A 72,089-nucleotide genomic window follows, 5' to 3' on the forward strand; every position below is an offset into this window, starting at 1 on the left:
AAAACATACAGGCACCTGAAATCAGTGGGGGAAAATGTGAGTCATGCAATATATAGAATTGGAACACTGGCTAGTCAATGTGACAAAAATCAAGTTGGATCCATATTTAACATCTACACCAGAGTCATAAATTTAATATAGTTGCTGCCTCAGCATCCTTTGGGCCTGACATAAGTTGTTTGCAACCCAGTCACATCCCATTACCTTTGGCCTGCTTGAAACTTCCTTTTCCTGTGTGGTTGTTTGTGGTAGAACCCACTTGTTCCTGACCTCACTGTGGTAAGGTTCCCCAAAACTCAACATTCCCCACAACAGCTGACCAAGAGAAAACCTCTTAGTCAATGCCAGTAAGTTCCTCCTTTGTGTGTGTTTTCTTTTAACCAATTAGTGAACCCTGTAGGAAAGCCAGGCGTTAATGCCTATAGACCTTAGCAAAGGCATGATCCCACAGGTCCTCTCATGTCACTCTGCTCCCACTGGCTGAGCTCCCTGCCACTGTCCATCTTCTGGTCAGCCTCTTGTCAGGACCCAACCTCTCTGGGACCTGTGAGTAAAAATGCCTTCTGATACCCACGTTTGTTTTCAGCTCCTCGGTGCTTCACCTGACCAACATCGCCTGAACCTAACTTTCTCCTGGCCATGGCTCTCTCACAGCAACTTTCTTGGCTCGTGACTAGTCTAAAAAGAGAGACCTCAAAGCCAAATTAAAAAGAAATCATAACTATTTATCAATAACTAGAATTAACTTCAAATGCATATGAGATATAAGTGTTAAAGCTGACATCATTTAAAGTACTGGAAGAAATTAAGGAAGAATGGTTTTATAATCTCAGAGTAGGAAAGGTCTAACTGTACTAAAAACCCAGAAGAAATTTAAAAATGATAAATTTGATTATAAAAAAAAATCTTCCAAGGTTCTACATCTGAAAATCTGACATGAACAAAAGACAGCAAAGCAGGGGGAAATGTTTATAACTCATTTCACAGAGAAGGGTAAGTTTCCTGGCATAAAAAAAGTTCCTACTAATAAACAAGAACAAAAAACCTAAAAATAGAAATAGGAAAAAAAGCTAAAGATGTGACCACTTCACAGGAAAAGAAATACAAATGTTTCTTAAAGTATCATCAACTCCATTCATAATTAGAAAGGTGTAAACTACACTGAGATTTCATTTATAATAAATACAGTGAATTACTATAGGTAGATAAAAAGGTGGGGGGATTATATGAGATGGGTTCAATGAAGAAAATGTTAACACTTGTCAGGAAACTAAGTGGACGAGAGAGATTGGGAAGTTAAGGGAGACTCCAGGGTCTCTCTTTTATTTATTTATTTTTAACCTTTAGAATTGTGAATCATGTGAATGACTTTGAAATGTGAAAAAAAATATATAAAATCGTTTCTAAAAATTTGATTTTCATTGTCTATTCCTCTGGCTCTGCTATGGTTGGCCTCTGTTATGCCCTCCCCCTGTCTTTCAAGAACTGCATGGGCTGCTCAAAGGTTTCACGATGCCCAGAGCTGTCTCTGTAGCTCATGAAGTGGAAGTCATCCTCAAAACATTGCCAAATGGTTTATGAACACATTTTAATGTGATGTTTCTGACAGAGCAGCTGTGGCTTCATTTAGCAGAATACTTGAACATTTTAGTCCAAATACAGCAGTTAGGTTCCTAGAACAAAAGGTGATAAAAGGATGGAAATGAAAAATAATGTGGAAAGAAACTGATTTTCTATGTGGCAGATATTAATTTCAGAACTGGAATTTTATTGCTATTGTGTTCTTCCCGTTGGATTTAGCATTATAAATGTATTGATCCCAACCCTAATATATAAGTGTATGCTTTACTTTTAGTCTCAACATTTCTTGTAAATTCTGATTCTTTTCCTTAATAGCACTAGATGTAGTGTTGTAGAATGTTAACACTAAGAGAGCCTGAAAATTAGCTCATTTAATAGTAGTGTTTGGCATTTTTAAAAAATCTGCTTACTGGGAATCAAGGGTGTCCTCCTTCCCTCTGTGTTTCAACCTATTGCCCATTTCTGTTAGAATTTATTACAACAATCCATTTCAACCCCTAAAGACATGTAGGGCCGTGATTCCCAGAGGGTGATAAGGAGAACTAGGGGGAGAATCTAGACAGAATTGCAGAGACTGGCCTGGCTTGCAGATCTTAGGAAATAAGGCCAGAGGCTACCAGATCTTAGGAACAAGTAGTAAAAATTTCATTCGAAAAAACAAAAGATGGAAAAATTAACACAGGTGAAGCCTCACTGCACATCGCACAGGCTTCTCCAATTTTAAAAACAAAACTAAACAAAACACATCTTAATTACCATTCTTACTTCCCAGTCCAACTCCCTTGAATAACCATAATAATCATCAACCTTTGATAAGCAACAAGAACCCAAGATAAAATAGATAATTAAAGCTTCAAGTTCAGTACCATTTTTATTCTCAACATGAAAGAGACATATCCAATCACTTTTCTTGCATCCTGTGATCACCTTTCATGCTGTGCCATTTAACACCTATCTTTGACACATAGGTGTCTCCAGATGGATCCAAGTTTTCTTGACATTTTGACACATATCAAATATATATATATCAACTACCAAAGTTCTGCTTTTACCAAGTTTCTGTATCCTAAATGTTTGAAAAATGAGTCTGCAAATAAAGCCAATTTGAAGTATAATGACCTAAACTATGTGAGCATTATAAAGGAAAGACAGTTTATGTCAGAATGACCCCATCCACAGACAGGAACATGTGAGACCTTAGAGAGTTCCAAAGCCCCAAGGATGGGAGAATACAAGATGGGAGGTAATTATTGATCTCAGACTCCCAACTTGCATTAGTCAGCCTTTCATTGCTATGATGAAATCCCTGAGATGAATACATGAGAAAAACAATGTAAAGGAGGGAAAATTTTGGCTCATGGTTTCATAGGTTACTTCAGTCCATGGTTGGCTGGCTCCAAGGCATAAACATCATGGTGGAAAAGTATGGTAAAGGTAAGCAGTCAGCTTATAGCAGCTGGGAAGCAGAGACAGAGAAAGGAAGAGACCAAGGATAATATATAATCCCCAATGAAACCCACTCCTTCAATTAGGTCTCACCTTCATAACTCCCAATAATGCCTTCAAACTTAACCCACTGATGAGGTCAGAAAACTCATGAACCAATCACTACCCCAAAGCCCACCTCTGAATATTGCTGCATTAGGGACCAAGCCTTATACACATGTGCCATTGGGGGACATTCCAGATCCAAACCAAAACGTTACTCTTGGCTAGCTACTCCCCTTTTGAGCCTCCCCTCAACTCGCTTTGAAGCATTCCCAACAGGATAAAGCACTGTTAGTGCTGATGGGAATCATCTTGATCTCTCGTTTATCTTGTTTCTATGTGAAGACATTCCTAAGAGGCAGCCATTTAGGAGTAAATACAGTCAGTTCCTTCTACTCTCACACTGGTTCCTACACATGGGAGGAAGGAAGAGTCCCTTATCTGACTGGTGAGTTGGGGAGATTCTAACTTCCACTGATCCACAATCACCAGAGGATTGGACCCTGAGTTAGAAAGAGGACAAGGTTGACTTTTTCCTTCTTGTTTTCCCAATAGTTTGAGACCTGCTCCAAGTCTATGTATAGAGGCTGCTTGTGTTTCTGGCTGGCATCTGGTAAGCAACCAAGCACATCTTTGCTCCTTGGCTCTAAGCTCTTGAACTTGCCTCTTCCATTCTCCTGCATTTGACAAGATATGAAGTAGGCTGCCAGGAAGCTGGAAAGGCAAGTTGTTCTGGAATTCACTGTGTAGAATCACACTGTCCCCCAAATGAAACCCAGGTCTAGGCTGAAGTGAAAGAGGCAGGGAGTAAGAAGTCCCACTCTGCTCATCTCCCAGCTATATTCTTCAGTGTGACTCATTTGAAGTCTTGTATCTTGGACAATACATCCAATACTATAAGTACCATTCGTCTTTTAGTATCTCTTTCTGGAATTGTTAGAATCTGAAGTGGAAAAGAGTTCATTGATTAGGTTCCTCCACACCTCCAACGCCCATCATTGTATTTGGATAGTCACAGGATCTTTCTGCCTATAGGGGTGCTCACCTGTCTGCCTAGCAAGAACATGTGGGCATATTAATGATTCCCAGGATCATTAGAAAGAAAAAGTATGACTTTTGCATCACAACCTATAGGAGGCCTGTGTGAGCATCAAAGTCCTGAACTTGGAAGAGGACAGACGTGGAAGTCAGCCAAACTCCAATTTGAATTTTAACTCCCCCATCCTATTCTTTCAGTGACTTTGAAAAATTGCTTAATTCTGTGATATTGTTTCCTCATCAACAAATGGAAATGATTATTTTTTTCTTACGAGTTTTTGAAAAGGAATAAATCACATACATTAAGTGCTTAACACATAGTCTGTGCTCAATAAACCAAGCCTATTAATATTTCTGTGTGGCTATCACTAGCAATGCAGGGGGTTCTCCTTGGATTCACAGAACTATGCCAACTCCAAGAGCAATATGTGTAATCTCACACTAAGAGCTGCAACCCTAGAAGGTCCATTCTCTCTGCTTGCTAGATCCATATGGGATTGTGACTTATATGCAAAAAAAAGAGGGCTTCTGGTGCCATCAGGGTAGAGGATATGGCCAGGTAAGCTCTGGTCTTTGAGTAACAGTAAAATTCCTGAGAGAACCTGGCACACTGAAGAGGAGCTTCTGAACCAGGGGTGGCCTTTAGTGACAGCTTCCTAACCAAGAAACAAGATCAGTTGGGGGTGGGGGACACTGACAGACGTAAGGAATGGGAGGGTAGTTGGGTCACTGCTAAGGCATCAGCAGGCATTTCTGAAGCCATGTGGAATGACCTGTTAGCCAGCTTAGGCAGTACTGCTGAGGCAGCTCTGCGGCCATGGACAGGACCTATGTGCAGATGCTGAGAAGGTAGAGCAATAAGCAAACCCACCAATTAGGCATTGGTGTGCCAAGGGAATAGGTTAATATTCCTACTATTTAACGTGATGTCAAAAATTGGGAGAAGCTAATTTAAATCATACAATTTTACAATGTTAGTATTTAAAAATTAGATGAAGATCAAAATCTAATGTCAGCTTTAACGTGGGTAAAGCTGGACTTAAGATTGAAACAAAAAAGGGTTTCTTACTACATTCTTGCAGTTTTGGTCACAGAGGTCTGTTCTATAGAGTAGATACCTATCCAACCTAAGGTATAGAGGGTCACAAAGTATACAGCTTCGACAGATTAAGACAAATCAAAGAGAGAAGGACAGCCTCAAGGCTGCCCCTAGAACAATGATATCTGACCCAGTGGCAGGTTAGACTCATTTACAAAACAGAGAGTTAAGGCAGAAAAAGAATGTCCATGGCTGTGAGTGGTTGGGCCTCAGAGATGAGGCCAAGAATAGTAGAAACGTTTCCTCAGCAAGTATCCCAGATCAGGTAAGTTATTCCTGCCAGGAAAGAACATGATGTGGGGAGAGATGGACAGGTGCTTCCTCCTCAGGACTTCTGTTGGCAAAATGCTTATAATATGGGCCATGGCAAAAGGGTGGGGAGACGCAAGATGCTGGCCTCCCAAACAACTATCACCATAACAGCCGCATTTACTTGACTCCTACTGTGTGCCAGGAGCTATTGTATCTACTTTCATACATTTAAATCTTAGAACAATTTTAAGAGGTATAGCTAATGATCCCCATTTTACAGATGAGGAAATGAATGCTTAAAGTGGTTAAGATACTTGCCATGTCGAGGGTATAATTGAATCAGAGCACTTCTGTGTTCATGTTCAGAGTCTATGCTTGTCCTATACACTCAGCTACTCATTCCTCTCCAGAAGAGAGAGAGAATCCCAGGAGAGTTGGAATCGTGTGTGTGTGTGTGTGTGTGTGTGTGTGTGTGTGTGTGTGTGTGTGTGTATAGGTAGCAGAGTGGGTTTCCATGCTCGCTTTAGGCACCTCAGGCATAGAAATTCTTCTAAACATCCATGTCTACATTGCAAACTAGTCTTTCCAATAGACAGGCATGAAAATTCTGGCCCTGCAGACTACCTGGATGACTGCAGCGATAGCATGCAACACTAAAAAGTCTAGAACACCAGGCAACGGGCTGCATCTCAGTGCTAGGAGCTTAACCGATCAGAGACCATTGAGCTGGGTGGCTTTCCTGTTGCCTCAGCAAGCTCTCTAGGTGCTGCAAAAGAAGTGCCAATTTATGAACATCCTCCTTGAAGGTTCCCAGGTGAGCACCTTGGCATTTGGATAGAGATTCCATCATCTGGGATCCTTGCCAACTGTAGTGGACTAATTCAAACCTATAGCCTGTGGAGGTTCCTTGACAGGGACCTGTGGATGCTTTGTTTTGCTGAGGAATGTGCCATTTGCAAGCCAGTCAATGGAAGGTCTCTGCACTTCTCAGATGTCATAGTAGAAATTAAATCTCTCTAAAGAAGTCCCTATGTGAGATGACCTGAGCCAACCACTTGGTTTTCATTCAGAAAAATCAGTGTTTGTAATTCTATGTTCTTAACCAACACATTGTAATTGTGCATTTGACAAAGAGAGCAAGAAGCTGTGGTAGATGTTAGGATCCCAGAGTTCAAGGCAAAGTGCTTAGGACTAGGATCCCCACAGTTTTCAGTACTCACCACAATTAGAAATCCATAAGAATGCTGAATTGAGAGGGTGCAAGCATGAGTCAAAGATCATGGTGGCTCCAGTCAGATCTTGTTTCCTTTTACCAGGAATCCTTTATAAGGCCCCAGTTCATGATGACATTTTGCTGAAATTAAGTTTTAAACAGTTCAGAAATGCAGACTTGGTTACATCAGGATTTAGTTACAAGACCAATCCACTAAAGAGTCAAGCCTTTTAGGGGAACCCTAGAAGTAATCAAGGCAATCAGCAGGAGGCAGGTCAAGAATTCCCCCATCTCTTGGTTCACACTCCACAACATAAAGTGATTAAGCAGCAAGCCCTTAAATTAGCCTGATCTCCCACTTCTAAGGGATGTGTGTAATGCAAGATCCATTTTCCTCTTCATATCCTAAGAAAAAGTGGTTCTTACCCCACTAGAGAGATTTGAAATGCACCTTCTATGAACACAGTGAAAAGCAGAAGGCAAGAGAACAAAGAACCCTCAGGCTAGAGGTACAGAAAGCAGAAGCCACTTCCAATCATCCCCATTAGAAGTCTGCAGCATTTCACTAAGAATACTGGTATAGGGTAGACACTGGGAGGTGCAAATTCATAAAGTACTTGAAGATGGGACTTTGAATAAACTGCAAATAAGGAATTAAGAATTGAGTAATAAAGACTCTGAAGAAAAAAGCAAACATCCAGCATAAGATGGTAGGGCAAGTTCTTTTAGTATCCAAGAGAATCCCCAAACCTAAAAGAAGAAAAATAATCCAGACCTTAGTTATTGGGTTTTCATCAGTGTCCTGATGAGAAATGACTGAAAATTGATTTCAGAATGCATGTGTATACTTACATTACATCAGTACTTCATGAAGTTCTAATTAAAGAGTTACAGCTTGATTGCTCTGAATAAATCTATGTGTCTTAATAAAAATCCCAAATTAAAGAACCCCATCAAATGGAGGCTTCTCACCTGAAGATGCCTAACCTATTAAAGTTGTTGGTGCTCAGTCAGAACCAATTAGGCCAAGAAGGCAACTGCCTTAACAGGATGTTTCCTAACAAGGCTTATTTCTGCTTGTATGTTAGTTAAACAAAAGTGAAGGTCGAAAGAACACAGGCAAGATGGATCCTCAGATCAGGGGAGCTAGTCCTTGAATATATGTTATTTGCCTGGAGCTTAGGACAAACCCCAACAGACTTCCAAGGTGGATTCAGATAAATTAGCTGTTAAGCTTTAACGTAAGGATTTGTGGGTCTTAAAGCCACCAAAGGTGATTAGACCCAAATCTTATTACCAACCGGAAACAGAACAGCTGAACCATTAGGAATATTGAAATATTTGGAAATAAAGAAATTATTCTGAGTTTGTTTAGGTATATAGGACTAGAAGATCTTGGCCCTGGTACAGTATTTAATTTAGCCCTATGTTTCTTGGCCTCAGTTGGCCAATTCAGTCATGGTAATTAAAATTTATGATTAAAAAACTAGCCATAAAAATTAAAACAATGGTTACTTATGATTCAGCAATCCTATTTTGGGGTATATATCTAAAGGAATTGAAATCAGTATGTCAAAGGAATTCACAATTAAGATATAGAATCAAAATATGATGTGTCCATCCATGAATGAGCAGATAAAGAAAATGTGGTATGTATACACAATAGAATACTCGTCAGCCTTAAAAAGAAGGAAATACAATAATTTGTGACAACAAGGATGAACATGGACGGTTTAGAAAAACAGGCACAGAACCTCACTTTTATGGAAAATCTAACAAAATCAGTCAAACATATGGAAGTAAAAGGTATAATGATGGTAACCAGGGCTGAGGGTAGGGCTGGGGGAAGTGGGGAGATGTTGACCAAAAGGTACAAGTTTCAGTTAGGAAGAGTAAGTTTTCAAGAGCCATTGCACTGCATGCTGACGATAATTAATAATAAAGCATTGTATATTTCAAAATTGCTGTGAGTTTAAAATGTTCTTACCACAAAAAATAGTAAGTATGTGAGATGATGGGTATGATAATGAGCTTGATTTAAGCATTCCACAATGCAAACATATATTTAAAAATAAATATATACGATCAAAATTTTTAAAATATTTTTTAAAATTTTAATATTCTAGCTGGTGATGTAGCTCAGTAGTAGAGTTCTTGCCTAGCTTGTGTGAGGCCTGGGGTTCTATCCCCAGCAAAACAAAACAAAAAAAATTTAAAAGTTATGTTTCAGAAGTTGACTAAAAATTAACTTTCACCAGTAAAGTTTTCTCAGTACCCTTTCTTTCTCATTTTTACTTTTTTTAGACAGAAGTAGGGATCTCTCAAATCCCTAGGCTCCAATGATATTCTCACCTTAGCATCCTGGGACTACAGGCACATATCAGTTCTTAAGCCTGACAAGTATATTTGTGATCAGATAATTAATCAGTATAATTCAAAATTCAGAAAGGTTAAAAAGGATACACAAAATTATGAGAGTAAAAATTCTCCCTTCCACTTCTGACTCCTAGTCCTCTGCTTTCCTCCCCACTGGTAAATGAGGTCATTAGTTTTTATATGTGTGTATCCTTCCAGAGATGTTTTACAAATGTAAAGCAATTTGGGTCTGAGAGAGAGAGAGAGAAAATATATATATATACATATATATATTCTTTCTTCTCATTTTTGTACAAAGGATAGTGTATGTCAAAAAAATTTTGTTGAAGACAGCCTTCAACTTTTCTAAATGTTTAGCCAACAGGTTGACAACACTCATTCACAGTAACAGTAAGAATTTATTTAGAAGAGGTTTATAATTACTTGGACGTAACTTTCCTATGTTCACATATGAACACACCACCAGTAAAACTCCACATCATGTACAACCACAAGAATGGGATTCTAATTAGAATAAGTTATACTCCATGTATGTATAATATGTCAAAATATACTACTGTCATGTATATCTAAAAAGAACAAATAAAAAATAAAATAATAAACAGAAGAGGTTTTTCTATCTTGTTAGAGCTGCAATTATATTCAGTTTAGGATCTTTTTTAGTATCTTATGAAATTTTTGGGCACTCTCCATAGAAAAAGAATCATATATGAATGTGCACACAAAAAATGCATATATTATCAGAAAGTTTCATCACTCACACAAACTACCAACAACAAAAACATCAAAGAAACCAAGGTTCAGGGAAGCTGACTTGCCAAGATTCATACAGTTACTAAACGGTAGAACTGGAATTCAAAGTTAGTCTGCTTAATTCCAAAGCCCATGCTCTACCCTCAGCATGAGAGATCCTTCTGTCCCCTTCCTCTCTGCTACATACCACTGCTCCTAGAGCCCCTCACAGGGGAGGAAGGGCAGAGTAGATGGGGTCATTCAGCAGCTCCTGGAGTCCACCACAACCACTATCTAATCCCACCTAGTGTGATGACTGATCTGTGCTGTTTTGAGATCCAGTTTTATCTCCTTATGCCTTTTACCTAAAAGGTGATCCAGGACTGAGAGGAAAGGACACTGGAAAATTAGGCGGAGACAGAGCTACTAATGCTTACTTCCAATTTCCTACATGTAGGAATTTAATATAAAAAGTGATAGTGTCCTCCTGTAAGACAACCAGCACCCCAAATCTGATAGAAAATGCAAGAGATAAATGAAAGAGGAGGATTACAAGTTTGAGTCCAACCTTAGGAACTTACCCAGACCCTGTCAGAAAGTAATGTCCAATACACAACCAACGTTAACTCAACATCATTACGACCACAGCAATGTGTTGGCTGGGGTTGTGGCTCAGTGGTAGAGCACTTGCCTCACATGTGTGAGGCACTGGGTTTGATTCTCAGCACCACATATAAAGAAATAAATAAAAATAAAGGTCCAAAAAAAGAATGGGAAGTTTTATACTTCACGTACATATAACATGCCAAAATATATTCTACCATCATATATAACTAAAAAGAACAAATACAATTTTTTTTAAAAGGGACTGGAGATATGGCTCAGTGGTAGAGCACTCCTGGGTTCAATCCCAATACCTAAATAAATAAAGTTTTCCAAGAACTTGTCCATTTACCAACTTTCAAGTGACAAATTTGGTAATAATACCAACTATCTTATTTTAGCAGGCTCTTCAGTGATACTCCACTTTTCATGCCTGATAATAATAGTTTATGTGTGCACACTTTCTCTCCCTCCTTTCCTTCTCTCTCTCAGTAATCTTTCTGGGGTCATTCATTTTATTAGATTTTGCAAAGAATCAACATTTAAAATGTGTTGATTCTTCTCTATTCTATGACTTTCATTTTATTAACATTTACTCTTGTCTTTATTATTTCAGTTATTCTACCTTCTTAGTTTAATTTCCTGTTCTTTTTCTAAATTTTTGAGATGGAAACTTAATTAAGTCTCATCCCACACTGGGGATTGAACCTCATGGCCCTCTACTAATGAACTACATCCCCAGTCCTTACGGAAACCCTACAATCTCAATAAGTTGTCGAGGCTGGCCTCAAACTTGTGATCCTTTTGACTCTGCCTCTCAATCACTGGGATTACAGGTGTGCACCATTGTGTCCAACCCTTTTTTTAAATATATGCATTTAAAAATTAAAATTTTTCTCTAAGCATGGTCATAATTTATTTGCATATTTTGATATGTCATATTTTCATTATTATTCCATTCATAAGATTTTCAAGTCTCTACTGAGTTTCCTTCTTTGATTCATGGCATATTTGAATATTGTTTTAGTCAACTTTTTGCTGTTGTGACCAAAGACCTGACAAGAACAATTTTAAAAGAGGAAAAGTTTATCCCAGGGCTCATGGCTTCAGAGGTCTCAGTCCATAGATGTCTGACTCCACTGCTTGGGGCCTGAGGTGAGGCAGAACACCATGGCAGAAGAATGTGACAGAGGAAAGCAGCTGAGAGCATGGCACCAGGAAGCAGAGGGGGAGAGCTCCCACTGCAGACAAAATACAAACCTCAAAGGCATGCCCCCAACAAACCACCTCCTCCAGCCCCACTCTACTTGCCCACAGTTAATTCCCTGGTTAGCTTCAGGTCTCATAACCCAATCATTCACCACTAAACTTTCTTGCATTGTCTCATGCATGAGCTTTGGGGAGATACCTCATACTGAAATCATAACAAATGTGTATTACTTAATTTATAAATATATGACAAATTTCTAATTATTTTTGCTATTGATTTGTAGCTTAATATGGAACTCTGAAATTTATGCATTTGAGAAATAAACATGCATTAGGAAGTCGTTAGGCACGCTGTTTTGCTATATACATTAGACCCATTTATTCATTGTGTTCCCAATTTTCTGCATCCCTTCCCAAGTTGATTTCTTTTATATGTTACCGGAAAAAAGTTGTTCAAGTCTGCCGGGAGTTGCCACGGAAATGCAGCGGCCCTAGTTATGTCGCTGCAGCTGGCTTCTCCATCGTGCGTGTTCATAGAACTGGTTCCTTGGGCTGATTGGGAACCGGGAGAACAATCTGATCCCTGGTGGACAAACACTACACGATGTCTGCCGCCCCCTTTCCTCAGCACAGGCCCAAGCCAAGACGCGCGAAGTGCACGCGAGTGGCACTGCGGAGGTGTCTGCTGGCCCTGACAGGGCACTAGTGGCAGTGCCAGGGAGCAGCACCAAGGAGGCGGTGGAGGCCAAGAAGGGTGCTGGCCCGGCCTAGACTACATCATGCAGTGTCTCCAGCAGCAGGGTCTGCAGAGAACTCTCAGGACCAGAGCAATTCCTGGCAGGTAGCTTGCTCACATCTGGGAGGTGGCCCAGTGTAGACTCCATAAACTTTTGACCCCAAAGCCCATGCTCTTGACTACTAAAGCAGAAAATGTAACTGTGACAAAGTATTTTAGAAGAGTGGAAAATGCTTATCACCTGGAAGCAGAAGTTCACATTACATTTACTGAATTTGGAAAATGAAAATATTTATAATTTCCTTGTTGAAAAGCTAGATAACTCTGTTGTCATCAGCCCACCCCAATTCTATCATACTCCAGGATCTGTTGAGAATCTTCCATGCAAGCTTTCCTGTTGCGGTTGAGAATGCATGGCACAAAGCTCAAGAAGTCTGTAACTTTGTTGGTCAAACCCTGGGAAAACCTTTACTAATCAAAGAAGACACAAAACAATGGATGACCAACCAGATGATCCAGACTCTCAAGTTCATTAACTGTACAACAAAAAACAATAGAAGTGCAACAATACAGGCTGCTTCAAAAGTACTTATAACTTTTGAGGTAGAAGAAAGAGAAGGAAAAAAAATCTCTAAAGTTCCAAACAAATATATTGTATTTGTATTTTTTAATCTATTTTTGTACTTTTTATAAAGTTTCCTTTTGTTCTAAGTATATATATTGTGTAATAGATAAACTGTTTCTTTATAAGATCTTTCAGTCCTTGAATATAGTCCCATAGAATGTTCACCTTTTCTGTTTTCAAGAACTTACTGAGAAATGTTCTTGGGAAATAAATGTAATATGGGCACACTTCTGTATACCAACAATTCATACATGTATAATATTATCAATGTATAATATATCAATGTATAATATTATCAATATAGGAAAACCACTGATACTTTTATTTCACCTGTTTTATATGATGCCACATTTTTATATAAAAACTAGGCTTCCGCAAATTAAAATTTTCAAAGATAAAAATATTTACATATAAAAGGAATTTTTTATATCCCATCATTTTCTAAATTCATGATTTTAGCTATTTACAAGTTAGTAATTTAGCCTGTTACAGTTTCTGGGATGCTGACAGAATACATGAGACTCCAGGGACAGAAACAGTTCTATTACTCATGGAACAAGGAGCAGGAACATCAGCATATTGTCATTGGTTTCCATTGTCCTGAGTTACAAAGGGAAGCACAATACGGCCATAAACATTATAGTTACACAAACGGCAGGTTACTTATAGCTGAGGACTACTGAACTGGAAAAATTCATTGCTTTTTATTTATGAGCAAAAGCAAACCTTCTCCTTGTCCTGAAAGGAGACATTGCTTCATCCTTCAAAGAGGCTCACTGTAGAACTCAGTCCTGAGAAATAGCTCAGGTAAAGTCTTGCATTCTTGCCACACCTAGCAAGAAATGTAGGAGGAGGAAATTCATAGAGGACTCTCCTTCTCAATATATCTAATAATTTTCTTACTAGGTCCAGACCATTTTATGAAGATGCAAACCAATAACTTCACAACATTAACAAAAAGAATGATAAACAATACTTTTGAATAAAAGGACAAGGAGGTATACTAGGAAAATACTGTGATGCCCAAAACTGACATAATGCATGAATTAGACTCTTCTACAGGGCTTCTTAGATGATTCTAGCACCCACATAATACAAATACAGTACAAGGTACATATGTAATGTAAAATATTCTAGTACATGCATTGTAAAAGTAAAACAAAAATCAGTTAAAACTAATACTAATAACATATTTTATTTGAGCCAGTATATCCAAAGTATTATCATTTTGGTATATAATAAATATTTCAAAAATTATTAATGAGATTAGTATTCTTTTTTAACTAAGTCTTTTAAAATTCAGTGTATCTTTTACATTATAGCACATTTCAATTCAGATGCTAAATTTTTATCATAAATACTTGATCCGTATTAAATCCCTATAATGTACAGCTTGAAAAATTGATTCACATGCCAAAGTTGTTCCAAACATGCTTAAAAGATCCAGTAACTAGATCAAATATCAGTTTTGAAATTAATTTAGATTAAAAAATTTAAAGAGCTGGGGATATAGTTCAGTTGGTAGAGTGCTTGTCTCATAAGCACAAGACCTCTGGGTTCAATCCCCAGCACCGCCAAAAAAAAAAAAAAAAAAAAAAAGTATACTTCCTTAGTTACGCTGCCACATTTAAAGTACTTGAGAGCCATAAGAAGCTATTAGTTACCTATTTAAACAATGCAAGGTCATACACTGATATATAATGATCCTTAAGCTATTTAACAAGTACATGCCATTGCTATTGCATTATATATTATCTTCAAGTGATTGTATCCTAAGTCTGTTACAGCATATGCTTTCCATTCTCCATACATCTAGGACATAGGGTTTTTCCTTTGGTAGGTCTTGATATTCATATATCAATATTTCTTTCCAACAAAATATTCCAGGATATAGTGTTCATCACTACCTACTTTTCTTAAGTAGACCTGAAACAATTAAAATTTAGTCACATGGGCAGATTTTTCTTAGCCATGACTTCATAATATATTTGGTTCCATCATATTTGATAAAGAAGATTATCAATTTAGCATGAAATACCTAAGGCAAATTTTTTTTTAAGTTAGCAAGCACTTTTTTAAATTAAAAGAATAAAGATTGTTGCTTAAAAAAAAATCTGTAGAATGAAATCCTGCACTTCTATAGAACTGCCAAGGGAAGAAATCCTTCAAAAATTAGACTTGTTTTATCTATGGCATTCTATATACATAGATTAAAGGTATCAAATTAGTTGTCAATTGATAATGTCTGACACATAGCATACACTGGAGATTCACAATGAATTATTTAGGGAACCTAAATAACCAAAGCCTACTAGAATAAACCTTTTCCTGAACTTAATCCTGACTGAATGTCTTATGCTAGAACTTTTTTAAAAAATCTTTCCAAAACTAAAAATTTTTATAATTGCTACTTTCTGAAAGACAGAAGTTTTTTTGTAATTAAGATATTTGAAACAGACCCACTATATTCTAGGTTTCTTTCTAAATTATTGGTACATATTAATGATACAGAATAGTAGGTATCATTTGTCCATGCAGATAACATAATTTGATCAGTTTCATTCAATACCCCCTCTCCTCTCTCCTACTTATCCCCTTCCTCTACCCCAATGGTCTCCTTTCTACTTTTAGGACATCCATTTTTTCTGTTTTTCCCTTTAGCTTCCACATATGAGAGAAATCAATGACACTTGTCATTTTGAATTTGACTTATTTTGTTTAATGTCATTTAAACTACTTTTTAAAAAGAAATGCTATTAAAATAAGGTTTCTGTTACTGATAAGATTTGGAATTTTATTCAATTATAACTAAAAATTTTAAAAATTAAAGATGTTGGGGTTGGGGTTGTGGCTCAGTGGTAATGTGCTTGCCTATCATTTATGAGGTGCTGGGTTTGATCCTCAGCTCCACATATAAATAAATTAATTAAATTAAGACATTTAAAAATTTTTTAAATATTGTTCAAATCTTCCACTCTAACTGTGAGTTTATCCATTTCCCTTTTCACACTGTCAGAATTTGCCTTACATACTTTGAAGTTACCTTATTAGGTTCATGTAAACTTGAATTATTTTATCTTCCTAATGGGTTGACCCTTTAAAATGTCCTCCTCATTTCTAGTAGCATGGCTTAAAATCTATTTTTTCTGAGTCTTTAGATGCAAGGTATCCTAGTGAGTAAGAAGGATATACGTGTGGGTGTTTTTCTATTCATTTTTGCTTTTTAATTGGAGTATTAAGACAGATCACATGTAATGAAATTACTCTTATTTGGGTCTGTATCTATCTGGTTAGTACTTGTTTTCCCATTGTCCCTCTGCTGTGTTCCTTTTTCATTTTGGTTTTGAATGATTCAAAGATTTACCCTATATTTTTCTCTATTAGAATTTTTAGTGCGATGTATCTATATGTGGTTTCCTTTTGATTTACACCACTGCGTTTTAAAATGTGTCTTAAATTTACAGTTTGGTATCTTTAATCAGTCTTGGACACTTTTCATCCTTTATCTCTTGAATATTGTTTCCAAATCATGCTGTTTCTTTTTTATGTATCCAGCCTACATGTGTGTTTGCCCTTGTGTACTAGTTTCATGACTTCAATGCTTTCTTTTCCTCTAAATTTTTCGGATCTTCTTTTTTTTTTAAACCCATCATGCTTCAGCCTGGGCATTTTATGCTGGACCATCTTTCAGATGACCAATCATTTCTTCAGATGACTCAGACAGGCTGTTAACCCATCCACTGTGTCTTTAATTCCCAGGCATTTGGGGGAGTGGTGAAGAGGGTTATTTTTCCAGTTCCAGGTTGTCCTGGAGTCATCTTATCCTTGGAAGACCCCAAAATTCAATTTTTATCTCTCAGCACTGTGAGAAAGCTCTGTTTTGGCAGTTTTACCGCTTTGCCACCTCTTTTTGATCAGTGAATGCTTTGAGAACATAAGTGACTTAGACTCCTTCTCTGCAAGATTTTGGCTTCTTGAATTTTTGCTGCCTCTGCAACCCTAAACCTCATTTTTTGTGTGCCCAGTCATGAGAAACTGATGACAGCTCTGCTCAAATTCTTTGCCTCTTAGAAATCATTTTCTGATTGGTTCTTTGAGCTCTGGGTCCTTGCTGCTTAAGAATCAAAGAGCAATGACTTGAAGGGAAAGTAGTTTAGAATGCTGTGCTCATCTCAGTGAGATTCCCTTCTTGCCAGAATTTTCTCCCATCTTGGCTACTATATTCATATCTCTCAAAAGCCTGCAAATATGTCTCTTTTTAAAATTCAGTGTCCCTAGCCACCCGCTACATTTCCCAGTGGGAAATTTAATTAGCTACACACTAGTTCTGACATTACTAGAAGCATAATCCCAAGCTGTCCTTCACATTTCATTTCACAAGTGCCTGACACTGCAGGACACTACAGAGCAAAGGTTCTTGATCTAGAGGACTAGATACAGTTCAAGAGAACCATGAAATCCTGAGACTATATGACAAAATTATGTAAATGCCTTCAAAAAGATCCATAACTCCAAAAGAGTTAAGAACCCACTGCTGCTAAATATTCACAAATACTTAATTTGTATTAAATGCTAAATTACCTGTATTAAATATCCAATTTATTAAACTTACTTTATTTTTTGTTGGTTCTTTATAGTTATACATGACAGTACAATCTATTTGGATAAAACCATACAAGCATAGAATATCATCTTATTCTAATGAGGACCCCATTCTTGTGGGTGGGCACTATGGTGGGATTCACTTAGGTATTTTCATACGTGTGCACAGAAAACTTATGTTAGAGCAAACTGATCGCCGACCGCCAGTAGAGCACCAGCTGCCTGCTGTTGCCTGGAAGTTCACTGTTAGAGTACCTGCAGGTTTGATTACACGTGGCTGCTTCCATTTTGAGACGACAGCCAGGCCCCGAAGGACCCCTGGCCAGACTGACTAAGCCCCATCTCCAGGATGCCTCAGCCTGACCGATCACTCCCTGCCTCTGGGGCCCTCACATTGACTGACTGCTCCCTGCCGCCAGGACCCCCAGACTAACTGACAGCGCCCTATCACCGGGACCCCAGACCAACTGATTGCACCCGGCTTCCAGGATCCACAACCACACCAAACACACCCGACCTCCAGGACCACTGCTGGACCAACCGCATCCCGCCTCCAGGACCTCCAGGTGACCTCATCCACACCCTGAGCTGCAGCTCCCCATTTCCCAACACATTTTCAAGTCAGAGCGACCATCTTGGATAATCCTGGGAGCCAGAGCTCCGATCTTTAGGTGGGAAAATCCCATCCTGAGACGCCTGCTGGAGGTTTGAAGCTCATTGTCAGGTACTTCTCATGCATCAGGCTACTGAACACAGGGAGGTTTCATTAGTATATGACTGTTATACTGTAGATTTTCTTTTTTCTCCTTTTAAAAAAATTTAAGTAATTATTTCTTTACTTTTCTTGCTCTCTTTTCCTTTTGTTTACCTGTTCCCTCAGAGTCTCTTTCTCCCTTTTTTGCATGCTAATATCCGATTTCTTTTGATTACACTCTCACCCTTTCTATTTTCTAGAACTTCTGTATATTCTTTTCTTATCCCATTAACAGCCACATTCTACATCCCTCTGCATCCTCTTTCTCCTCTATTTGAAACTGCAGACCTTATTGCAAACCTGTTTGTTTTACTGAAGATAATATTTGAACTCATTCTGTTTACTATGACAATTTTGTTATTGTCCTCATAGGAGCTATTTGGTCTAGGATTGCATAGGGTCTGATTTGGGCACTGCTAATATGGATCTCCGCTTAAAGAAAGGGTTTTGAAAACCTATAGGACCCCTATAAGCCTATAGGGGGGAATCTTCAATACCCCAGATCTGCACTGCTAGAGGGGAAGATACAAGAACGACATGAAAAAACAAGGGAAGAAAATGATCCAAACAAATCTATATTCTATAGTAATAGAATCCAATGACAGTATGTTAGAAGAAATGTCAAAAGGACTTCAGATTATACGTGATTAAGATGATTTGCGAAGCAAAGGATGAGATAAGAGAGCAAATGCAGGCAATGAATGATAATACCAATAAGCTGAAAGAGCACCTGCAGGAAGCAAAAGATCATTTCAACAAAGAGATAAAGATTCTCAAAAAAACCAAATGGAAATCCTTGAAATGAAGGAAACAATAAACCAAATTAAAAAACTCAATGGAAAGCATCACCAAAAGACTAGACCACTTGGAAGACAGAACTCAGACAATAAAGACAAAATATTTAATCTTGAAAATAAAGTTGCCCAAACAGAGAAGATGGTAAGAAATCATGAACAGAATCTCCAAGAACTATGGGACATCATGAAAAGATTGAGGAAGGCACAGAGATACAAACCAAAGGAATGAACAACCTATTCAATGAAATAATATCAGAAAATTTCCCAAGCCTGAAGAATGAAATGGAAAATCAAACACAAGAGGCTTACAGAACACCAAATGCACAAAATCACAACAAATCCACACCAAGGCACATTATAATGAAAATGCCTAACATTCAAAATAAAGATAGGATTTTGAAGGCCAGGAGAGAAAAACATCAGATTACATATAGGGGGAGACCACTATAGATAGCAGCAGACTTCTCAACCCAGACTCTACAAGCTAGAAGGGTCTGGAACAACATATTTCAAGTTCTGAAAGAACATGGTTGCCAACCAAGAATCGTATACCCAGCAAACTAACCTTCAGATTTGAAGATGAAAAAAAATCCTTCCATGATAAACAAAAGTTAAAAGAATTTACAAATAGAAAGCCTGCACTACAGAATGTTCTCAACAAAACATTCCATGAGGAGGAAATGAAAAACAACAATGTAGGTCAGCAAAGGGAGGAACTACCTTAGAGAAAAACCACTCAATGGAGAAACCAAGCCAACCTAAAAACCAAAAATAAGCTAAATGACTGGGAATACACATCATTTCTCAATAATAACCCTGAATGTTAATGGCCTAAACTCATCAATCAAAAGACATAGACTGGCAGAATGGATTAAAAATAAAGACCCAAAAATATGCTACCTGCAAGAGACTCATCTCATAGAAAAAGACATCCACAGACTAAAGGTGAAAGGATGGGAAAAATCTACCACGCACATGGACCCAGTCAAAAAGCGGGGGTTTCCATCCTTATATCAGATAAAGTGGACTTCAAGCCAAAGTTAGTCAGAAGGGACAAAGAAGGACATTTCATACTGCTTAAGGGAACCATAAATCAGGAAGACATAACAATAGTAAATATTTATGCCCCAAACAATGGTGCATCCCTATACATCAAACAAATTCTTCTCAATTTCAGGAATCACATAGACCACAACACAATAATTCTGGGTGACTTTAATGCACCGCTGTCACCACTAGATAGATCTTCCAAACAAAATCCAACCAAAAAACCATAGAACTCTATAACACAATCAATAACGTAGACTTAATAGACAAATATAGAATATTCCATCCATCAACGAGTGGTTTCACTTCCTTCTCAGCAGCACATGGAACCTTCTCAAAAATAGACCATATGTTATGCCACAAAGCAGCCCTCAGGAAATGCAAAAAAATAGAGATACTGCCTTGTGTTCTATCAGATCATAATGGACTGAGAATAGAAATCAATGACAAAATATAAAAGAGAAATTACTCCAACACCTGGAGACTAAATAATATGCTATTGAATGAAACATGGATAACAAAAAACATCAGGGAGGAGATGAAAAAATTCTTAGAGGTCAATGAGAACAACGATGCAACATATCAAAATCTCTGGGACACTATGAAAGCGGTACTAAGAGGAAAATTCACTGCATGGAGTGCATTCCAGAAAAGAATGAAAAGTCAACAACTAAATGACCTAACATTACAGCTCAAAGCCCTAGAAAAAGAAGAACAGAATGACAGCAAAAGTAGTAGAAGACAGAAAATACTTAAAATCAGAGCTGAAAGCATTGAAATTGAAACAAAACAAAAAATTGACAAAACAAAAGTTGGTTCTTTGAAAAAGTAAACAAAATAGACAAAACCTTAGCCACACTAACAAAGAGAAGGAGAGAGAAGACTCAAAATTACTAAAATACATGATGCAAAAGGAAATGTCACGACAGACACCACTGAGATACAGAACACAATGAGAAGCTACTTTGAAAATCTGTATTCCAACAAAATAGAAACTACCGAAGACATTGACAAATTTCTAGAGACATATGGTCCTCCCAAACTGAACCAGGAGGACATACACAATTTAAACAGATCAATACCAAGCAATGAAATAGCAGAAGCCATTAAAAACCTATCATCCAAGAAAAGCCCAGGACCAGACAGATTCTCAGCCAAGTTCTACAAGACCTTCAAAGAAGAACTCATTCCAATACTTCTCAAAGTATTCCAGGAAATAGAAAAGGAGGGTACCCTACCAAACTCATTCTATGAAGCTAATATCACCCTCATACCCAAACCAGGCAAAGACACATCAACAAAAGAAAATTTTAGACCAATATCTTTCATGAATATAGATGCAAAGATCCTTAACAAAATATTGGCAAACTGTATTCAAAACATATTAAGAAAATTGTGCACCACAATCAAGTGGGGTTCATCGCTGGAATGCAAGGATGGTTCAACATTCATAAATCAATAAATGTAATCCATCATGTCAATAGACTTAAGGATAAATCCATATGGTTATTTCAATTGACACAGAAAAAGCATTTGACAAAATACAACACCCCTTCATACTCAAAATACTAGAAAAAATAGGGATAGTAGGAACATACCTGAACATTGTAAAGGCTACTGATGCTAAGCCCATGGCCAACATCATTCTTAATGGAGAAAAACTGAAACCATTCCCTTTAAAAATGGGAACAAGACAGAGATGTCCTCTTTCACCACTTCTATTCAACATTGTCCTCAAAACTCTAGCCAGAGCAATTAGGCAGACCAAAGAAATTAAAGGGATATGAATAGGAAAAGAGGAAATTAAGCTGTCACTATGCTGATGACATGATTCTATATTTAGATGATCCAAAAACCTCCTCCAGAAAACTTCTAGACCTCGTCAATGAATTCAGCAAAATAACAGGCTATAAAATCAACACGCATAAATCTAAAGCATTTTTATCCGCAAGCAATGAAACAGCTGAAAGGGAAATGAGGAAAACAACTCCATTTGCAATAGCCTCAAAAAAAAAAATTCTTGGGAATCAATCTAACCAAAGAGGCAAAAGATCTCTACAATGAAAACTACAAAACATTGAAGAAAGAAATTGAGGAAGACCTTAGAAGATGGAAAGATCTTCCATGTTCTTCGATAGGCAGAATTAATATTGTCAAAATGGCCATACTACCTAAAGTGCTATACAGATTCAATGCAATTCCAATTAAAATCCAAATGATGTACCTTACAGAAATAGAGCAAGCAATCATGAAATTCATCTGGAAGAAGAAGAAACCCAGAATAGCTAAAGCAATCCTTAGCAGGAAGAGAGAAGCAGGGGGAATTGCAATACCAGAAGTTCAACTATACTACAAAGCAATAGTAACAAAAACGGCATGGTATTGGTACCAAAATAGACAGGTAGAGCAATGGTACAGAATAGAGGACATAGACACAAACCCAAATAAATACAATTTTCTCATACTAGACAAAGGTGCCAAAAATATGCAATGGAGAAAAGATAGCCTCTTCAACAAATGGTGCTGGGAAAACTGGAAATCCATATGCAACAGAATGAAATTAAACCCCTATCTCTCACCCTGCACAAAAATCAACTCACAATGGATCACGGACCTTGAAATCAAACCAGACCCTCCATCTTATAGAAGAAAAAGTAGGTCCAAATCTTCAACTTGTTGGCTTAGGATCAGACTTCCTTAACAGGACTCCCATAGCACAAGAAATAAAAGCAAGAATCAATAACTGGGATAGATTCAAACTAAATAGCTTTCTCTCAGCAAAGGAAACTATCAGCAATGCAAAGAGAGAGCCTACAGAGTGGGAGAAAATCTTTGCCTCTCATACTTCAGATAGAGCACTAATTTCCAGAATATATAAGAACTCAAAAAACTCTACATCAAGAATACAAATAACCCAATCAACAAATGGGCTAAGGATATGAACAGACACTTCACAGAAGAAGATCTACAAGCAATCAACAAACATATGAAAAAATGTTCACCATCTTTAGTAATAAGAGAAATGCAAATCAAAACTACACGAAGATTCCATCTCATCCCAAGTAGAATGGCGATTATCAAGAATACAAGCAACCAACAGGTGTTGGTGAGGATTTGGGGAAAAAGATACACTCATACATTGCTGGTGGGGTTGCAAATTAGCGCAGCCACTCTGGAAACCAGTGTGGAGATTCCTTAGAAAACTTGGAATGGACCTACCATTTGACCCAGCTATCCCACTCCTCGCCTATACCCAAAGGACTTAAAATCAGCACACTACAGAGATACAGCCACATCAATGTTCACAGCTGCTCAATTCACAATAGCCAGATTGTGGAACCAAACTAGATGCCCTTCAATTGATGAGTGGATAAAGAAACTGTGGTATATATAATATATATATATATATATATACACAATGAAATATTACTCAGCCATAAAGAATGATAAAATTATGGCATTTGCAGGCAAATGGATGAAATTGGAGAATATCATGCTAAGTGAGATAAGCCAATCTCAAAAATCCAAAAGACGAATGATCTCACTGACAAGCGGATGATGACACATAATGGGGGGTGGGAGGGGGGCAAAAATGGAGGAAGGGAGGGACTGTGTAGAGGGAAAAGAGAGGTGGGAGGGGTGGGGGGGAAGGAAAAAATAATGGAATGAATCAAACATCATTACCCTATGTAAATGTATGATTATGTAATGGTATGCTGTTACTCCATGTACAAACAGAAACAACATGTATCACATGTGTTTACAATAAAATAAGAAAAAAACTTTAAAAAACTTTAAAAAAAGAAAAAGAAAAATCATGTTAGACTTATTCTGCTATCTTCCTATTCCCTACTCCCCTTCCCTTCCTTTCTTTTCCCTCTGCCTAATCTAACTGAACTTCTCTTCTTCCCTCCCCTCTTTATTGTGGTTTAGCTTCCACATATCAGGGAAACCATTCAACCTTTGGGTTTGGGGATTGGCCTATTTCACTTAGCATGACAGTCTCCAGGTCCATCCACTACTGCTAAACATTTACTTTAATACAATGTTGCCAGGTATTGTTCCAGAAAATACTAAGTTCTAAATATTTATTCTAACCCAATAAATATTTTCTTATGATGCTTATTTTTCTACCATTAAAAACAAGGTCATTATAACCCACAGACCTCTTCAACGTTTTAATGAAGCTCATTTCTAGAACCATAGTCTAAATTAAGAAAAATCTTCCCCATGCCTTAAGTTTTATTTGAGGATGTCAGGTACGATGATAGGACTATCATTACAGTGGGTCCTCAGTGGTCATTTAAGGGTTGTTTTCTATTATCAAATTATGGTTTTTTTTCACAGCTTATAATGATATATATTTTGCACTATTACAATGCATCCACTGTGAACACATACCTTTTGAATAGGTACCATAGAGTTTTGTTACAGAAAATATATTATATGCAAACCTCTCTTTATCTCCTTTTTATTTTTTTTAAGACTGTAATTATATATATATTTTTTATGTAAACAAATGGGATACATTGTTGTTTCTCTGTTTGTACATGGCGTAAAGGCATACCACTTGTGTAATCATAAATTTACATAGAGTAATGTTGTTTGATTCATTCTGTTATTTTTCCCTTCCCCCCCCACCCCCCCCCCCCCTCTTTCCCTCTATACAGTCTTCCTCCCCATACTTGCCCCCCTCCCTAACCTAACTCTAAACCCTAACACAAACCCTTCCCTACCCCCATTATGTGTCATCCTCCACTTATTAGCGATATCATTCGTCCTTTGCTTTTTGAGATTGGCTTATCTCACTTAGCATGATATTCTCCAATTTCATCCATTTGCCTGCAAATGCCATAATTTTATCATTCTTTATGGCTGAGTAATATTCCATTATACTATATATACATACCACAGTTTCTTATCCACTCATCAATTGAAGGGCATCTAGGTTGGTTCCACAATCTGGCTATTGTGAATTGAGCAGCTATGAACATTGATGTGCTGTATCTCTGTAGTATGCTGATTTTACGTCCGTTGGGTAATAGGCCAAGGAGTGGGATAGCTGGGTCAAATGGAGGGTCCATTCCAAGTTTTCTAAGGAATCTCCACTACTGCTTTCCAGAGTGGCTGCACTAATTTGCAGCCCCACCAGCAATGTATGAGTGTACCTTTCTCCCCACATCCTCGCCAACACCTCTTGGTGCTCGTATTCTTGATAATCGCCATTCTAATTGGGGTGAGATGGAATCTTACGGTGGTTTGATTGCATTCTCTATTACTAGAGATAGTTGAACATTTTTCCATATGTTTGTTGATTGCTTGTAGATCTTCTTCTGTGAAGTGTCTATTCATTTCCTTAGCCCATTTGTCGACTGGATTATTTGAATTCTTGGAGTAGAGTTTTTTGAGTTCTTATAGATTCTGGAGATTAGTGCTCTATCTGAAGTATGATTGGCAAAGATATTCTCCCACTCTGTAGGCTCTTTCTTCGCATTGCTGATAGTTTCCTTGCTGAGAGAAAGCTTTTTAGTTTGAATCTATCCCAGTGGTTGTTCTAGCTTTTATTTCTTGTGCTATGGGAGTCCTGTTAAGGAAGTCTGATCCTAAGCCAACAAGTTGAAGATTTGGACCTACTTTTTTCTTCTATAATCTGCAGGGTCTCTGGTCTGATTCCAGGCCCTTGATCCATTGTGAGTTGAGTTTTGTGCATGGGGTAGAGATATGGGTTTAGTTTCATTTCTATTGCATATGGGTTTCCAATTCTCCAGCACCATTGTTGAAGAGCTATCTTTTTCCATTGCATATTTTTGGCCCCTTTGTCTAGTATAAGAAATTGTATTATTTGGGTTTGTGTCCATGTTCTCTATTCTGTACCATTGATCTACCTTTCTATTTTGGTACCAATACCATGCCGTTTTTTGTTACTATTGCTTTGTAGTAGAGTTGAAGATCTGGTATTGCAATACCCCCCTGTTTCACTCTTCCTGCTAAGGATTGCTTTAGCTATTCTGGGTTTCTTATTCTTCCAGATGAATTTCATAAGTCTTGCTCTATTCTGTAAGGTACATCATTTGGATTTTTAATTGGAATTGCATTGACTATGTATAGCACTTTAGGTAGTATGGCCATTTTGACAATATTAATTCTTCCTATCCAAGAACATGGAAGATCTTCCCATCTTCTAAGGTGTTCCTTAATTTTCTTTCTTTACTGTTGTATAGTTCTCATGTAGAGGTCTTCCACCTCTTTTGTGAGATTGATTTCCCAAGTATTTTATTTTTTTCGAGGCTATTGTGAATGGGGTAGTTTCCCTAATTTCTCTTTCTGAAGATTCATCACTTATGTATAAAATGCGTTGGATTTATGTGCATTGATCTTATATCCTGCTACTTTACTGAATCACTTATGAGTTCTAAGAGTTTTCTGGTGGAATTTCCAGGTTCCTCTAAATATATAATCATGTCATCAGCAAACAGGGATAGTTTGAGTTCTTCTTTTCCAATTCGTATCCCTTTAATTCTTTGGTTTGTCTAATTGCTCTGGTCAGAGTCTCAAGAACGATGTTGAATAGAAGTGGTGAAAGAGGGCATCCATGTCTGTTCCAGTTTTTAGGGGAATGCTTTCAGTTTTTCACCATTTAGATGATATTAGCCACGGGCTTAGCATAGATGGCCTTTACAATGTTAACGAATGTCCCACTATCCCTATTTTTTCTAGTTGTTTGAGCATGAAGGGATGCTGTATTTTATCAAATGCTTTTCTGCATCTATTGAAATAATCATGTGATTTGACTTTAAGTCTATTAATAGGTGAATTACGTTATTTGATTTCCTGATGTTGAAACCAACCTGCATCCTGGGATGAAACCACTGATCATGGTGCACTATCTTTTTAATATGTTTTTGTATGCGATTTGCTAAAATTTTTGTTGGAATTTTTGCATCGATGTTCATTAAGGATATTGGTCTGAAATTTTCTTTCCTCGAGGTGTCTCTGTCTGGTTTAGGTATCAGTGTGATTATGGGCTTAATAGAATGAGTTTGGGAGGGTTCCCCTCCTCTTCTATTCAGGAATACTTGAGAAGTATTGGAATGAGCTCTTCTTTAAAGGTTTTGTAGACATTGGCTGAGAACCCATCTGGTCCCGGACTTCTTTGTTGGTAGCTTTTGATGACTTTTTCTATTTCAGCTACTTGAAATTGGTCTATTAAATTGTTTATGTCCTCCTCGTTCAGTTTAGGCAATTCATATGTCTCTAGAAACCTGTTGATGTCTTCGAAATTTTCTATTTTGTTGGAGTATAGATTTTCAAAATAGCTTCTAATTATGTTTTGTATTTCAATCCTGTCTGTTGTGATATTTCCTTGTTCATTCCGAATTTTAGTGATTTGGGTTTTCTCTCGTCTTCTCTTTGTTAGTGTGGCTAAAGGTTTATCAATTTTGTTTATTTTTTCAAGAACCAACTATTTATTTTGTCAATTTTTTGTATTGTTTCTTTTGTTTCAATTTCATTGATTTCAGCTCTGAGTTTAACTATTTCCTGTCTTCTACTACTTTTGGTGCTGGTCTGTTCTTCTTTTTCTAGGGCTTTGAGCTGTAGTGTTAGGTCGTTATTTGTTGAGTTTTACTTCTTTTATTAAATGCGCTCCATGAAATAAATTTCCCTCTAAGTACTGCTTTCATAGTGTCCCAGAGATTTTGATATGATGTTTCTTTGTTCTCATTTACCTCTAAGAATTTTTAATTTCCTTCCTAATATCTTCTGTTATCCATTCATCATATAATAGCATATTGTTTAATCTCCAGATGTTGGAATAGTTTCTGTGTTTTACTCTTTCATTTATTCTAACTTCAATCCATTATGATCTGATAGAATACATGCTAGTGTCTCTATCTTCTTGTATTTACTAACATTAGCTTTGTGGCATAATATATGGTCTATTTAGAGAAGGATCCATGTGCTGCTGAGAAGAAAGTGTATTCGCTCTTGGTTGGATGGTATATTCTATAAATGTCCATTAAGACTAAATTATTGATTGTGTTATTGAGATCTATGGTTTCTTTGTTCAATTTTTGTCTGGAAGATCTGTCCAGTGGCGAGAGAGGCGTGTTAAAATCACCTGGTATTATTGTGTTATGGTCTATTTGGTTTCTGAAATTGAGAAGGATTTGTTTGACATACATGGATGAGCCACTGTTTGGGGCATAGATGTTTATGATTGTTATATCTTGCTGATTTATGTTTCCCTTAAGCAGTATGAAATGACCTTCTTTATCCTTTCTGACTACTTTGGCTTGAAGTCCACATTATTGGAAATGAGGATGGATACTCCAGCTTTTTTGCTGAGTCCATGTGCATGGTATGTTTTCCCCATCTTTCACCTTTAGTCTATGGGTATCTTTTTCTATGAGGTGAGTCTCTTGTAGGCAACATATTGTTGGATCTTTCTTTTTAATCCAGTCTGCCAGTCTATGTCTTTTGATTGATGAATTCAGGCCATTAACATTCAGGGTTATTATAGAGATATAATTTGGTTTCCCGGTCATTTGGTTCATTTTTTTAATTTTATTTATTTATTTGTTTGACACAACTTGTTTCCTCCTTTATTTGACAATTCCTTTAGGATAATTCCTCCCTTTGCTGATTTGCTTCTTTGTTTTTCATCTCTTCCTCATAGAATATTTTGCTGAGAAGGTTCTGTAATGCTGGCTTTCTCTTTGTAAATTCTTTTAGCTTTTTTTATCATGGAAGGATTTTATTTCATCGTCAAATTTAAAGGTAAGTTTTGTTGGGTATAAGATTCTTGGTTGGCATCCATTTTCTTTCAGGCTTGAAAAATGTTGTTTCAGGCCCTTCTAGCTTTTAGGGTCTGGATTGAAAAATCTGCTGATATCCGTATTGGTTTCCCCCTGAATGTAATTTGGTTCTTTTCTCTCACAGCCTTTAAAATTCTGTCTTTATTTTGCATGTTAGGTATTTTCATTATAATGTGCCTTGGTGTGGGTCTGTTGTAATTTTGGGTATTTGGAGTCTTATAAACCTCTTGAACTTGATTTTCCATTTCATTCTTCAGATTTGGGAAATTTTCTGATATTATTTCATTGAATAAATTGTTCATTCCTTTGGCTTGTTTCTCTAGGCCTTCCTCAATCCCAATAATTCTTAAATTTGGCCTTTTCATGATATCCCATAGTTCTTGTAGATTCTGTTCATGATTTCTTACCATCTTCTCTGTTTGTTCAACTTTGTTTTCAAGGTTAAATATTTTGTCTTCAATGTCTGAGGTTCTGTCTTCCAGGTGTTCTATCCTATTGGATATGCTTTCTATGGAGTTCTTAATTTGGTTTATTGTTTCCTTCATTTCAAGGATTTCTGTTTGGTTTTTTTCATATCTCTAACTCTATTGAAATGATCTTTTGCTTCCTGTATTTGCTCTTTTAACTGTCAATTGGTGCGATCATTCAATGCTTGCATTTGCTCTTTCATCTCATCGTTTGTTCTCTGATCATTTTAATTATGTACATTCTGAACTCCTTTTCTGTCATTTCTTCTGCCCTGCTGTCATTGGGTTTTATTGATGTAACATCTAGATTTGTTTGCAGCATTTTCTTTCCTTGTTTTCTCATATTGTTCAGGTATCAGTGGACTGCTGAGATATTGCAGATTTCCTCTATTGACTTACAATGTCCCTGAAGATTTCTATATATCCCCCCTTAGCCTTCAGTAGGCTGAAATCTTGGAGGAAGTTGATAATGCGGTGCTCCACAAGGAAGCTGCCTCTGTAGGAGTGGTGGCCTTCAGGTGGGGTTTAATCCCTGCTAGTGGGCAGAGGTGCCTCCACTTGTTGACCAATGGTCATCCAAAGGGGACCTAGTCTGCGGGCTGAGGCAAGGACTGTTTGGGCCTGAGTCTCTGGTTTTACCGTCCTTGTGGGGAAACCTCACCCGCCAAGGAAGACTCACCCGGTGGGGAGGTCTCGCTGGTCAGTTCCCTCCTAGAGGTTCCCCTCAATTTACAGCTACCGCCTGGGCTCGGCTGCCTTCCTCTGTAAAGTTCCCAGGGGCCCGGCCCTACCTCCTGGGCCTGGGAGCCTCACCCTTCGCAGATGAATCTCCTTAGGCTGCCCCTCCTCAAGAATCTGCCCGCAGGCCTGGAACCTTCGCTCCGCCCTAAGCCATTCTCTGTGCGGCTCTTCCACCAAGAAGTCTCCTAGATCCTGGGATCCTGCTCTGCACCTAATCGCCTGGCTATGCGGCCCCTCCTCTGAGCAGCCACCTGGGGCCCCGTACAATCGCTCTGAGTCCCAGAGACCCGCCACACGCCTCTTCCTCCAGACAGCCGCCCAGTATTCCGGTGCGGTCACTAGGAGTCCAAGAAACTCACTGCGTGTCTCCACCTCCCACCAAGCACCCGTAGCCCTGGGCAGTCAATCACTTTGAGTAGAAGTGACCCTCCCCGTTCCTCCTCCTTCTCCAGATAATCCCCCGGGTGTTCAGGAGCGGTCGCTCTGAGTGGCTCTGAATCCATGTGACCCGCTGCACGGGTCCTCTGGGCAACTACCCGGAGCTCTGGTGCGGCCACTCAAGACCAAGCGACCCACCGCACTTCTCCTCCAGGCAGCCCCCCTGTGTTCAGGAGCTGTCACTTTAAGTCCAAACAACTCACCACTCTCCTTCTCCTCTGATCAGCCGCCTGGAGCGCTAATGCAGTCACTGCGAGTCCAAACGACCCGCTGTGCTCCTCCTCCTCCTACTCCTCCTCCTCCTCCGGGAGGTCCCCGGTGTTCAGAAGTGGTCTGAGTCCAAACAGCTCGCCACGCAGCCCCTCCTCTGGCAACCACCTGCAGCTCTGGTGCAGTCACCCCAATCCAAGCGGCCGCGCTCCTCTTCCTCCTCCTTGTCCTCAGGGCAGGCCCCAGTGTTCAGAAGCAGTCGTTCTGAGTCCAAACTGCTCGCCGCGCAGCTTCTCCTCTGGCAATCTGTAGCTCTTGTGCAGTACTCTCCGAATCCAAGCGGCCACATTCCTCCTCCTCCTCCTCAGGGCAAGCCCTGGTGTCCTGAGTCCACACAGCTCTCCTCGCCACTCCTCCCCTGGGCAGCCACCGGAGCCCCAGTCTTTATCTCCTTTTCATTTGGAAATTGCTGGAAAGGATTAGGCTCTTGGATTGTGAATCACTGAAAATTAGCAGTCCCCAAAACAGGATGCCAAAGCAAGCTAGAAAAGGTTTCCATAGTCTATGTCCTGAGGAATGATGTATTTGAAAGAAGACTGAGAGTAGCATGTATATTTTGTGCAGGTCTTTGCAAGTTCTGAAATGTAATAATGTCTCATAGCCCTTGCCTTACTGTTCATCAGTCTGCCTTCCAGGTCCCTGGCCTCAGCCCAGGGTTCAGGTTTGGGCAAATCCACCCCTTCCTCATCCACATCCACCTCTTCTGCATAGGATGTCTGCCTACCCTCCCTGTACCCCTACTCCACTCAGATCACCTGACTGAAGCCTCAATGGATATCATCCCTGAACCAGAAATACAAAGGGAGCCAGGAAGCTATGATGGTAGCACCAAGATAGTGCCTAGCACATAGCAGGTACTCAAAGGACATATGAATGAAAGAATGAATGAATGAAAGAAAGAAATGAACGAATATGAAAAGCAGCCAAGGAGAAAGTTAAACTCAGGAACATGTCATTTGGTCAGTGTCTCCTACTCTCCTCTTACCTATAAACTTCTCTCTGCTAAAATTCAGGCCTTCAGGCCTCTGTGAGTTCTATTCCCAGGGTTTTCTCCCTCACCAATGTCATAGTCTCCTGGATCTGGGAAATTTCAAGATCCTAATTTCTGGAGTTAGCTCTCAACTGGTCCTGGGATTAGTTCTCTTGGCTGCCTTTGATTCTGTCCAGTGTTGACTCTGCCTTATCAACAGCCATTTCAGGTACAGAATTAATTTCTTGAACATGAATTTTTTCCTGGAGTTTAACTCAGTTCTTTAGAGGTTTCACTATGAGGCTTTCCCAAGGTAGACCAAAGATAGGCATTCAGTGTGCGCTAGGGAGTTGGAATAATAAAGGCTTAATTAATAACTTTAAAAATAAATCCCTCTGGGTCTACTCAGAGAAACTCATGTGACAGCACCAGACAGTGGAGTTTAAGATGAATAAGATATGAGGCTTACTTTCAGGAACTTTATTGCTTTTCTACCACATCAGAATTTGTTAGAATTCCTTTGGTTACAAGTAACAAATGGATTTTTTTAACTTATATAACTGAATTACAGAAATTCATGACCTGAAAGTAAAATCAAACCAGTAGTCCCTCTCGAACTCTCCTCTCAGCTATGTCTGCATGTCAGTTTCCTTCTTAGTCTTCTCCAAGTCACCAGGACTCTGACTGTTGGCAGCACCCAGGATCATATCACCCAGCTTTGTCACAAGACATGACCCCCCCCCAAAAAAAAACAATCCCAGGAAAGGGTACTGACTGACTAATCTTGGCTCAGGTACCCCTTACCAGAAAATCAGCTATGGCCAATGAGCTCTGTAGTATGATCAGCTCAACTTGGACCAGATATCCACCTCTGCCAGTCAACAGTGACCAAAGGACTGAGAACTATAAAGAACATAGCAGTTCTCATTCAAACTCTATGTTGAGAGTTACTCTTAGGAGGCAAAGCAATAAACATCCACTGCTACTCTCCTAAGGCCCAATTCCTTCCACCTGTGGAACACCGTAAAACAAAGGCACTAAAAGGGCTATTTATTACTCCGTGGGCTTAACATTTTTCAACTGTAACGTAGATGCCTCTGATGGAGCAGCTAGTATGGATTTTTTCTTTGTGAAAATTCCTCTATCCTCCAAACCTGCTATCTGGCTAGAGACTGCCTGGTTTAGGGTACAACACAGACAGGGTCAAATCTGTGTTCTGATCTTGGGAATGAAACACGATTAGCTAGTCTAATTAGTTCTGGAGGGCAAAAGCCATTTCAAGCCCCTAGGTGGTCTGTGGACTCTGGTACAGCCCATGGATGACAAGGAGTCAGAGGACCCAAGTGTTAGATCAACCTTTTGTCTTCCCAGGACAGGTGCTACTGACCAGGCCGTCTACCTTCCTTCCTTGAGTCATTCTTCTTTCTTTTATTTATGAATTTATTTATTGTTGCATGCTGGGGATTAAATCTAGCCTTACACATGCTAGGTAGGTACTCTACCACAAGGTTACTTCTTTTGAGACTGAGATTCAATACTCGCTGTCCTACTTCACAGGGCACAGATAAGATCATGGGGATGACCACACCCACTTCAGCTATGAAAGCCTATGCAGACATCAGGACGCTGTTAATACAGGCCTACCTATAGTCTCCTCCAGAGTTTCTCAGGATAACCCAGTTGGCCTTCTACCCAGAAGCTCCCTCTATTTTCGGGCCTCAAACCCATCTGTTCTGCCCATAACTAACTAAATCCTTCTGATCCTTGGGATTTGGGGTGTGTTAGATACCCATCCTTATGCTTAATTTGAAGTGGGCTAAGCCTATCATTGGCACTGTTTCTGTGGTAAAGGAATTGGTCCTTGGCGAAGAGCAGACTCCCTGCCATTCCAGGACTTGCTGACTTAGAATGAGCAGAGAGTAGGAGGGTAGGGGGAGAAAAATGTTTGCCATCTGTTCAATCTGGAGGACAATTGGAGATCAAATTTTTGACAAAATGTTACCATGAGATAAAGATAATTTTAATTTTCATTAGTAGGAAAAAACTCTAGACTGGAAAACAAGGGACCTAAGTTTTCCTGTTGATTCAACCACTAATTAGCTATGTGACTCCTGAGACTACAATTTTACCTTTTCTCATCTGTAAGACAGAATGATTGGATTGAGTAAACTGTATATTCTCCTTCCAGCTCTAATATTTGATGATTTGGGTGCCTATGCACAGGAATGTGTGGTGTGATGGAGAAGAGGGATAGAGAAACTCCATCCAGATGTCATTCCTGACCTTGGCAATGAACCCTGAGGGGGAGGGCCCAGAATTTTTTCATGATTTCTTGCATGAGTCAAGCATTATCTACAGATTAAATAAAACACATTTCACACATATCTGTACTATTTTCAAATATACACAGGTGGGAATCTACACAGAATCCTCATTATAAGATGTTTTCAAACAATAGATGTCAAAACAATAATGATCATCAAGGGGCATCTCGTTTGTTTGGTTTGTTATCATAAGTACTCTCACAAAGTGGAGAACCACTAACGAGGAAGAAAATTCATAGTATGGAGATTGGGAGGCTGACCTTCAGAGAAACGGATTTCCTTGTCTTCCAGTCTCTGTTGTGATGGGCTGTGGGGGGGGGGGGGGGGCAGGGAGCAACTGACTACTGGGAGAAGAGGTGGAAGGAGGAGAGTGAAGTGGACATTTATTTACCTGACTGCCCCCTTGCAGGGCAGCCTTAGGCTGACTGCATCCCTCCAACCTCAGAGACCATTTCTTTTGACCTGTCAGGTCTTGGGTGGTAACAACCATGCTCTAAGAACCCCAGGTACAGCACTAACCCTTGTATTTCCCTATAAACTGCTTATACCTCTATAAATAATCCCTTAGTCTTTATCAAATTATGCTTAATTAAACATGTCTTTTTTTTTCCTCCTAGAATCTTGACTGGTAGTGTCTTAATCCTGTTGGGGATAGGCAATGAGATGACCTAGTAGATAAGTTTTATGAAGGAGGTAAAGCTAGGCAAAAAGGTTGGAGAGTGGGACATGAGGAATAAGCAGGTGAGACCCCCATATAATCACTGTCTTTTCTAAGCTCTGCAGGACTCTGCATTTACCTCTGTCAAGCACTTTTCGTATTTATTGGTAAGTATTGATTGACTTTTTGTTTGTTTATTTGTTTGGTACTAGTGATTGAACCCAGGGGTACTTTTTCACCAAGCAACATCCCTAGTCCTTTTTACTTTTCATTTTGAGACAGGGTCTCATTAAGACTGACCTTGAACTTGTGATCCTGCTGCCTCAGTCTCCTGACTCACTGGGATCACAGGCAGGTAACACAATGCTTGGCTCCTATCTGTTGGCATTTCTATCTCTCCACTACACTCTGAGTCCCCTAAGGGCAGGAACCATGTCCCATTAGTGGTTCTGTAGTCACAAAATCAAGTTCAGCATAGATCCGTAGGAAATATTTGTTGAGTTTCCATTTGAGGCAACAGTTTTAAAAACAAGTGGCATATGGCCTGCATAGGTGGCATCTGCCAATGCTGCTGGTGTTCCTGGGACCCGTGGGTCCTGGAACATATCTCTTTCCAACAGCACCACACGAGATGAATGAAGAAAATTGCACTATTCCTGTGCTGGTGGAGCCAAAGCATATGAGGGAATGTGTCAAAAAAACCCCTTTAAAGGAAGCTTGTGACTGTGACACAGGGATTAAAGCCGCAGAGCTCAGAGAACTACCCTGAATCTTCCAGAAGATTTTACAGGGACACTTGGTTTTTACTTTAAAGTATCACCTATTAAATTATTCTTTCTTCTGCCCAGAGTCACATCACTTAGATGGGACTGGGGACAAGGCACGTGAGAAAACTTTTGTACCAAGATCTTATGGATTCTAGGACAAGACCTGGTCTGAGGATGGTGACTAAAAGATGTGGTGCTTCAGAAGAACCTCAGAGAAGCTGGGGGACAAAGGGACTCTACAGACAAGCCTCTGCTCATTGCCAGTCCAGTCATGTTGTCTGAGGGTCCTTCTATCCCGAAGCCCAGTTCCTCAGTATTGGTTGGCAAATGGAATACAAACGTCCAGCACAATGACTTTCCACAGGCTTCAGGGTTGAGACTTAATCCGAGAGACATACAACAAAATTCAGCACCTTTTTCATGATAAAACCTTCTCTGTAAAACTAAGAATAGAATGAAACTTAATATGATTTGAAAACAGTTTATCTGACAAAAAAATATAGCAAATATCATCTTTAATGTAACTTCTGAATGTATTCCTTCTGAAATAAGAACAAGAGAAGGATGCCCACAATTACAACTATTAAACATTGTTCTAAAGGTTCTAACCAGTTTGGGGAAAAAAAATCAAAATTGCAAGCATTAGGGAGAGAAACAAATCTGCCATTATTCACAGATAAATAACTCTGTTGTAGAAATCCAAATAATTCTACAAATGATTTTTAACTTAATAAAGGTGTTAGCAAGATTATTAGATGCAAAATCAGTACATGGAAATTACTTGGGGTTTTAATATATTCAAAAACAGAAAAATCTTAAATACCATTCATGATACGATTTTTAAAGTACCTAACAAAAAATGTGATGCCTTCATAGAGAAATTATAAAACTTCATGAAATACATTGAGTATCTAGATCAATGGATACAGGTAGAAGTGTTCATCCAAATTGATCTCCTGATTTAACAATTCTGATTTTAAAATTTCAAAAAAGCCTATACATTGTGGTACTTGGTAAGGTGATGCTCAAATTAATAATTCCAAAGCCCATGCTCTACCCTCAGCATGAGAGATCCTTCTGTCCCCTTCCTCTCTGCTACATACCACTGCTCCTAGAGCCCCTCACAGGGGAGGAAGGGCAGAGTAGATGGGGTCATTCAGCAGCTCCTGGAGTCCACCACAACCACTATCTAATCCCACCTAGTGTGATGACTGATCTGTGCTGTTTTGAGATCCAGTTTTATCTCCTTATGCCTTTTACCTAAAAGGTGATCCAGGACTGAGAGGAAAGGACACTGGAAAATTAGGCGGAGACAGAGCTACTAATGCTTACTTCCAATTTCCTACATGTAGGAATTTAATATAAAAAGTGATAGTGTCCTCCTGTAAGACAACCAGCACCCCAAATCTGATAGAAAATGCAAGAGATAAATGAAAGAGGAGGATTACAAGTTTGAGTCCAACCTTAGGAACTTACCCAGACCCTGTCAGAAAGTAATGTCCAATACACAACCAACGTTAACTCAACATCATTACGACCACAGCAATGTGTTGGCTGGGGTTGTGGCTCAGTGGTAGAGCACTTGCCTCACATGTGTGAGGCACTGGGTTTGATTCTCAGCACCACATATAAAGAAATAAATAAAAATAAAGGTCCAAAAAAGAATGGGAAGTTTTATACTTCACGTACATATAACATGCCAAAATATATTCTACCATCATATATAACTAAAAAGAACAAATACAATTTTTTTTAAAAGGGACTGGAGATATGGCTCAGTGGTAGAGCACTCCTGGGTTCAATCCCAATACCTAAATAAATAAAGTTTTCCAAGAACTTGTCCATTTACCAACTTTCAAGTGACAAATTTGGTAATAATACCAACTATCTTATTTTAGCAGGCTCTTCAGTGATACTCCACTTTTCATGCCTGATAATAATAGTTTATGTGTGCACACTTTCTCTCCCTCCTTTCCTTCTCTCTCTCAGTAATCTTTCTGGGGTCATTCATTTTATTAGATTTTGCAAAGAATCAACATTTAAAATGTGTTGATTCTTCTCTATTCTATGACTTTCATTTTATTAACATTTACTCTTGTCTTTATTATTTCAGTTATTCTACCTTCTTAGTTTAATTTCCTGTTCTTTTTCTAAATTTTTGAGATGGAAACTTAATTAAGTCTCATCCCACACTGGGGATTGAACCTCATGGCCCTCTACTAATGAACTACATCCCCAGTCCTTACGGAAACCCTACAATCTCAATAAGTTGTCGAGGCTGGCCTCAAACTTGTGATCCTTTTGACTCTGCCTCTCAATCACTGGGATTACAGGTGTGCACCATTGTGTCCAACCCTTTTTTTAAATATATGCATTTAAAAATTAAAATTTTTCTCTAAGCATGGTCATAATTTATTTGCATATTTTGATATGTCATATTTTCATTATTATTCCATTCATAAGATTTTCAAGTCTCTACTGAGTTTCCTTCTTTGATTCATGGCATATTTGAATATTGTTTTAGTCAACTTTTTGCTGTTGTGACCAAAGACCTGACAAGAACAATTTTAAAAGAGGAAAAGTTTATCCAGGGCTCATGGCTTCAGAGGTCTCAGTCCATAGATGTCTGACTCCACTGCTTGGGGCCTGAGGTGAGGCAGAACACCATGGCAGAAGAATGTGACAGAGGAAAGCAGCTGAGAGCATGGCACCAGGAAGCAGAGGGGGAGAGCTCCCACTGCAGACAAAATACAAACCTCAAAGGCATGCCCCCAACAAACCACCTCCTCCAGCCCCACTCTACTTGCCCACAGTTAATTCCCTGGTTAGCTTCAGGTCTCATAACCCAATCATTCACCACTAAACTTTCTTGCATTGTCTCATGCATGAGCTTTGGGGAGATACCTCATACTGAAATCATAACAAATGTGTATTACTTAATTTAAAATATATGACAAATTTCTAATTATTTTTGCTATTGATTTGTAGCTTAATATGGAACTCTGAAATTTATGCATTTGAGAAATAAACATGCATTAGGAAGTCGTTAGGCACGCTGTTTTGCTATATACATTAGACCCATTTATTCATTGTGTTCCCAATTTTCTGCATCCCTTCCCAAGTTGATTTCTTTTATATGTTACCGGAAAAAAGTTGTTCAAGTCTGCCGGGAGTTGCCACGGAAATGCAGCGGCCCTAGTTATGTCGCTGCAGCTGGCTTCTCCATCGTGCGTGTTCATAGAACTGGTTCCTTGGGCTGATTGGGAACCGGGAGAACAATCTGATCCCTGGTGGACAAACACTACACGATGTCTGCCGCCCCCTTTCCTCAGCACAGGCCCAAGCCAAGACGCGCGAAGTGCACGCGAGTGGCACTGCGGAGGTGTCTGCTGGCCCTGACAGGGCACTAGTGGCAGTGCCAGGGAGCAGCACCAAGGAGGCGGTGGAGGCCAAGAAGGGTGCTGGCCCGGCCTAGACTACATCATGCAGTGTCTCCAGCAGCAGGGTCTGCAGAGAACTCTCAGGACCAGAGCAATTCCTGGCAGGTAGCTTGCTCACATCTGGGAGGTGGCCCAGTGTAGACTCCATAAACTTTTGACCCCAAAGCCCATGCTCTTGACTACTAAAGCAGAAAATGTAACTGTGACAAAGTATTTTAGAAGAGTGGAAAATGCTTATCACCTGGAAGCAGAAGTTCACATTACATTTACTGAATTTGGAAAATGAAAATATTTATAATTTCCTTGTTGAAAAGCTAGATAACTCTGTTGTCATCAGCCCACCCCAATTCTATCATACTCCAGGATCTGTTGAGAATCTTCCATGCAAGCTTTCCTGTTGCGGTTGAGAATGCATGGCACAAAGCTCAAGAAGTCTGTAACTTTGTTGGTCAAACCCTGGGAAAACCTTTACTAATCAAAGAAGACACAAAACAATGGATGACCAACCAGATGATCCAGACTCTCAAGTTCATTAACTGTACAACAAAAAACAATAGAAGTGCAACAATACAGGCTGCTTCAAAAGTACTTATAACTTTTGAGGTAGAAGAAAGAGAAGGAAAAAAAATCTCTAAAGTTCCAAACAAATATATTGTATTTGTATTTTTTAATCTATTTTTGTACTTTTTATAAAGTTTCCTTTTGTTCTAAGTATATATATTGTGTAATAGATAAACTGTTTCTTTATAAGATCTTTCAGTCCTTGAATATAGTCCCATAGAATGTTCACCTTTTCTGTTTTCAAGAACTTACTGAGAAATGTTCTTGGGAAATAAATGTAATATGGGCACACTTCTGTATACCAACAATTCATACATGTATAATATTATCAATGTATAATATATCAATGTATAATATTATCAATATAGGAAAACCACTGATACTTTTATTTCACCTGTTTTATATGATGCCACATTTTTATATAAAAACTAGGCTTCCGCAAATTAAAATTTTCAAAGATAAAAATATTTACATATAAAAGGAATTTTTTATATCCCATCATTTTCTAAATTCATGATTTTAGCTATTTACAAGTTAGTAATTTAGCCTGTTACAGTTTCTGGGATGCTGACAGAATACATGAGACTCCAGGGACAGAAACAGTTCTATTACTCATGGAACAAGGAGCAGGAACATCAGCATATTGTCATTGGTTTCCATTGTCCTGAGTTACAAAGGGAAGCACAATACGGCCATAAACATTATAGTTACACAAACGGCAGGTTACTTATAGCTGAGGACTACTGAACTGGAAAAATTCATTGCTTTTTATTTATGAGCAAAAGCAAACCTTCTCCTTGTCCTGAAAGGAGACATTGCTTCATCCTTCAAAGAGGCTCACTGTAGAACTCAGTCCTGAGAAATAGCTCAGGTAAAGTCTTGCATTCTTGCCACACCTAGCAAGAAATGTAGGAGGAGGAAATTCATAGAGGACTCTCCTTCTCAATATATCTAATAATTTTCTTACTAGGTCCAGACCATTTTATGAAGATGCAAACCAATAACTTCACAACATTAACAAAAGAATGATAAACAATACTTTTGAATAAAAGGACAAGGAGGTATACTAGGAAAATACTGTGATGCCCAAAACTGACATAATGCATGAATTAGACTCTTCTACAGGGCTTCTTAGATGATTCTAGCACCCACATAATACAAATACAGTACAAGGTACATATGTAATGTAAAATATTCTAGTACATGCATTGTAAAAGTAAAACAAAAATCAGTTAAAACTAATACTAATAACATATTTTATTTGAGCCAGTATATCCAAAGTATTATCATTTGGTATATAATAAATATTTCAAAAATTATTAAGGAGATTAGTATTCTTTTTTTAACTAAGTCTTTTAAAATTCAGTGTATCTTTTACATTATAGCACATTTCAATTCAGATGCGAAATTTTATCATAAATACTTGATCACGTATTAAATCCCTATAATGTACAGCTTGAAAAATTGATTCACCAATGCCAAAGTTGTTCCAAACATGCTTAAAAGATCCAGTAACTAGATCAAATATCAGTTTTGAAAATTAATTTAGATTAAAAATTTAAAGAGCTGGGGATATAGTTCAGTTGGCTAGAGTGCTTGTCTCATAAGCACAAGACCTCTGGGTTCAATCCCCAGCAACGCCAAAAAAAAAAAAAAAAAAAAAAAAAAGTATACTTCCTTAGTTACGCTGCCACATTTAAAGTACTTGAGAGCATAAGAAGCTATTAGTTACCTATTTAAACAATGCAGGTCATACACTGATATATAATGATCCTAAGCTATTTAACAAGTACATGCCATTGCTATTGACATTATATATTATCTTCAAGTGATTGTATCCTAAGTCTGTTACAGCATATGCTTTCCATTCTCCATACATCTAGGACATAGGGTTTTTCCTTTGGTAGGTCTTGATATTCATATATCAATATTTCTTTCCAACAAAATATTCCAGGATATAGTGTTCATCACTACCTACTTTTTCTTAAGTAGACCTGAAACAATTAAAATTTAGTCACATGGGCAGATTTTTCTTAGCCATGACTTCATAATATATTTGGTTCCATCATATTTGATAAAGAAGATTATCAATTTAGCATGAAATACCTAAGGCAAATTTTTTTTTAAGTTAGCAACACTTTTTTAAATTAAAGAATAAAGATTGTTGCTTAAAAAAAAAATCTGTAGAATGAAATCCTGCACTTCTATGAAACTGCCAAGGGAAGAAATCCTTCAAAAATTAGACTTGTTTTATCTATGGCATTCTATATACATAGATTAAAGGTATCAAATTAGTTGTCAATTGATAATGTCTGACACATAGCATACACTGGAGATTCACAATGAATTATTTAGGGAACCTAAATAACCAAAGCCTACTAGAATAAACCTTTTCCTGAACTTAATCCTGACTGAATGTCTTATGCTAGAACTTTTTTAAAAAATCTTTCCAAAACTAAAAATTTTTATAATTGCTACTTTCTGAAAGACAGAAGTTTTTTTGTAATTAAGATATTTGAAACAGACCCACTATATTCTAGGTTTCTTTCTAAATTATTGGTACATATTAATGATACAGAATAGTAGGTATCATTTGTCCATGCAGATAACATAATTTGATCAGTTTCATCAATACCCCCTCTCCTCTCTCCTACTTATCCCCTTCCTCTACCCCAATGGTCTCCTTTCTACTTTTAGGACATCCATTTTTTCTGTTTTTCCCTTTAGCTTCCACATATGAGAGAAATCAATGACACTTGTCATTTTGAATTTGACTTATTTTGTTTAATGTCATTTAACTACTTTTTAAAAAGAATGCTATTAAAATAAGGTTTCTGTTACTGATAAGATTTGGAATTTTATTCAATTATAACTAAAAATTTTAAAAATTAAAGATGTTGGGGTTGGGGTTGTGGCTCAGTGGTAAGTGCTTGCCTATCATTTAGAGGTGCTGGGTTTGATCCTCAGCTCCACATATAAATAAATTAATTAATTAAGACATTTAAAAATTTTTTAAATATGGTTCAAATCTTCCACTCTAACTGTGAGTTTATCCATTTCCCTTTTCACACTGTCAGAATTTGCCTTACATACTTTGAAGTTACCTTATTAGGTTCATGTAAACTTGAATTATTTTATCTTCCTAATGGGTTGACCCTTTAAAATGTCCTCCTCATTTCTAGTAGCATGGCTTAAAATCTATTTTTTCTGAGTCTTTAGATGCAAGGTATCCTAGTGAGTAAGAAGGATATACGTGTGGGTGTTTTTCTATTCATTTTTGCTTTTTAATTGGAGTATTAAGACAGATCACATGTAATGAATTACTCTTATTTGGGTCTGTATCTATCTGGTTAGTACTTGTTTTTCCCATTGTCCCTCTGCTGTGTTCCTTTTTCATTTTGGTTTTGAATGATTCAAAGATTTACCCTATATTTTTCTCTATTAGAATTTTAGTGCGATGTATCTATATGTGGTTTCCTTTTGATTTACACCACTGCGTTTTAAAATGTGTCTTAAATTTACAGTTTGGTATCTTTAATCAGTCTTGGACACTTTTCATCCTTTATCTCTTGAATATTGTTTCCAAATCATGCTGTTTCTTTTTTATGTATCCAGCCTACATGTGTGTTTGCCCTTGTGTACTAGTTTCATGACTTCAATGCTTTCTTTTCCTCTAAATTTTCGGATCTTCTTTTTTTTTTAAACCCATCATGCTTCAGCCTGGGCATTTTATGCTGGACCATCTTTCAGATGACCAATCATTTCTTCAGATGACTCAGACAGGCTGTTAACCCATCCACTGTGTCTTTAATTCCCAGGCATTTGGGGGAGTGGTGAAGAGGGTTATTTTTCCAGTTCCAGGTTGTCCTGGAGTCATCTTATCCTTGGAAGACCCCAAAATTCAATTTTTATCTCTCAGCACTGTGAGAAAGCTCTGTTTTGGCAGTTTTTACCGCTTTGCCACCTCTTTTTGATCAGTGAATGCTTTGAGAACATAAGTGACTTAGACTCCTTCTCTGCAAGATTTTGGCTTCTTGAATTTTTGCTGCCTCTGCAACCCTAAACCTCATTTTTTGTGTGCCCAGTCATGAGAAACTGATGACAGCTCTGCTCAAATTCTTTGCCTCTTAGAAATCATTTTCTGATTGGTTCTTTGAGCTCTGGGTCCTTGCTGCTTAAGAATCAAAGAGCAATGACTTGAAGGGAAAGTAGTTTAGAATGCTGTGCTCATCTCAGTGAGATTCCCTTCTTGCCAAGAATTTTCTCCCATCTTGGCTACTATATTCATATCTCTCAAAAGCCTGCAAATATGTCTCTTTTTAAAATTCAGTGTCCCTAGCCACCCGCTACATTTCCCAGTGGGAAATTTAATTAGCTACACACTAGTTCTGACATTACTAGAAGCATAATCCCAAGCTGTCCTTCACATTTCATTTCACAAGTGCCTGACACTGCAGGACACTACAGAGCAAAGGTTCTTGATCTAGAGGACTAGATACAGTTCAAGAGAACCATGAAATCCTGAGACTATATGACAAAATTATGTAAATGCCTTCAAAAAGATCCATAACTCCAAAAGAGTTAAGAACCCACTGCTGCTAAATATTCACAAATACTTAATTTGTATTAAATGCTAAATTACCTGTATTAAATATCCAATTTATTAACTTACTTTATTTTTTGTTGGTTCTTTATAGTTATACATGACAGTACAATCTATTTGGATAAAACCATACAAGCATAGAATATCATCTTATTCTAATGAGGACCCCATTCTTGTGGGTGGGCACTATGGTGGGATTCACTTAGGTATTTTCATACGTGTGCACAGAAAACTTATGTTAGAGCAAACTGATCGCCGACCGCCAGTAGAGCACCAGCTGCCTGCTGTTGCCTGGAAGTTCACTGTTAGAGTACCTGCAGGTTTGATTACACGTGGCTGCTTCCATTTTGAGACGACAGCCAGGCCCCGAAGGACCCCTGGCCAGACTGACTAAGCCCCATCTCCAGGATGCCTCAGCCTGACCGATCACTCCCTGCCTCTGGGGCCCTCACATTGACTGACTGCTCCCTGCCGCCAGGACCCCCAGACTAACTGACAGCGCCCTATCACCGGGACCCCAGACCAACTGATTGCACCCGGCTTCCAGGATCCACAACCACACCAAACACACCCGACCTCCAGGACCACTGCTGGACCAACCGCATCCCGCCTCCAGGACCTCCAGGTGACCTCATCCACACCCTGAGCTGCAGCTCCCCATTTCCCAACACATTTTCAAGTCAGAGCGACCATCTTGGATAATCCTGGGAGCCAGAGCTCCGATCTTTAGGTGGGAAAATCCCATCCTGAGACGCCTGCTGGAGGTTTGAAGCTCATTGTCAGGTACTTCTCATGCATCAGGCTACTGAACACAGGGAGGTTTCATTAGTATATGACTGTTATACTGTAGATTTTCTTTTTTTCTCCTTTTAAAAAAATTTAAGTAATTATTTCTTTACTTTTCTTGCTCTCTTTTCCTTTTGTTTACCTGTTCCCTCAGAGTCTCTTTCTCCCTTTTTTGCATGCTAATATCCGATTTCTTTTGATTACACTCTCACCCTTTCTATTTTCTAGAACTTCTGTATATTCTTTTCTTATCCCATTAACAGCCACATTCTACATCCCTCTGCATCCTCTTTCTCCTCTATTTGAAACTGCAGACCTTATTGCAAACCTGTTTGTTTTACTGAAGATAATATTTGAACTCATTCTGTTTACTATGACAATTTTGTTATTGTCCTCATAGGAGCTATTTGGTCTAGGATTGCATAGGGTCTGATTTGGGCACTGCTAATATGGATCTCCGCTTAAAGAAAGGGTTTTGAAAACCTATAGGACCCCTATAAGCCTATAGGGGGGAATCTTCAATACCCCAGATCTGCACTGCTAGAGGGGAAGATACAAGAACGACATGAAAAAACAAGGGAAGAAAATGATCCAAACAAATCTATATTCTATAGTAATAGAATCCAATGACAGTATGTTAGAAGAAATGTCAAAAAGGACTTCAGATTATACGTGATTAAGATGATTTGCGAAGCAAAGGATGAGATAAGAGAGCAAATGCAGGCAATGAATGATAATACCAATAAGCTGAAAGAGCACCTGCAGGAAGCAAAAGATCATTTCAACAAAGAGATAAAGATTCTCAAAAAAAACCAAATGGAAATCCTTGAAATGAAGGAAACAATAAACCAAATTAAAAAACTCAATGGAAAGCATCACCAAAAGACTAGACCACTTGGAAGACAGAACTCAGACAATAAAGACAAAATATTTAATCTTGAAAATAAAGTTGCCCAAACAGAGAAGATGGTAAGAAATCATGAACAGAATCTCCAAGAACTATGGGACATCATGAAAAGATTGAGGAAGGCACAGAGATACAAACCAAAGGAATGAACAACCTATTCAATGAAATAATATCAGAAAAATTTCCCAAGCCTGAAGAATGAAATGGAAAATCAAACACAAGAGGCTTACAGAACACCAAATGCACAAAATCACAACAAATCCACACCAAGGCACATTATAATGAAAATGCCTAACATTCAAAATAAAGATAGGATTTTGAAGGCCAGGAGAGAAAAAACATCAGATTACATATAGGGGGAGACCACTATAGATAGCAGCAGACTTCTCAACCCAGACTCTACAAGCTAGAAGGGTCTGGAACAACATATTTCAAGTTCTGAAAGAACATGGTTGCCAACCAAGAATCGTATACCCAGCAAACTAACCTTCAGATTTGAAGATGAAAAAAAATCCTTCCATGATAAACAAAAGTTAAAAGAATTTACAAATAGAAAGCCTGCACTACAGAATGTTCTCAACAAAACATTCCATGAGGAGGAAATGAAAAACAACAATGTAGGTCAGCAAAGGGAGGAACTACCTTAGAGAAAAACCACTCAATGGAGAAACCAAGCCAACCTAAAAACCAAAAATAAGCTAAATGACTGGGAATACACATCATTTCTCAATAATAACCCTGAATGTTAATGGCCTAAACTCATCAATCAAAAGACATAGACTGGCAGAATGGATTAAAATAAAGACCCAAAAATATGCTACCTGCAAGAGACTCATCTCATAGAAAAAGACATCCACAGACTAAAGGTGAAAGGATGGGAAAAATCTACCACGCACATGGACCCAGTCAAAAAGCGGGGGTTTCCATCCTTATATCAGATAAAGTGGACTTCAAGCCAAAGTTAGTCAGAAGGGACAAAGAAGGACATTTCATACTGCTTAAGGGAACCATAAATCAGGAAGACATAACAATAGTAAATATTTATGCCCCAAACAATGGTGCATCCCTATACATCAAACAAATTCTTCTCAATTTCAGGAATCACATAGACCACAACACAATAATTCTGGGTGACTTTAATGCACCGCTGTCACCACTAGATAGATCTTCCAAACAAAATCCAACCAAAAAACCATAGAACTCTATAACACAATCAATAACGTAGACTTAATAGACAAATATAGAATATTCCATCCATCAACGAGTGGTTTCACTTCCTTCTCAGCAGCACATGGAACCTTCTCAAAAATAGACCATATGTTATGCCACAAAGCAGCCCTCAGGAAATGCAAAAAAATAGAGATACTGCCTTGTGTTCTATCAGATCATAATGGACTGAGAATAGAAATCAATGACAAAATATAAAAGAGAAATTACTCCAACACCTGGAGACTAAATAATATGCTATTGAATGAAACATGGATAACAAAAAACATCAGGGAGGAGATGAAAAAATTCTTAGAGGTCAATGAGAACAACGATGCAACATATCAAAATCTCTGGGACACTATGAAAGCGGTACTAAGAGGAAAATTCACTGCATGGAGTGCATTCCAGAAAAGAATGAAAAGTCAACAACTAAATGACCTAACATTACAGCTCAAAGCCCTAGAAAAAGAAGAACAGAATGACAGCAAAAGTAGTAGAAGACAGAAAATACTTAAAATCAGAGCTGAAAGCATTGAAATTGAAACAAAACAAAAAATTGACAAAACAAAAAGTTGGTTCTTTGAAAAAGTAAACAAAATAGACAAAACCTTAGCCACACTAACAAAGAGAAGGAGAGAGAAGACTCAAAATTACTAAAATACATGATGCAAAAGGAAATGTCACGACAGACACCACTGAGATACAGAACACAATGAGAAGCTACTTTGAAAATCTGTATTCCAACAAAATAGAAACTACCGAAGACATTGACAAATTTCTAGAGACATATGGTCCTCCCAAACTGAACCAGGAGGACATACACAATTTAAACAGATCAATACCAAGCAATGAAATAGCAGAAGCCATTAAAAACCTATCATCCAAGAAAAGCCCAGGACCAGACAGATTCTCAGCCAAGTTCTACAAGACCTTCAAAGAAGAACTCATTCCAATACTTCTCAAAGTATTCCAGGAAATAGAAAAGGAGGGTACCCTACCAAACTCATTCTATGAAGCTAATATCACCCTCATACCCAAACCAGGCAAAGACACATCAACAAAAGAAAATTTTAGACCAATATCTTTCATGAATATAGATGCAAAGATCCTTAACAAAATATTGGCAAACTGTATTCAAAAACATATTAAGAAAATTGTGCACCACAATCAAGTGGGGTTCATCGCTGGAATGCAAGGATGGTTCAACATTCATAAATCAATAAATGTAATCCATCATGTCAATAGACTTAAGGATAAATCCATATGGTTATTTCAATTGACACAGAAAAAGCATTTGACAAAATACAACACCCCTTCATACTCAAAATACTAGAAAAAATAGGGATAGTAGGAACATACCTGAACATTGTAAAGGCTACTGATGCTAAGCCCATGGCCAACATCATTCTTAATGGAGAAAAACTGAAACCATTCCCTTTAAAAATGGGAACAAGACAGAGATGTCCTCTTTCACCACTTCTATTCAACATTGTCCTCAAAACTCTAGCCAGAGCAATTAGGCAGACCAAAGAAATTAAAGGGATATGAATAGGAAAAGAGGAAATTAAGCTGTCACTATGCTGATGACATGATTCTATATTTAGATGATCCAAAAACCTCCTCCAGAAAACTTCTAGACCTCGTCAATGAATTCAGCAAAATAACAGGCTATAAAATCAACACGCATAAATCTAAAGCATTTTTATCCGCAAGCAATGAAACAGCTGAAAGGGAAATGAGGAAAACAACTCCATTTGCAATAGCCTCAAAAAAAAAAAATTCTTGGGAATCAATCTAACCAAAGAGGCAAAAGATCTCTACAATGAAAACTACAAAACATTGAAGAAAGAAATTGAGGAAGACCTTAGAAGATGGAAAGATCTTCCATGTTCTTCGATAGGCAGAATTAATATTGTCAAAATGGCCATACTACCTAAAGTGCTATACAGATTCAATGCAATTCCAATTAAAATCCAAATGATGTACCTTACAGAAATAGAGCAAGCAATCATGAAATTCATCTGGAAGAAGAAGAAACCCAGAATAGCTAAAGCAATCCTTAGCAGGAAGAGAGAAGCAGGGGGAATTGCAATACCAGAAGTTCAACTATACTACAAAGCAATAGTAACAAAAACGGCATGGTATTGGTACCAAAATAGACAGGTAGAGCAATGGTACAGAATAGAGGACATAGACACAAACCCAAATAAATACAATTTTCTCATACTAGACAAAGGTGCCAAAAATATGCAATGGAGAAAAGATAGCCTCTTCAACAAATGGTGCTGGGAAAACTGGAAATCCATATGCAACAGAATGAAATTAAACCCCTATCTCTCACCCTGCACAAAAATCAACTCACAATGGATCACGGACCTTGAAATCAAACCAGACCCTCCATCTTATAGAAGAAAAAGTAGGTCCAAATCTTCAACTTGTTGGCTTAGGATCAGACTTCCTTAACAGGACTCCCATAGCACAAGAAATAAAAGCAAGAATCAATAACTGGGATAGATTCAAACTAAATAGCTTTCTCTCAGCAAAGGAAACTATCAGCAATGCAAAGAGAGAGCCTACAGAGTGGGAGAAAATCTTTGCCTCTCATACTTCAGATAGAGCACTAATTTCCAGAATATATAAAGAACTCAAAAAACTCTACATCAAGAATACAAATAACCCAATCAACAAATGGGCTAAGGATATGAACAGACACTTCACAGAAGAAGATCTACAAGCAATCAACAAACATATGAAAAAATGTTCACCATCTTTAGTAATAAGAGAAATGCAAATCAAAACTACACGAAGATTCCATCTCATCCCAAGTAGAATGGCGATTATCAAGAATACAAGCAACAACAGGTGTTGGTGAGGATTTGGGGAAAAAGATACACTCATACATTGCTGGTGGGGTTGCAAATTAGCGCAGCCACTCTGGAAACCAGTGTGGAGATTCCTTAGAAAACTTGGAATGGACCTACCATTTGACCCAGCTATCCCACTCCTCGGCCTATACCCAAAGGACTTAAAATCAGCACACTACAGAGATACAGCCACATCAATGTTCACAGCTGCTCAATTCACAATAGCCAGATTGTGGAACCAACCTAGATGCCCTTCAATTGATGAGTGGATAAAGAAACTGTGGTATATATATATATATATATATATATATATATATATATATATACACAATGGAATATTACTCAGCCATAAAGAATGATAAAATTATGGCATTTGCAGGCAAATGGATGAAATTGGAGAATATCATGCTAAGTGAGATAAGCCAATCTCAAAAATCCAAAAGACGAATGATCTCACTGACAAGCGGATGATGACACATAATGGGGGGTGGGAGGGGGGCAAAATGGAGGAAGGAGGGACTGTGTAGAGGGAAAAGAGAGGTGGGAGGGGTGGGGGGGAAGGAAAAAATAATGGAATGAATCAAACATCATTACCCTATGTAAATGTATGATTATGTAAATGGTATGCTGTTACTCCATGTACAAACAGAAACAACATGTATCCCATTTGTTTACAATAAAAATAAGAAAAAAAACTTTAAAAAAACTTTAAAAAAAAGAAAAAGAAAAATCATGTTAGACTTATTCTGCTATCTTTCCTATTCCTAATCCCCTTCCCTTCCTTTCTTTTCCCTCTGCCTAATCTACTGAACTTCTCTTCTTCCCCTCCCCTCTTTATTGTGGTTTAGCTTCCACATATCAGGGAAAACATTCAACCTTTGGGTTTGGGGATTGGCCTATTTCACTTAGCATGACAGTCTCCAGGTCCATCCACTACTGCTAAACATTTACTTTAATACAATGTTGCCAGGTATTGTTCCAGAAAATACTAAGTTCTAAATATTTTATTCTAACCCAATAAATATTTTCTTATGATGCTTATTTTTCTACCATTAAAAACAAGGTCATTATAACCCACAGACCTCTTCAACGTTTTAATGAAGCTCATTTCTAGAACCATAGTCTAAATTAAGAAAAATCTTCCCCATGCCTTAAGTTTTTATTTGAGGATGTCAGGTACGATGATAGGACTATCATTACAGTGGGTCCTCAGTGGATCATTTAAGGGTTGTTTTCTATTATCAAATTATGGTTTTTTTCACAGCTTATAATGATATATATTTTGCACTATTACAATGCATCCACTGTGAACACATACCTTTTGAATAGGTACCATAGAGTTTTGTTACAGAAAATATATTATATGCAAACCTCTCTTTATCTCCTTTTTATTTTTTTAAGACTGTAATTATATATATATTTTTTATTGTAAACAAATGGGATACATGTTGTTTCTCTGTTTGTACATGGCGTAAAGGCATACCACTTGTGTAATCATAAATTTACATAGAGTAATGTTGTTTGATTCATTCTGTTATTTTTTCCCTTCCCCCCACCCCTCCCACCCCTCTTTACCCTCTATACAGTGCTTCCTTCCTCCATACTTGCCCCCCTCCCTAACCCTAACTCTAACCCTAACACAAACCCTTCCCTCCCCCCCATTATGTGTCATCCTCCACTTATTAGCGATATCATTCGTCCTTTGGCTTTTTGAGATTGGCTTATCTCACTTAGCATGATATTCTCCAATTTCATCCATTTGCCTGCAAATGCCATAATTTTATCATTCTTTATGGCTGAGTAATATTCCATTATATATATATATACATACCACAGTTTCTTTATCCACTCATCAATTGAAGGGCATCTAGGTTGGTTCCACAATCTGGCTATTGTGAATTGAGCAGCTATGAACATTGATGTGGCTGTATCTCTGTAGTATGCTGATTTTAAGTCCGTTGGGTATAGGCCAAGGAGTGGGATAGCTGGGTCAAATGGAGGGTCCATTCCAAGTTTTCTAAGGAATCTCCATACTGCTTTCCAGAGTGGCTGCACTAATTTGCAGCCCCACCAGCAATGTATGAGTGTACCTTTCTCCCCACATCCTCGCCAACACCTCTTGTTGCTCGTATTCTTGATAATCGCCATTCTAATTGGGGTGAGATGGAATCTTACGGTGGTTTTGATTTGCATTTCTCTTATTACTAGAGAAGTTGAACATTTTTCCATATGTTTGTTGATTGCTTGTAGATCTTCTTCTGTGAAGTGTCTATTCATTTCCTTAGCCCATTTGTCGACTGGATTATTTGAATTCTTGGAGTAGAGTTTTTTGAGTTCTTCATAGATTCTGGAGATTAGTGCTCTATCTGAAGTATGATTGGCAAAGATATTCTCCCACTCTGTAGGCTCTTTCTTCGCATTGCTGATAGTTTCCTTTGCTGAGAGAAAGCTTTTTAGTTTGAATCTATCCCAGTGGTTGATTCTAGCTTTTATTTCTTGTGCTATGGGAGTCTTGTTAAGGAAGTCTGATCCTAAGCCAACAAGTTGAAGATTTGGACCTATTTTTTCTTCTATAATTTGCAGGGTCTCTGGTCTGATTTCAAGGCCCTTGATCCATTGTGAGTTGAGTTTTGTGCATGGTGAGAGATATGGGTTTAGTTTCATTCTATTGCATATGGGTTTCCAATTCTCCCAGCACCATTTGTTGAAGAGGCTATCTTTTCTCCATTGCATATTTTTGGCCCCTTTGTCTAGTATAAGAAAATTGTATTTATTTGGGTTTGTGTCCATGTTCTCTATTCTGTACCATTGATCTACCTTTCTATTTTGGTACCAATACCATGCCGTTTTTGTTACTATTGCTTTGTAGTAGAGTTGAAGATCTGGTATTGCAATACCCCCTGTTTCACTCTTCCTGCTAAGGATTGCTTTAGCTATTCTGGGTTTCTTATTCCTCCAGATGAATTTCATAATTGCTTGCTCTATTTCTGTAAGGTACATCATTTGGATTTTAATTGGAATTGCATTGAATATGTATAGCACTTTAGGTAGTATGGCCATTTTGACAATATTAATTCTTCCTATCCAAGAACATGGAAGATCTTCCCATCTTCTAAGGTGTTCTTTAATTTCTTTCTTTACTGTTGTATAGTTCTCATTGTAGAGGTCTTCCACCTCTTTTGTGAGATTGATTCCCAAGTATTTTATTTTTTTCGAGGCTATTGTGAATGGGGTAGTTTCCCTAATTTCTCTTTCTGAAGATTCATCACTTATGTATAAAAATGCGTTGGATTTATGTGCATTGATCTTATATCCTGCTACTTTACTGAATTCACTTATGAGTTCTAAGAGTTTTCTGGTGGAATTTCCAGGTTCCTCTAAATATATAATCATGTCATCAGCAAACAGGGATAGTTTGAGTTCTTCTTTTCCAATTCGTATCCCTTTAATTTCTTTGGTTTGTCTAATTGCTCTGGTCAGAGTCTCAAGAACGATGTTGAATAGAAGTGGTGAAAGAGGGCATCCCTGTCTTGTTCCAGTTTTTAGGGGGAATGCTTTCAGTTTTTCACCATTTAGAATGATATTAGCCACGGGCTTAGCATAGATGGCCTTTACAATGTTAACGAATGTTCCCACTATCCCTATTTTTTCTAGTGTTTTGAGCATGAAGGGATGCTGTATTTTATCAAATGCTTTTTCTGCATCTATTGAAATAATCATGTGATTCTTGACTTTAAGTCTATTAATATGGTGAATTACGTTTATTGATTTCCTGATGTTGAACCAACCTTGCATCCCTGGGATGAAACCCACTTGATCATGGTGCACTATCTTTTTAATATGTTTTTGTATGCGATTTGCTAAAATTTTGTTGAGAATTTTTGCATCGATGTTCATTAAGGATATTGGTCTGAAATTTTCTTTCCTCGATGTGTCTCTGTCTGGTTTAGGTATCAGTGTGATATTGGCTTCATAGAATGAGTTTGGGAGGGTTCCCTCCTCTTCTATTTCATGGAATACTTTGAGAAGTATTGGAATGAGCTCTTCTTTAAAGGTTTTGTAGAACTTGGCTGAGAACCCATCTGGTCCCGGACTTTTCTTTGTTGGTAGGCTTTTGATGACTTCTTCTATTTCAGTACTTGAAATTGGTCTATTTAAATTGTTTATGTCCTCCTCGTTCAGTTTAGGCAATTCATATGTCTCTAGAAACCTGTTGATGTCTTCGAAATTTTCTATTTTGTTGGAGTATAGATTTTCAAAATAGCTTCTAATTATGTTTTGTATTTCAATCCTGTCTGTTGTGATATTTCCTTGTTCATTCCGAATTTTAGTGATTTGGGTTTTCTCTCGTCTTCTCTTTGTTAGTGTGGCTAAAGGTTTATCAATTTTGTTTATTTTTTCGAAGAACCAACTATTTATTTTGTCAATTTTTTGTATTGTTTCTTTTGTTTCAATTTCATTGATTTCAGCTCTGAGTTTAACTATTTCCTGTCTTCTACTACTTTTGGTGCTGGTCTGTTCTTCTTTTTCTAGGGCTTTGAGCTGTAGTGTTAGGTCGTTTATTTGTTGAGTTTTACTTCTTTTATTAAATGCGCTCCATGAAATAAATTTCCCTCTAAGTACTGCTTTCATAGTGTCCCAGAGATTTTGATATGATGTTTCTTTGTTCTCATTTACCTCTAAGAATTTTTTAATTTCCTTCCTAATATCTTCTGTTATCCATTCATCATATAATAGCATATTGTTGAATCTCCAGATGTTGGAATAGTTTCTGTGTTTTACTCTTTCATTTATTTCTAACTTCAATCCATTATGATCTGATAGAATACATGCTAGTGTCTCTATCTTCTTGTATTTGCTAACATTAGCTTTGTGGCATAATATATGGTCTACTTTAGAGAAGGATCCATGTGCTGCTGAGAAGAAAGTGTATTCGCTCTTGGTTGGATGGTATATTCTATAAATGTCCGTTAAGTCTAAATTATTGATTGTGTCATTGAGATCTATGGTTTCTTTGTTCAATTTTTGTCTGGAAGATCTGTCCAGTGGTGAGAGAGGCGTGTTAAAATCACCTGGTATTATTGTGTTATGGTCTATTTGGTTTCTGAAATTGAGAAGGATTTGTTTGACATACATGGATGAGCCACTGTTTGGGGCATAGATGTTTATGATTGTTATATCTTGCTGATTTATGTTTCCCTTAAGCAGTATGAAATGACCTTCTTTATCCCTTCTGACTTACTTTGGCTTGAAGTCCACATTATTGGAAATGAGGATGGATACTCCAGCTTTTTTGCTGAGTCCATGTGCATGGTATGTGTTTCCCCATTCTTTCACCTTTAGTCTATGGGTATCTTTTTCTATGAGGTGAGTCTCTTGTAGGCAACATATTGTTGGATCTTTCTTTTTAATCCAGTCTGCCAGTCTATGTCTTTTGATTGATGAATTCAGGCCATTAACATTCAGGGTTATTATAGAGATATGATTTGGTTTCCCGGTCATTTGGTTCATTTTTTTAATTTTATTTATTTATTTGTTTGACACAACTTGTTTCCTCCTTTATTTGACAATTCCTTTAGGATAATTCCTCCCGTTGCTGATTTGCTTCTTTGTTTTTCATCTCTTCCTCATGGAATATTTTGCTGAGAATGTTCTGTAATGCTGGCTTTCTTTTTGTAAATTCTTTTAGCTTTTGTTTATCATGGAAGGATTTTATTTCATCGTCAAATTTGAAGGTAAGTTTTGCTGGGTATAAGATTCTTGGTTGGCATCCATTTTCTTTCAGAGCCTGAAAAATGTTGTTCCAGGCCCTTCTAGCTTTTAGGGTCTGGATTGAAAAATCTGCTGATATCCGTATTGGTTTCCCCCTGAATGTAATTTGGTTCTTTTCTCTCACAGCCTTTAAAATTCTGTCTTTATTTTGCATGTTAGGTATTTTCATTATAATGTGCCTTGGTGTGGGTCTGTTGTAATTTTGGGTATTTGGAGTCTTATAAGCCTCTTGAACTTGATTTTCCATTTCATTCTTCAGATTTGGGAAATTTTCTGATATTATTTCATTGAATAAATTGTTCATTCCTTTGGCTTGTTTCTCTAGGCCTTCCTCAATCCCAATAATTCTTAAATTTGGCCTTTTCATGATATCCCATAGTTCTTGTAGATTCTGTTCCTGATTTCTTACCATCTTCTCTGTTTGTTCAACTTTGTTTTCAAGGTTAAATATTTTGTCTTCAATGTCTGAGGTTCTGTCTTCCAGGTGTTCTATCCTATTGGATATGCTTTCTATGGAGTTCTTAATTTGGTTTATTGTTTCCTTCATTTCAAGGATTTCTGTTTGGTTTTTTTCATATCTCTAACTCTATTGAAATGATCTTTTGCTTCCTGTATTTGCTCTTTTAACTGTCAATTGGTGCGATCATTCAATGCTTGCATTTGCTCTTTCATCTCATCGTTTGTTCTCTGATCATTTTAATTATGTACATTCTGAACTCCTTTTCTGTCATTTCTTCTGCCCTGCTGTCATTGGGTTTTATTGATGTAACATCTAGATTTGTTTGCAGCATTTTCTTTCCTTGTTTTCTCATATTGTTCAGGTATCAGTGGACTGCTGAGATATTGCAGATTTCCTCTATTGACTTACAATGTCCCTGAAGATTTCTATATATATCCCCCCTTAGCCTTCAGTAGGCTGAAATCTTGGAGGAGGTTGATAATGCGGTGCTCCACAAGGAAGCTGCCTCTGTAGGAGTGGTGGCCTTCAGGTGGGGTTTAATCCCTGCTAGTGGGCAGAGGTGCCTCCACTTGTTGACCAATGGTCATCCAAAGGGGACCTAGTCTGCGGGCTGAGGCAAGGACTGTTTGGGCCTGAGTCTCTGGTTTTACCGTCCTTGTGGGGAAACCTCACCCGCCAGGGAAGACTCACCCGGTGGGGAGGTCTCGCTGGTCAGTTCCCTCCTAGAGGTTCCCCTCAATTTACAGCTACCGCCTGGGCTCGGCTGCCTTCCTCTGTAAAGTTCCCAGGGGCCCGGCCCTACCTCCTGGGCCTGGGAGCCTCACCCTTCGCAGATGAATCTCCTTAGGCTGCCCCTCCTCAAAGAATCTGCCCGCAGGCCTGGAACCTTCGCTCCGCCATAAGCCTGTCTCTGTGCGGCTCTTCCTCCAAGAAGTCTCCTAGATCCTGGGACCCTGCTCTGCACCTAATCGCCTGGCTATGCGGCCCCTCCTCTGAGCAGCCACCTGGGGCCCCGTACAATCGCTCTGAGTCCCAGAGACCCGCCACACGCCTCTTCCTCCAGACAGCCGCCCAGTATTCCGGTGCGGTCACTAGGAGTCCAAGAAACTCACTGCGTGTCTCCACCTCCCACCAAGCACCCGTAGCCCTGGGCAGTCAATCACTTTGAGTAGAAGTGACCCTCCCCGTTCCTCCTCCTTCTCCAGATAATCCCCCGGGTGTTCAGGAGCGGTCGCTCTGTGTGGCTCTGAATCCATGTGACCCGCTGCACGGGTCCTCTGGGCAACCGCCCGGAGCTCTGGTGCGGCCACTCAAGACCAAGCGACCCACCGCACTTCTCCTCCAGGCAGCCCCCCTGTGTTCAGGAGCTGTCACTTTAAGTCCAAACAACTCACCACTCTCCTTCTCCTCTGAGCAGCCGCCTGGAGCGCTAATGCAGTCACTGCGAGTCCAAACGACCCGCTGCGCTCCTCCTCTTCCTCCTCCTCCTCCTCCTCCGGGAGGCCCCGGTGTTCAGAAGTGGTCTGAGTCCAAACAGCTCGCCACGCAGCCCCTCCTCTGGCAACCACCTGCAGCTCTGGTGCAGTCACCCCAAATCCAAGCGGCCGCGCTCCTCTTCCTCCTCCTTGTCCTCAGGGCAGGCCCCAGTGTTCAGAAGCAGTCGTTCTGAGTCCAAACAGCTCGCCGCGCAGCTTCTCCTCTGGCAATCGCCTGTAGCTCTTGTACAGTCACTCCGAATCCAAGCGGCCACGTTCCTCCTCCTCCTCCTCAGGGCAAGCCCCGGTGTCCTGAGTCCACACAGCTCTCCTCGCCACTCCTCCCCTGGGCAGCCACCGGAGCCCCAGTCTTTATCTCCTTTTCATTTGGAAATTGCTGGAAAGGATTAGGCTCTTGGATTGTGAATCACTGAAAATTAGCAGTCCCCAAAACAGGATGCCAAAGCAAGCTAGAAAAGGTTTCCATAGTCTATGTCCTGAGGAATGATGTATTTGAAAGAAGACTGAGAGTAGCATGTATATTTTGTGCAGGTCTTTGCAAGTTCTGAAATGTAATAATGTCTCATAGCCCTTGCCTTACTGTTCATCAGTCTGCCTTCCCAGGTCCCTGGCCTCAGCCCAGGGTTCAGGTTTGGGCAAATCCACCCCTTCCTCATCCACATCCACCTCTTCTGCATAGGATGTCTGCCTACCCTCCCTGTACCCCTACTCCACTCAGATCACCTGACTGAAGCCTCAATGGATATCATCCCTGAACCAGAAATACAAAGGGAGCCAGGAAGCTATGATGGTAGCACCAAGATAGTGCCTAACACATAGCAGGTACTCAAAGGACATATGAATGAAAGAATGAATGAATGAAAGAAAGAAATGAACGAATATGAAAAGCAGCCAAGGAGAAAGTTAAACTCAGGAACATGTCATTTGGTCAGTGTCTCCTACTCTCCTCTTACCTATAAACTTCTCTCTGCTAAAATTCAGGCCTTCAGGCCTCTGTGAGTTCTATTCCCAGGGTTTTCTCCCTCACCAATGTCATAGTCTCCTGGATCTGGGAAATTTCAAGATCCTAATTTCTGGAGTTAGCTCTCAACTGGTCCTGGGATTAGTTCTCTTGGCTGCCTTTGATTCTGTCCAGTGTTTACTCTGCCTTCTCAACAGCCATTTCAGGTACAGAATTAATTTCTTGAACATGAATTTTTTCCTGGAGTTTAACTCAGTTCTTTAGAGGTTTCACTATGAGGCTTTCCCAAGGTAGACCAAAGATAGGCATTCAGTGTGCGCTAGGGAGCTGGAATAATAAAGGCTTAATTAATAACTTTAAAAATAAATCCCTCTGGGTCTACTCAGAGAAACTCATGTGACAGCACCAGACAGTGGAGTTTAAGATGAATAAGATATGAGGCTTACTTTCAGGAACTTTATTGCTTTTCTACCACATCAGAATTTGTTAGAATTCCTTTGGTTACAAGTAACAAATGGATTTTTTTAACTTATATAACTGAATTACAGAAATTCATGACCTGAAAGTAAAATCAAACCAGTAGTCCCTCTCGAACTCTCCTCTCAGCTATGTCTGCATGTCAGTTTCCTTCTTAGTCTTCTCCAAGTCACCAGGACTCTGACTGTTGGCAGCACCCAGGATCATATCACCCAGCTTTGTCACAAGACATGACCCCCCCAAAAAAAAACAATCCCAGGAAAGGGTACTGACTGACTAATCTTGGCTCAGGTACCCCTTACCAGAAAATCAGCTATGGCCAATGAGCTCTGTAGTATGATCAGCTCAACTTGGACCAGATATCCACCTCTGCCAGTCAACAGTGACCAAAGGACTGAGAACTATAAAGAACATAGCAGTTCTCATTCAAACTCTATGTTGAGAGTTACTCTTAGGAGGCAAAGCAATAAACATCCACTGCTACTCTCCTAAGGCCCAATTCCTTCCACCTGTGGAACACCGTAAAACAAAGGCACTAAAAGGGCTATTTATTACTCCGTGGGCTTAACATTTTTCAACTGTAACGTAGATGCCTCTGATGGAGCAGCTAGTATGGATTTTTTCTTTGTGAAAATTCCTCTATCCTCCAAACCTGCTATCTGGCTAGAGACTGCCTGGTTTAGGGTACAACACAGACAGGGTCAAATCTGTGTTCTGATCTTGGGAATGAAACACGATTAGCTAGTCTAATTAGTTCTGGAGGGCAAAAGTCCATTTCAAGCCCCTAGGTGGTCTGTGGACTCTGGATGACAAGGAGTCAGAGGACCCAAGTGTTAGATCAACATTTGTCTTCCCAGGACAGGTGCTACTGACCAGGCCGTCTACCTTCCTTCCTTGAGTCATTCTTCTTTCTTTTATTTATGAATTTATTTATTGTTGCATGCTGGGGATTAAATCTAGCCTTACACATGCTAGGTAGGTACTCTACCACAAGGTTACTTCTTTTGAGACTGAGATTCAATACTCGCTGTCCTACTTCACAGGGCACAGATAAGATCATGGGGATGACCACACCCACTTCAGCTATGAAAGCCTATGCAGACATCAGGACGCTGTTAATACAGGCCTACCTATAGTCTCCTCCAGAGTTTCTCAGGATAACCCAGTTGGCCTTCTACCCAGAAGCTCCCTCTATTTTCGGGCCTCAAACCCATCTGTTCTGCCCATAACTAACTAAATCCTTCTGATCCTTGGGATTTGGGGTGTGTTAGATACCCATCCTTATGCTTAATTTGAAGTGGGCTAAGCCTATCATTGGCACTGTTTCTGTGGTAAAGGAATTGGTCCTTGGCGAAGAGCAGACTCCCTGCCATTCCAGGACTTGCTGACTTAGAATGAGCAGAGAGTAGGAGGGTAGGGGGAGAAAGGAAATGTTTGCCATCTGTTCAATCTGGAGGACAATGGGAGATCAAATTTTTGACAAAATGTTACCATGAGATAAAGATAATTTTAATTTTCATTAGTAGGAAAAAACTCTAGACTGGAAAACAAGGGACCTAAGTTTTCCTGTTGATTCAACCACTAATTAGCTATGTGACTCCTGAGACTACAATTTTACCTTTTCTCATCTGTAAGACAGAATGATTGGATTGAGTAAACTGTATATTCTCCTTCCAGCTCTAATATTTGATGATTTGGGTGCCTATGCACAGGAATGTGTGGTGTGATGGAGAAGAGGGATAGAGAAACTCCATCCAGATGTCATTCCTGACCTTGGCAATGAACCCTGAGGGGGAGGGCCCAGAATTTTTTCATGATTTCTTGCATGAGTCAAGCATTATCTACAGATTAAATAAAACACATTTCACACATATCTGTACTATTTTCAAATATACACAGGTGGGAATCTACACAGAATCCTCATTATAAGATGTTTTCAAACAATAGATGTCAAAACAATAATGATCATCAAGGGGCATCTCGTTTGTTTGGCTGGTTTGTTATCATAAGTACTCTCACAAAGTGGAGAACCACTAACGAGGAAGAAAATTCATAGTATGGAGATTGGGAGGCTGACCTTCAGAGAAACGGATTTCCTTGTCTTCCAGTCTCTGTTGTGATGGGCTGTGGGGGGAGGGGGGGGCAGGGAGCAACTGACTACTGGGAGAAGAGGTGGAAGGAGGAGAGTGAAGTGGACATTTATTTACCTGACTGCCCCCTTGCAGGGCAGCCTTAGGCTGACTGCATCCCTCCAACCTCAGAGACCATTTCTTTTGACCTGTCAGGTCTTGGGTGGTAACAACCATGCTCTAAGAACCCCAGGTACAGCACTAACCCTTGTATATTCCCTATAAACTGCTTATACCTCTATAAATAATCCCTTAGTCTTTATCAAATTATGCTTAATTAAACATGTCTTTTTTTTTCCTCCTAGAATCTTGACTGGTAGTGTCTTAATCCTGTTGGGGATAGGCAATGAGATGACCTAGTAGATAAGTTTTATGAAGGAGGTAAAGCTAGGCAAAAAGGTTGGAGAGTGGGACATGGAGGAATAAGCAGGTGAGACCCCCATATAATCACTGTCTTTTCTAAGCTCTGCAGGACTCTGCATTTACCTCTGTCAAGCACTTTTCGTATTTATTGGTAAGTATTGATTGACTTTTTGTTTGTTTATTTGTTTGGTACTAGTGATTGAACCCAGGGGTACTTTTTCACCAAGCAACATCCCTAGTCCTTTTTACTTTTCATTTTGAGACAGGGTCTCATTAAGACTGACCTTGAACTTGTGATCCTGCTGCCTCAGTCTCCTGACTCACTGGGATCACAGGCAGGTAACACAATGCTTGGCTCCTATCTGTTGGCATTTCTATCTCTCCACTACACTCTGAGTCCCCTAAGGGCAGGAACCATGTCCCATTAGTGGTTCTGTAGTCACAAAATCAAGTTCAGCATAGATCCGTAGGAAATATTTGTTGAGTTTCCATTTGAGGCAACAGTTTTAAAAACAAGTGGCATATGGCCTGCATAGGTGGCATCTGCCAATGCTGCTGGTGTTCCTGGGACCCGTGGGTCCTGGAACATATCTTCTTTCCAACAGCACCACACGAGATGAATGAAGAAAATTGCACTATTCCTGTACTGGTGGAGCCAAAGCATATGAGGGAATGTGTCAAAAAAACCCCTTTAAAGGAAGCTTGTGACTGTGACACAGGGATTAAAGCCGCAGAGCTCAGAGAACTACCCTGAATCTTCCAGATTTTACAGGGACACTTGGTTTTTACTTTAAAGTATCACCTATTAAATTATTCTTTCTTCTGCCCAGAGTCACATCACTTAGATGGGACTGGGGACAAGGCACGTGAGAAAACTTTTGTACCAAGATCTTATGGATTCTAGGACAAGACCTGGTCTGAGGACGGTGACTAAAAGATGTGGTGCTTCAGAAGAACCTCAGAGAAGCTGGGGGACAAAGGGACTCTACAGACAAGCCTCTGCTCATTGCCAGTCCAGTCATGTTGTCTGAGGGTCCTTCTATCCCGAAGCCCAGTTCCTCAGTATTGGTTGGCAAATGGAATACAAACGTCCAGCACAATGACTTTCCACAGGCTTCAGGGTTGAGACTTAATCCGAGAGACATACAACAAAATTCAGCACCTTTTTCATGATAAAACCTTCTCTGTAAAACTAAGAATAGAATGAAACTTAATTGATTTGAAAACAGTTTATCTGACAAAAAAATATAGCAAATATCATCTTTAATGTAACTTCTGAATGTATTCCTTCTGAAATAAGAACAAGAGAAGGATGCCCACAATTACAACTATTAAACATTGTTCTAAAGGTTCTAACCAGTTTGGGGAAAAAAAATCAAAATTGCAAGCATTAGGGAGAGAAACAAATCTGCCATTATTCACAGATAAATAACTCTGTTGTAGAAATCCAAATAATTCTACAAATGATTTTTAACTTAATAAAGGTGTTAGCAAGATTATTAGATGCAAAATCAGTACATGGAAATTACTTGGGGTTTTAATATATTCAAAAACAGAAAAATCTTAAATACCATTCATGATACGATTTTTAAAGTACCTAACAAAAAATATGTGATGCCTTCATAGAGCAAATTATAAAAACTTCATTGAAATACATTGAGTATCTAGATCAATGGATACAGGTAGAATGTTCATCCAAATTGATCTCCTGATTTAATACAATTCTGATTTAAAAATTTCAAAAAAGCCTATACATTGTGGTACTTGGTAAGGTGATGCTCAAATTAATATGGAAATGCAAATAATAGCCAAGATGCTCTTATAGACTATGGTAAGAGATTTTCCCTGACAGATATCAAGAAAAGATAGACCAAGTCACCAATGGATAAAACAGAAAGCCCAGAAAAAGGCACATCTACATGTAGACATTTGACATATGATAAAAACAGAGGGCTAGGAATATGGCTCTGTCGTAAAGCATTTGCCTAGCAGGCACAAGGCCCTGAGTTCAACTCTCAACACACAGACACACACGTGCCATGCAGGTCAGTGGGGAAAAGAAGATTTCAATAAATGATAGCTGTGATAATTGGTTATCTATGTGGGACAGGAATATGAATATGAAATTTGATCCCTACCTTTTACCATAAACAAGGTATTAAGGTCCTAAAATATTAAGGCCCTAAATGTCAAGTTGTTAGAAGGAAAAGGAGAATATCCTATTACCTGGGGTAGGAAAGGATCAAATAAGACATAAAAAGCACTAACCACAAATTAAAATACTCACAAATTTACTGACATTGCCCAAAGACATCATAAAAGATAGTGAAGAGAAGATATCTGTAACATATATAACCAACAAAAGATCCATCTAGACTCTATAACAAACAGTATGAGAAAGACAAATAACTAGATTAAAAAATGGGCAAAATACTTAAACTGGCACTTTAGAAAATATCCAAATGGTCAACAAACAGAAAAAGGGGGCTCATTAGACATTAGTAAGTGCGTTATTTCAGTCAACTTTTTCATAGCAATGATCAGAATATCTAACAACACAATTAAAGGATGAAGTTTACTTGGGGGCTGGTGGTTTCAGAGGTCTCACTCAGTCCAGAGATGGCTGATTCCATTCCTTGGGACCTGAGATAAGGCAGAACATCATGGCAGAAGGGTGTGGTGGAGAAAAGCATCTGGGACATAGAACTAGGAAGCAGAGAGAGTTCTTCAACAGAAACAAAATACATGCCCTACAGGCATGACCCTAATGGCCTACTCTTTCAGCCACACCCTATCTGCCTACAGTCACCGCTTGGTTAATCCCTATCAGGGGATTAATGGACTGATTAGGTTAAGGCTATCATAATTCAATGATTTCACCTCTAAACTTTCTTGCATTGTCTCACACATAAGCTTTTGGGGGACACCTCACATCTAAACCATAACATGCACTAAAATACTATGAGATACAAATACACAGCAGGTAGACAAAAATTTACAAGTCAGATAATACTGCGTGTTGACAAGTATAAAGAACAATGGGAACTTGCACACACTGCTAATAAGAAATAAATTATAAAAGGAATCACTTTGAAAAACAGCTTGGTACTGCCTAATGAGGTTGACTGTGCACATGTCCTACAATCTCGGTGACTCCACCACTGTTTTAGCTTTTTTGCTGCTGTGATGAAAGGACCCAACCAGAACAACTGCAGAGGAGGAAAGGTTGATTTGGGGGCTCACAGTTTCAGAGGTCTCAATGCATAGACAGTAGTCTCCATTCCTTGGGGCTCAAAGTGAGGCAGGACATCATGGCGGAAGAGTCAGGCAGAGGGAACCAGCTCACATGATGATCAGGAAGCAGAGAGAGGCTCCACTCTAAATATATAAAATATTATGTCCCATAGCCCCACCCCCAATGAACCACTTCCTCCAACCACACCTCACCTGCCTGCAGTTACCACTCAGTTAATCCCATGAGAGATTAATTCATTGGTTAGGTTAAAGCTACAATGCAAACATTTCTCCTCCAAACCTTCTTGCATTGTCTCACATGTGAGATGTTTGGGGACACCACATCTAAACCATAAGAACCCCTAAGAATATACCCTAGGAAGCCTCCTGCATGTGGCAGGAGATAGCCTTGCAGAAGAATATAGAGCTGTATATCAAATACAATATTTAACAGAAGAAACAAATCACCAAAGAAAATATATGCTATTTCTATTTTATAAATACCAAAACTGTACAGAACTAAATAACATACTGTTTATTGATGTCCACAGAGGTTAGGTTTATTAATTGCTGCCATAACATACCATGCAAAAACTTACTCTCTTAAAACAACAGTGATTCTTTTTGCCACTATTCTCTGGATCAGGGACTTGCACATAGCACATTAGGAACAGCTTATCTCTGCTCTACAATTTCTGGAGCTTCAGCTGGGTTGACCCAAATGTCTGGGAACTGACTGGAACCATTTGACTAGGGCCATAATAAGAGGACTTGGTTTTGGCTCTTAGCTGAGATCCCGAAATCTCCTCCATGTGACTTCTCCAAGTAACTAGCTTGGACTTCCACACAGCATGGTGGTCTTAGGGTTCCAGGAAGGAATGTTCCAAAATAACCTATACTAATGCAGTAAATTTTATTAAATCTGTTTGCATCACACAAACCAAAGAGAGTTGGTAGAGGGGTTTACAGAATCTAGCAGACAGAAGAACAATGCTATACACTGCAAAAGACACACTTCCTCACCATAGTACCTACAAATAAAACTCTAAAATCTTTTGGCCAAAGCAAATCATATGGACAAACCCAGAAATCACTGTGGGAGAAGACTTTACCAGGGCAGAATAGAGGGGGCTGTGGTACATTTAGGCAGCCACCACAATTGGTGAAGTCTTTAAGAAAATGATTTTCTCAAAAGTAGCAATTACCTTTCAGGATGAAAGAGGGATGCAATAAGAGAAGCACTCAAAGGGAGCTTATAAAACATTGTTCTATTTTTAAACTGACTTGTAGTTAACATAGGGTTTGTTTTATTCTTTTTCAAAATGTCAATTCCACATGACAATATTATGCAGGTATTAAAATTTATGTTGGGAAACAACTTAAAATTAAATGTTTCAATTATAAAATTAAAGGACAACATATATGTATATTACAAAGATCCCAACTATGTATTAGAAGTGTTGCAAAAAGAGCTAGAAGTAAACCTGTATGCCACAGTGGTTCTTTCAAAGTGGTAGTAGCAACATGAATCATGTAAATTTTCTTTTTATATTTTCCTATGCTTTTCAAATTTTCTATATTAACTACTTATTACTTTTAAAGTCATTAAAATTTTATGGGAGTGAACACATGAATCACGCCTCCCACAAAATCTTACCCAGGTGACTTCAAGAATCTTGGGTTCGCATAAGGGATTGCAAAACCCCTGCACTTTGGCTTCACTTTGTCTTTCTTGTTCTTTTCACTGTGACTACCAGAAGTTAATTTCGGAAGTGCAAGGTCTCCCAGGTTTTTCAGAAGAGACTCTGATAAAAATTAAATCAGAACCATTTGAATTAGTTCTTGGACATGAATAGTATTGCCAAGACCTTGATTCCGTGCTCAAATGGGAACTGTCAGTCAGAACTGGAAGGGGCAAAAGGGACAAAGAGTGATGAATTGAGGTGTCTTGCAGCCTCTTTATTTTGAATCACAAGATACTGAGAATGTGGCAATGTGGACTTTTTCTACACATCATCTACAAATGTTTCTACTCTGGAGTAAAATCATAATTGAATGAAGTTAACTCCAAAGCCTATGGGAAGTTTTAGAGGAAGAGAAAACTTAAATCAAGACTATGGTGTCCAACCTGCTATACAAGCTTCTCAACTTCTCCATACTTCAGTTTCCTTGCATCTAAACTGGGGACATAATTGTCCTGCCCCAAAGGGTTGCTATAAAAACTAAATGAAATGATATATGTAAAATACTTAGCACATAGTCCAGCATGTCAAGAGCACTCAATAAACTATAACTATTACCATTGCCAATACCCCACCTGTGTTTTGGTGGATGCCTACCTAGGACCTACCATGGGCCAGAATGCACCCAAGGACTTCGGATATAGTGACTATTTGATTTCACATCAATTCCTTATAGTACCTGAGAAGTATAAGTTACTGCCCTCATTCTACAGTTAAAAAAACAGAAGATTTGAGGTTCTATGACCTGCACAGGCCACAGAACACTTGAATAGCAGAACAGTAGTTGAAACTAAAGCTGTTTCTAAGGTCTCCTTTCCTTACACACTTGAGAGAGAGCATGGGCAAAGGGGCTTATCTGAATCTCAGCGACAGGAGAAGAGGGCTGCACACTTCAAGTAGGCCCTGCCCGCCCCGTCTCAGTACCCGCCACTGAAAGTAAAACTCTCAAATCTTTTGGGATGGTGTGAATATATATAAATAGCAAGTACTATGGAAAGTATGGAATCAGAAGCCTGAGAAACACTACAAATATCCTGTAAGTAGTGGCCAGGCCTAAAGACTGAGCTGAGCATTGGTGTGGAGGGGACTTTGAAGCCTGAGAGCCATTCCTGGACCTACTCATACTGGGAAAAATGCTTCGTGGGTCTTCTTGGCATCCTGAAATGTACATGGACTGTGGACATTACTCTTTTCCATACCCCGAAATGGAGCAGGGAAAGGAGAAGAGGGCACACAGGAAGGTAAAATTCCCCTCTCACCTCCTGGAGAAGGAGATGAACTTGCTTTTTAGGATTCCAGTCCCACCTCCTCACATTGGGTCAGTGGTTCCATTCTTAGGATGACTTTTTTTGAGAAAGAAATCTTTGGGGGACAAAGCTGGGTACAAATAAACAAAACAATGTGTACAGACCTACCTTTTTCTCTTCCTTTGCCTCTTCTATATTCAATATCATTTCACTGGCAATATTGAGCTGGAATTGAGCAAAGGAATTCAGGTGAATTTCCTCAGGCCACGTTCTTCTTCAAGGAGCAGAGGTTGCATTTTAGAACTAATCGGCTTCAGGTTACACAGCAACAAGACTTAATATCCTCTGCTAATAATGGTTCTAAGTTTCAATGAGTTTATTATTCATGGCAAGACACTGACTTTACTCTCCAACTCTCAAAAGCACTTTATGGATCTGAGTTAATGAAGCTACACAAACCTTCTGAGGGACATAGAGAAAGCCAAGGAAGAAAAAGAGGAGGAGAAAGATGGGCAAGGGTTGTCTGATGCTGAGATGCCTTCTTCAGTGTTCTGATAATATTCTAGCATGTAAGGCTCATTACTACAGCCAATAAAACCCCAGGGAAATTGACAGGTCATTTGTAATGCAGAAATCGCCATTGACAGTGATTAAAAATATTAGAGTCATAAAGTACTTAGAGCTGAAAGGGTCCATAGAGATCATTGGTACAACCTCTCATTTTCAGACTGAAAAGGCTGGCTATTTACATCAGTGAGAGGGGAGGGAAAGCAGACCTGCTGACCCTGCAGTCTCCATCCAGGTTCTGGTAATGACTGAACAGTAGGGACCTTTGATGTTCCCTCCAGTAGCAGGGGATGTGTCCAAAATAACTTTCATCAGGACTAGAGGGGCCAGACTCCAGATGCTTAGCAATGCTTCCTAAAGAGATGCATCTAAGCACAGCTCTTGCTTAGCTTCTGGATGCTAAATATGTGTTACCCAATGATGAGGCCATTCCCATTGGCCCATTACATAGGAGAGTGATGGGGTGAGACCCTTTTGGCAGAGCACAGCTCCCAAGTGCATCAGGCTGTGACTTGGCCCAAGTACAGAATTCCACAGGACACGAGGAGATGAGGGGATGCTCCTCTGACCAGACTCCCAGTGAGTTCTATCTCCTCTCAGAAATGCTTGTCAGTACCCTTTGCATAACACCTGCTAACACATTAGTCCTCCCAGGTCTTTCCTGTGGTCATTTTTCATGGGATACACTATGATTATCTTTCCATGAAAGTACATACTGCATAACTGAACATCATCTTTTTTAATGACTACATGGTATTTTGTTGCATAGGTATACTAGAATATAATTAACCAATCTCCATTTATTATTTTATTTTTTTTCTTTTTTTTCTGTAATTTTTTTTTATTGTAAACAAATGGGATACATGTTGTTTCTCTGTTTGTACATGGCACAAAGGCATACCATTTCTGTAATCATAAATTTACATAGAGTAATGTTGTTTGATTCATTCTGTTATTTTTTCCCTTCCCCCCACCCCTCCCACCCCTCTTTACCCTCTATACAGTGCTTCCTTCCTCCATACTTGCCCCCCTCCCTAACCCTAACTCTAACCCTAACACTAACCCTTCCCTCCCCCCCATTATGTGTCATCCTCCACTTATTAGCGATATCATTTCCATTTATTATTTTAAATTTAGATCCTTCGTATTTAAAAAGAATACAACAGTGAATAACTGTACAAACATCTTTGCATACTTGTCTGATTATTTCTTTAGCATAAACTCTTGGAAGTAGAATTGCCAAGACAAAGAACGTGGACTTTTAAAAAGTTTTTGATATAATCTGCCTAAGTTTTCCCCAGAAAAGTGGTGTCAGGGCAGGCTCCCACCAAGATTTCTGGGTGGATCATTAATGACTTCACATAGTTACCTTGTGATTCATTCTGCTTGATTCTAGTGAGAGCAAATAACCTAGTCGAACACTAACTAGTTCATTTCCTAGGAGTTTGAAAACTTTGACAACTTTCCCTACACTGTGATAGTTTTGAAGAAATAAGGGCAGGTACCATACCACTACAAGCAGTGAGATAAAAGGGACTTTTTCTTCATTATGCATATTAATTTTGATGAAGATATTTTCTTTATGTAAATTTTCAGTTTTGGATAATGACTATTTCTGCATGGCAAATTTATAGATAATGGTGATTCTTATTTGGATCATTTATATTTTCATATTTTTGGGGGGGGGGAGGTGTACCAGGGATTGAATTCAGGGACACTCAACCATTAAGCCACATCCCCCGCCCTATTTTGTATTTTATTTAGACAGGGCCTCACTGAATTGCTTAGCACCTTGCTTTTGCTGAGGCTGACTTTGAACTCTTGATCCTCCTGCCCCAGCCTTCTGAGCTGCTGGGATTACAGGCATGTGCCACCATGCCCAGCTGTATTTTCCAATATTTTTTAAATTATCCAAATAAATCTAGAGCAGTTTCTCAACCTCAGCACTATTGACACTGTGGTCCAGATAACTCCTTGTTGTGGGGCTGTCTCATGTACCATAGTCTACTTAGCAGCATCCTAGATCTCTACCCTCTAGATGCCAGGAGCACCCTCAGCTGTGACAACCAAAACTGTCTATAGCTATTTCCAAACATCTCCTAGGGAGTCAAAAGTGCCCTCAGTTGAGGACTGCTCTGCTAGTGTAATAGACAGTACTAGAAATAATAATGAATAATGGCAGTGTCCTGTGACACACTACCTCCAGTGTTTTAGAAGTGTTATCTTTTTTTCATATTTTTTAGTTGTCAATGCACCTTTATTTTATTTATTTATGTGTGGTGCTGAGACTCAAACGCAGTGCCTCACACATGCTAGGCAAGCGCTCTTCCACTGAGCTACAACCCCAGTGCAGAAATGTTTTCTTGTTGATTCTTTTCAACAGTTCTTTGAGGTGGGTTCTATTATTATATCCACCTTACCTATAAGGAAACTGAGAACAGAATGGTTGAGTATCTTCCCTAAGGTCACACAGCTGGAAAATACAGGATCCTGGATTGGAACCAATCATTTTTCTACAGCTAAATGCCATTAAATTTTTTTAAAAAGATTCCTTTTAGCCATTTTTTCCAAAAAAATCTTATAATATTTGCAAACACATATAATAATGCAATGAATATCCATATGATATGCTCATCTACTAAGTTTAATAACCATCAAGATTTTGCCATTCTTGGCAATTATCAAGAATACAAGCAATGATAGGCGTTGGAGAGGATGTGGGGGAAAAAGGTACACTCATACATTGCTGGTGGGAATGCAAATTAGTGCAGCCACTCCGGAAAGCAGTGTGGAGATTCCTTAGGAAACTTGGAATGGACCCACCATTTGACCCAGCTATACCACGTCTCGGCCTATACCCAAAGGACTTAAAATCAGCATACTACAGAGATACAGCCACATCAATGTTCATAGCTGCTCAATTCACAATAGCCAGACTGTGGAACCAACCTAGATGTTCTTCAATTGCTGAATGGATAAAGAAACTGTGGTATATATATATATATATATATATATATATATATATATATATATATATATATACAATGAAATATTACTCAGCTATAAAGAATAATAAAATTATGGCATTTGCAGGCAAATGGATGTAATTGGAGAATATCATGCTAAGTAAGATAAGCCAATCTCAAAAAACCAAGGGATGAATGATCTCACTGATAAGCAGATGATGACACATAATGGGGGGTGGGAGGGTGGTAAGAATGGAGGAAGGAAGGACTGTATAGAGGGAAAAGAGGGGTGGGAGGGGTGGGGGGGAAGGGAAAAATAACAGAATGAATCAAATATCATTACCCTATGTAAATGTATGATTCCACAAATGGTATGCTGTTACTCCATGTACAAACAGAAACAACATGTATCCCATTTGTTTACAATAAAAATAAATTAAAATTAAAAATAAAATAAAATAGTATCTAAAGGGGGAAAAAAGATTTTGCCATTCTTGATCAATTTTGTCCCTTTTTTCCTTCTTGTTCTTTATTGTTTCATTTCATTCCTTCTCCCTTTTTTCCTTCCTTTTTTCCTCTCTCCCTTTCTCCTTTCCTCTCTAACTTTCTATTTTATCATTTCATTTCCTACATAGTTTTAAAAATGATGGATATTTTCTTACATACCTATAATGCCTATCACATCTAAAAATAATAATTCCT

General features: G+C 38.7%; 2 pseudogenes across 2 annotated transcripts; both read left to right on the forward strand.

Annotated features, from left to right (window-relative positions):
• Positions 1-12,088: 12,088 nt before the first annotated feature.
• On the forward strand, positions 12,089-18,025 carry LOC306645541 (interleukin-1 receptor-associated kinase 1-binding protein 1-like; annotated as a pseudogene). Its single transcript has 3 exons — positions 12,089-12,404; positions 12,519-12,981; positions 17,974-18,025. The product of its transcript is annotated as an interleukin-1 receptor-associated kinase 1-binding protein 1-like (transcript).
• Positions 18,026-38,804: 20,779 nt separating this feature from the next.
• On the forward strand, positions 38,805-44,737 carry LOC306645542 (interleukin-1 receptor-associated kinase 1-binding protein 1-like; annotated as a pseudogene). Its single transcript has 3 exons — positions 38,805-39,120; positions 39,235-39,697; positions 44,686-44,737. The product of its transcript is annotated as an interleukin-1 receptor-associated kinase 1-binding protein 1-like (transcript).
• The last annotated feature ends 27,352 nt before the right edge of the window (positions 44,738-72,089 follow it).

Source organism: Sciurus vulgaris (assembly GCF_902686455.1).
Source record: "Sciurus vulgaris genome assembly, chromosome: 15".
Lineage (NCBI taxonomy): Eukaryota > Metazoa > Chordata > Mammalia > Rodentia > Sciuridae > Sciurus > Sciurus vulgaris.